The following is a 72,089-nucleotide window of genomic DNA, read 5'->3' on the forward strand; positions in this document are numbered from 1 at the left end:
AAATAAAAGTACAGGATACATTTAAGTGGTGGCCCTACCCATCAGCCAAAATAATTTTGTGCAACTACTGGTGTATGTCCCAGAAAACCAAAGATGTGTTTTCTTGGGGCAGGACAAATTAGACTTTGCTATTTTGCTATTCTACAGACTTAAGATACTTTCTAACTGGAGCTCATGACATCAAATCATCTGCAGTTCTTCAGTTTTAAAATAACACATAAAGCCCTGCTCATATTCCTTGTTCCAACAACAAATGTTGTTTGCATCTTGTATTTTAACAATTTAACTTACAAGGATGGGAATCATCTGATCAGATTTAAATACTTGTTATGTGTTCACAGTTACATCCACAGCAAAAACTGTTGTCCAGGTTATTTTTTATACTTAATGAAAAAATGGACATTGTAGGGCATGATTTCAAACATCTATGTCTCCGTTGTCTAAAAAAGTAAGTTACAGACTATGTACTCAGATAGAAGGATCTCAAATAACTGCTCTACAGTGTCTGCAGTTGCTTTCATCAGCTAATCAGCAATGGACATACACATATTTAATCTGAAGGCAACACCAGCTTCTGGGTTTATAACAGAAACAACAAAAGTAGGTTAATATATATTCTATGTTGAAACAGATGAACTAAATTCTTTGCAGTTTGAACCTGGTGCCTGGATGTTCTCACTAAGTCACCGTCCATGTTCATTTTCAATTACTTTGCATAAAGAATTGTTTGTATAGTTATAGCTAGCCAGAACTTCATAGCATGATGTGGACGACGTGTTCACTGGATGGTTATACCAGGTATCTAAGTAGAGCGCTCTCAGTGGAAAAGCAAATACTGCAATTCATTTAAGCCACAGAGCAAGTACTATTTCAAAAGCATATTTTTGGCCTATAGCAAGAGCTGCACATAAATAACTATGTATTTCAGGAGCATCATGAGAGCAGGTAGCTGCTGTACATGCAACTACAGTATTTCCCAGCCAATTCATACGTAAACTGAAACTATCCACTCATTACCATTTTTAAGTGGGCATAAAAGCAGTGAAGTCTATCCATACAAAGACCACAGTGACATCTGAAGAGAAATATTAAAACACTGGGCACTTGAGCAGAGTTGACTGTTAATTTGGTTTAATTTTGAAATCAGATTGCAGCCTGGAACTGACCAAGGAGGATTACAATAAAGTTTGCTCCCAGACAGGTTCTGCACAGGGGCACATCTGGGGAGAGGCTGCTGTGTGCAGTTTACTCAGAATAGCTCGGTTGCTTTCTGTGTTCTAGTGGGTTTCTCTGTTCCTTCTTTTGAATCATGCATTGGATTGTGTTGAAAGTTGAACACTTTCCTCACAGTCTGGGAGGGTTTTTGTTTGTTTGTTTCATTCCTTTCTTAAATAAACACCAAGTGACCCATTTTAAATTTTTAGGATCTGTATTAAAAGGATATTATATGAACAGACACCACAAATCTCATGTTAAAAGCTAATACAAAGAGAAAGAATGATCCTTCGCCTCCCCTTCCGTCTGTGTTTTGCATTCGCAGGAGCTGCAGCATTACATGTTCTTATATTCTGGTCCTTCCTACTTTCTAGGGAGCCGATACACTTGTCAGCATTCCCCTTTCCCTGCTCTTTCTCTCCCAAAGACCTATATTTCAAATCCAAAGAGTATATTCCCATGATGATTTCTCCACGTGTCCTCCGGCCCATAGCTTTTCCAATCCTAATTCTTCTTCTTTACTTTGCTATCACTAGGAAACACACATGTGGCAGTTCTTAGTAAAATGTTATTAAAATATATATATATGAATTGAAAAAAAACCCCAAAACATTCTGAAAAAGACCATAGTGTACAGCATGTCATTTAAAGAAGGGTAAAGGCTAACAAGTTGTCCTAATTAATTCCAAAAGTAAGGTCAGTACAGAAATGAAAAAGAACATTAAGTCAATGGGTCTATATACTTAAAATGTTATGTACCACCTTAACAGTCCCTCTTATGAGTCTCATATTTGTCCCCTAAATATGCCTTGGCCACAATAATTTACACAGATGATGGCTAGATACTATTTTTTTCCCTGAAATCATTGTTGTTCCTCTCTCAGTATCATAAAATTCCGATAAAGCCCACCTTGCCAAAACATGACCTAACCATAGGCACTGAGGTATCTGTTACCCTCTCCGTCAGCAGTGGGGAAAGGCACCTAGAATCTGAATTCCCCTCTGGAGGTGTCTTTCTATTGGTTGTGAGGCTCAAAGTTAATATAACTAAAGTTAAGTTAGGGTAATATTATCTCAGCTAAAGTTACTTCAAATGAGGGAGTTCATTTCCATTCCTACAGGGCGGTGGGATGCATCCAGGCCAGCATCTCACAGAACGCTTCGTTAGGGCATGACAGCCACAGCAATCTCTGATGTGTGGCACTCTCTTTCCTCTGCTGCCATTCTTTCCAAAGGCAATATTTATCCTGCCACTCAGAAATGAAAATGAAAGCTAGTGTGTGACAGAATGTACAGTATGATGCAAAGTACTTCATGTCATAGCAAAACCAGCTTACAGACAGCATGCCAGTGATGATATCATTCATAGACAACAGTTAATTTGGAAACTGGAAGGGAGAAGCCAATATCTCTAGTGCTATGTGATTTTGTACTGAAAGGCCCTCACATAAATGCACACATGCATAGGAATAGAATTAAAAATACTTAGTTTTGGGACTGAACACTAGAAAATGAGCAGTTGGGAACAACTTTACATTGGTCAGTAGATGACATAATTTGCTTTATTCTTTAACTTGTTGTTGAACATATATTAACATTTCCTCATTTTTACAGGCTTAAGAAGCAAGATGAATACTAACAGAGGGCTTTTTTCTCCCTGGATGTGCATCTTTTCTGAATCATTTATCATGGTTTGCACTGGTAAAAAAGAAAATCTTAAATTACTATTAAATACACCTTTGACTGAATCCAGGCTACAAAGCAATGAGCAACTATGTATTCTGGATGAACTCTAAAGAGTTTCTTATAGTCATATATTCATCCCTTCACCAAGACAATCCACTGGACTTCAGGGAGTACATATATATATATATATATTGCACTCTGTGTATATAGATGCTGTATATATTACTGCTTCCTTAAAATAACAAGCAGAGTCATGAAAAAAATATGAAGAATAAAGATGAAAGACATAACTGCTTAGTTTGGAAATTAAACATAAATTGAGGTGGAAGAAATTCTCATTATTTACTTAGGGCCTGATCCAAAGCTGTTTAAAGTCAGTGGAAAGAACATCAACTGTACAAGGATTTAAATTGTGACACTACAATTGGATGCTTTGGAAAATTGTCTGGGAAAGTAGCACAAAAAAGCTTCCTTAGACATGGGGAGGAAAGGGGCTTCCTGGATTATTTTACACCATTTTTACCTGTGGGACAGTCTTGATCTCAGCTTACAAGGACGTGCATTGCTTTACCACAGCTGTGCAAGAATGAAGCTTGCTAAATAATAAAGGACTAGAGCAGGAAATAAAAAAACTTGGGTAATATTTACACAAATGGTGTAACTAGGGGAGGACACCTGGAAACAGCTATGCCTGTGTCCTTTGCTGAGGGAGAAGCACCATCTCAGCCCATTCTGCAGCTCAGGCCAGTGAACCCTGTACTACGGGTTTGATAGCACTACTGGTACACCACGTGCTTCTCTGGGGCCACGCTGCTGAAACCCATGCAGAGCAAAGAAATTAGCAATCCAAAGAAAAAACACTTCTCAGGATTTCCAGCATTCTGTTCAGTGTAATCTAATATTTCCACTGAAAATAAACAGTGTATCCAAAGTATAGGATGAGACCTCTGAGACAGTAAGGCTTTTCTTCCCTGTACAATGAAGTCTGTTTTTCTTTCTGCTCTTATGTTTGTCCTTTGTGAGTTTTGAATTAAAAGATTCTCTCTACTAAGTACATCCATTAGTCTGACTAGATATTAAGTTACTAAATTTAGCACACCACAAGACTGAAGTCCAAATATTACTTCTTGAGCACAGACACTATGTGGCACCTACACAGAGCACTCATACAGATATTTTAATATATTGGAGGACATATAGATTTCCATTTCAGATTCAGGAGACACAAAATATGAGTTGAAAAGGTATAACACTTAAACCTAAGTCTCCGAGAATGCATAAAACAGTAGGACAGATACAGGTTTTCATATACGTTTTCCCATTCCATGTCTGTAACAGTGTGGAAGTCAGTACTGAATACTCCTAACAAAACATACCTCAAAGCTTTCTTCTCATTCATTATGATATTACTTGCTCCATGACTGTTGCAGGCCATAGTTATGCTGCCTGCAAACAAACAGCTTGCAGTTTATTGAGACTTTGGATAGTATGTAGCCTCAGTCCTATATTTCCATTGAAGAAAGTATGATAAAAATGGCAGTTGAGAGACCATTTATTAAAAAGTGTGGTTCTGTGTAATTGATGATTACAGAATTAAATAAATAATAAGATTTAATTTCTTGTCTAAAATTATGATACTGAAATTTTCCTGCCCTGTTTTCATTGTAAGTCATCTGAGGAAAGAGTAAAAGAAGGAATTTAGTGTTTGCTTGTAAAATCACTGAAAACAGAAACCTGAGCCAGCTGAAGATTTACAGTAAAAAAATTTCCTCACCACCACATCGCTACTGTTTAATTGTTTATTACTTTGAAAATATATTCCCAATAGTAATGTTAAAATCTGGTTCTAGGCCAACCAAGGCACACAAGGTAGAGCTGGAAAAGATCCAGTTAGTTTACAACATCACATTTTGCAGTGTCAAAGCAGCAAGAGTTTACTTTAGATAAAAAGACATCATAATATCTTGTTTAAATTAAATGCTGAAAATATAACAGACTGAGATAATTCTTTTTTTTTATGTTTAGACTCATCGTAGGGGAAACAGCTTGCAATACATGGATAAAACTAAACAGATGCAGTGATATTATTCTGGGAAATCTAACTCTTACCTTCAAGAGCCTGCATCCTCCCTGGCAAGCCAGTTGAGAAGTTCAGCTGCTTAAACTTCAGTGACCAATTTTAAAGAAAATCTTCCAAGAAAATAAGTTAGCAATGCAAAGCAGGTGCGGGGAAACTTCAGATTTCACATAAAGAGCAATTTTCACAGGAAATGTAGGATGTTTGACTGCCGACTCTATTTATGGCATCTTCAGGTTTCACCCCGCTCCATTTGTACTAGAAATACCTGGAGCAGTATTTGGATGCCCAAATAAACTCCATGCCTTTTTGGAATGTTGTGTCTCCTAGGAGACAGCTGTGACAATTCTCTCAGCTCTTGATCTCATAAATCTAGTTACAGAGATGATGTTCGCTGCTTCTGGTAACAATTTCTTCCCCAAAATGTTGATATTACCACCTCCACTTTTTTCACTACAGTGCATCAGAGCATGGTGGCTTGTGCTCTATGTGCAGAAACCAACCTATTCTTTGAACATCCATTTTGCTCCCAAGATGAACAATGTGTTAAGGAGTTCTTCACGTAACATCATGTTCTGCAATGTCTTTCAGTTAACATGTATTCTGGCACAGGTTCCTTGGTACTTTTCACTGAGCTTCAGTTATTCTCAAGGAGCTGCCCAATTCAGCTCCTCACTCTTCCCCTCCTCCCTAGAACAAATCCCAACACAATACCAAAATAAACTCACAGTCACTCCACAATGTTATTGCCCTTTTCCCTGAGCTGTTATCACACAGCTGAGACGTTGGCTGGTATCTTCCTGGGAGGGGGCAGTGTCGTTCCCAAAAGGCAACCATGAGTCTGCATGAAAAGTTGGGCCAGAGCAACTCACCTGAATCCCAAGAGCAATGCACACAAAGCATGACCAGGACTGCAAAAAGCCACTCTCTGCCCTGCAGCAGTGATCACCACCTGCATCTGACCCAATGCTGTGGAGCACTGTGGAAACAGAGTCTACTACATAGTCTCTGTGTCTCTAACAAGTTTTTACATAACCCTATCAAGAGCAGTGGGTTTATTAGTATTTCACGTCTTAAATTTACTAGTACCCCTTGTCTCTTCATTTTTAGCCTGTCTCCTAACTTGCAGGCTGTGAAGGGAAAGAGACTACATTCTTTTGTATGAAGGCTAGCACATTTTTATAATTACTAAATTATGACACAGTTACATGTATTTTTGGTCTAGATTGTATTTTATGAAAGAACTTCAATCTTTTCTTAATGGCATTACAGGAACATGGCAGTACATGAAATGGAATGTAAATACCTGCAATTTTTTTAACCATATTGTTTTTAACCATACCATTCTGAATGATCTCACACTGCCTTCCAAAGTGATGTTTGGATAACATGGCTTGGCTGCTAAAGTCACAGAAGAAACTGCTATACCACAAAATGGATTAGCACAGCTTTTTTTTCCTGGCAGAGTGTATTTGTTAAGAAATCTCCAATAAAATATTGTATTTATAATACAATATTTAAAGAACACATTAGCAAAGACTCAGTCTCTATCTTCCAGACAAAAAGCCCTCCAAGCCATTTAGAAGGGGTTATTGTATTTTTTCTTGTTACCTCAAATAGAATATTCAAAGTGAATATTATTCAGAAGATATCAAGTCTCTCTGTTCAAGTCCCAGAAGACTGTGATGGCATTAAGAGAAAGTCAGCCTTTTGAATTGCTCAGTCAAAATTAATTCCTATAAACATGTACTCAGCATTATAAGAAGTGGATATTTGAGACTGTATAAAGAAACCACTCAGAATAGAACACAGAAAGGAACTCACGGAAGGATTCTTCACAGCAACAGCTGGCTTTACAGAAGACCAAGTTTAAGATTCAGGAATGGAGAAAGAGGGCAACAGAATCACAGTGTATGGCTTGTCAAACATTGCAACATCTGCCAAGTACAGGACAGTATTGTCACTTTAAGCAAAAATCCTTTAATTTTTATTTGTCTTGATAGAGCAGCTACCTTTGCAGAGATGCAGTCTCATTTTATCTGTGCTTCAAACACACAGGCTAAAGATCGCAGTCAGTACTGTTACTGCACAGACTTTGGTAAAGCTGCCACAGAAGGTTGCCCAGACTGATTAATAAACAACTCCTATGGCTGCCTTTGGCTGTCCCAAATGTCTTCTGTCCTACTGCACATGAAGATGTTTAAATCTGTGCTACAGGGGGCCAAGGAGTCACACACTGCTGGTGCAGAGTCCTGACATTCTTGTTTTCTTTCCTACCTTGCATATGCATAGAGGTGGGAGGCAGATTTGGCCCGCAATTATAGGGTGTTATAACTTGCTTTCAGCACACCAGCAAGTAATTCAAAGTCAAAAACCCACACAATTTCAGCTTTTCTTATATAATAAGAAAATAATCTCATTTCCTAGTTGTGGTAGGTACTAGGAAAAAAAAATAAAATCAGACTTCATACTACTGCAGTGTCATGCAGAGTACACCATATCAGCATACAACCCTGTAAAAAGCAAAGACCAAAATTAACAACTTTCTTCATATTTAAAGTGGAAAGCCAACATACTTTATACACTCCCAGAAAGCAAAGCATTGAAACAGAGAGCTTACCTTCAAGAATGTAATGTTGCATGTGAGGTGACATGCTCAAAGATCAGCACATGCTCCTGAGCTTACCTAGGTCAAGCCTGTGAGTTTGGTATTTATACAGTAACAGCCACAAAAGACGCTTTGAAATTGTGATGTTTATTTTACTTGTTTATACGAAGTTCCCTGTGTTTTCCTGTTGTTCTTGTTTGGAAGATACACTGTGTTGCTTATCTGTGTGTAGCGTGAATCAAAGATGCTAAACAGAGGCCAAAATGACAGAACTGAGTACTGAGACATGAAAAATATGTTCTAATACTTAGTCCTGCAAGATTTTGTTTGGACCAGTTTGATCTACAAAGCAACCAATGTCATGAGTTTAGGAAGCCGCTGGTGTAATTCAAGTAACTGAAGTTATGCATGAGCTTCAGGGCAATTGTGGTCTAAGGGCAAATAGATTTTTCTGACACTGCATCTCTTGTATAGAAATACATTTGACATCCTCACTCCCTTTAGGATTCACTGTGTCTTTGGAAACAGAGGAAAGTACATTTATTGAAGTCACTGTAAATAACCTCGCCTATTTCCTTCACTGTTTTTTAATGTTGAATCATATTTTGATATTAAATTTAAGCATTCTCTGCAAGAGAAGAAGAGCAGAATACAGCAGAATCAGTAGAAAGTGCCAAGATGGAGGAAAAAAATTTGGAATTATCTTTCCAGCTTAACTCAGAAAATCAGAAACATAGCTCACGTCTGGATTTCCTTAACACTATTAAGCAAAGACAAAAAAATTCCAAACAAAACCATGTAATATTAGAGACAGACTTTCAAAGATGCTTCCAAAGATGCATTCGCTAAGCTTTTACACACACTTCTTGCCCAAAAGCTCTCATGTTCACACAGATCATGACAGTGCACACTACACATATAGCAGGAGCTAATTTTCTATTTTGATAAGCTAATGCACAAGCTAGAGCTTCAAAATGGCAAGTTGGCATCTTTTCTTTTTTGACAGTAGAACACACATCATTGAACTAAGAATAAGATATTGAATATTGTAATTCATGCTTTTTTGCTTCTAATTAATAAATTTAATAAATTTTATATATATACATTGTACCTTGTCTAGGTATGCCTCACAGAAGAAAAAAGACCAGAGGGAAATGCTGGCCAGGGAAGTCAATTAGACTTCTCCAGTCTTATTAAAACCAGGCACACTTCACTGATAGTCTTAATGCAGAAGTGGTGTTCTGGAATAAGTATGCAGCACAGGACAACAGAGAAACAGGATCTCAAGAAAGATAAAAAGAAATTAAATCCTGATTATGCTATTTTATAAAAGAACTCATCATGTTATAAGTTTTGTTCATAAATTCGGAATTTAATTTCAAAATTCACTATGTAAATTAGAATTACAGTTGAAGAGCTGTGAAGAAAGGAGTCACCTTGAAATTGCATGAGGGAACACACACAAGATTTGCTCCATTTACACTTGCTGGTATAGGATCTCAGTTATTTTTCAGTAAATACGTGGTTTGGCCAATTGACCAAGTAATTTTTTTTTTTTTTCTTGTAAATAGAAATTTATCCCCAGTTAAGGCATTTGCTCACCTTTTTTTGATCCTCCTTTTAAAACATTTTTAGTCCCCAAGATTAGGAACGGTTTTAGACCAACCTTGTGAAAATGCTTTCATGTTACGTATATTTATATGCAGTAATTAAACCCCAATTTTCTTAACACTTACTCGCTGATCCCTAAGAAGCATTAAGAGCAGCTTTTCCATGAGAGAGTCCAGTCAGCTGCACTTGCAGACCACTTTCTAGTGTTTTTTAATCTTATGTCATTTGGACTTCCCTCTCCAAACAGATACATTTCAGTAAGTGGCTCATTAGCATTACATAGGAGAAGAATCCTTATTTTTTTCCTTTTAAAACCACTGTATCCTTAGCTCTCTATCTCTGGTGTTTGTACTGATATTACAACCACTTCAGTAAATTGAAGCTCTTCCACAGATCTCTACTCCAAATCAGCGCCAGCCTCAATTCTTTGGCTAAGGCAAATGCCAGACGTTGTTTATACAGTGGTAATCAACATGGTAAATTTAGAATATACCAGAATAAATTATGATAAATTTGCTGCCTCAGGATAAAGATAACATACGGGTAGAGTCAGTGGTTATCTCTTTAAAAAAAGGGGGAAATTGATGAACAGACATTTTTTTCCTTCCAGGCTATCATAATAAATGTTTTTTTTCCCCTCTGGGATTTGTAGAAAAAGAAGATGGGACATGTGGATCTCATGAACTCTGATGCTAAATACAGCTACAACATTTGAAAGACTGTCATCCCTATATTTCAAGTTAAACTCCACATTCGTTCCTTAGCATTAAGAGTTGTTTTCTTTCTTCCCCCCCCCCCCCCCCCCCCCCCCCCCCCATCTCTCCAGAGGTCAGGAAACAAACTGTGAGCCATTGGAGAGCAAAGCAGTACAATACCCAAGGGGTCTGCTAACACTGGTGCCTCCCCCCACCTCCCCCCCCCCCCCCCCGCCCCACCTCAGCAGCATGACTCATTGTTCTCAGAGCTGGTTTCAGAATCATCAACTAGGGAAAAATAAGTGATGGTGTTGGTTTGGGGGGGCTTTGGTGCTTTTTAAAAATTTGTTTCTTCTTTTGGTTTGTGTTTTGTTTTTTAAACAAAGAATATTGATTTTTTAAAAAGTCTTTTCCTTGAGCCTGGAATTGCACTTGATTTTCCTTCTCAAACATATTACTTGAGAGCTTTTTTTGCAGAGAGTTAATTTACCTGGAGAATAAGTTTCCAGAAAACATCCATTCCAAATGCAGACTATCTTCAGAGTAACTGACGTTTATCTCTCTGTCAAATACTTGTGCTGGGCCCAAAATTTGTAGGCAGAAAAACACATACTTGTGCCCAGTATGCAATTCTTCCGGGGAATGAAGGCAATTAGCATCCAATTAAATCCTAATCTACCTGTAAAGCATAGCAATCCTCCATAATAGATGTTATCTGTCTGTATCGGGACATTTTTGTAAGTAAAATACTGCAGCCACAATCCACATAGAGTGCATGTGCAGTCAGCCCTTTGTTATACTAACAGGCAGAACTGCGTTTCTTCAATTTCATTTTCCATGTCTGCCTTTCAATTCCACCAAACTTTGAATATGTGTTTAGGTCCAACAGGCTTTAATAGGTTTTAAACACATACTGTGCCTCACCGAGGAGGAAAAGGATTACTCATCTGCCTACTCACTTAAATTATGTGTTTTGCTGAATGAAAGACTTTATATGCTCCTACATTAGTACTGAGAGATGTGAAGGTAGAAGCCTGAAGCCTGGGAATGCTTTTTGTCCTGTCTTTGGCTTACGGCAATGGTGATGAGCAGGCAAACATCTTCATCTTCCTCTTGATATACATTGTTAGAGCAGGGAATATCCCACGCAGAGCAGATGCATCCAAGGCCAGGGAGGTACCCATGTGCCTGGGCACTCACAAAAGTGCTAAACCTGAATGAACTGCAGGAAGACCGTGCTGCCCAGAGCTACATAGGAGATAAACTGCACACTGCCAGCTGGTAACACAGACATCTCAAAAGCTGATGTAGTATTGATCTTACACTTCAAGAATGATAGCGGACAAGTGAAATTCCAGCATCATGACTAGTGTGTTAAATAAAATCATCTTTCCTATTTTCCAAAATAACCTAAGCCATTAAGAAAAGCTTTGTGGCACCCAATATAGTACTGTTTACAGTACCAGAGGTTTCTGGTGAGGACCTAAACAGGACCCAGTCGTCTTGCTATGCAAATTCAACTCTTGAACTCACTTAAGTTCATCCCAGAGGGCTGCTGTGGTGGGCATCTGTATCCCTGACAACCCGGAGGCTCGGAAAAACCCATCATTAATCACTGAGCCCGTTGGAGAGCAACTAGAAGCACTTACTTCTCTGTACCTCGACTGTTTCAGTCTTTTCCCACACGCCTCATTCTCTTTTTTTGCTCACTCACTGCAGCCGTGCAAACGCCGTAACATTTCAGAAAGATATTTACAATTTCAGGCATCCAAGTGACCAGCATTTCCCTGTGACCTTCTCACCCTATCAATTAGCTGTCTAGGTTCTTTTATGTTATGTCCTTTCATAAATTTTTCTTAGGCTTTTGTAGCTTAAACATGGCCACTCCAACGCTCACACTGGGAAAGTTTACATTTGGCTGGAGTGCAGCTGCGCTGCAGGAGCTATATACCAGCTACCTGGCACAAGTGCCTAACCATGTAAACCACAGTTTAACCTGGCAGCACAGAGCACTCAGGAAGCTTAACATATTACTGAGCTGTAAAGATGGCTTCAGATTTACCATTAACTCCTGTCTTTAACCTGGCAAATCTTGCAGTTGGCAACTACCACTCCTAAAATTAAGGTGTACTTTTCATCATATTGAAAGAGAACAGATGAGTTTAAGCATAAACTGATAGGGTTTTTTCATTGTGTTATTTCAGAAAAAAGCCTTGCATTTGGAAGCTGGTTTTCCCCTTTAAAAAAAAAAAAAAAAAGCCCCCCGAGTTTAAATTCGCTCAGCAAAAACCCACAATATGCAATCTGGAATACGATATAAATAAACCACTTAAAGCGTCCTTCAAAAATGGTTATTACATTAGCATAGGCAGGGCCTTCAGCTGAAAAATGTCTCTAGAGAGAATTAAAGAATTAAAAAAAAATCTAATTTTAAATTTATTTTCTTACTAAAGCCTATAGGAATGGTGAATTTCAAAACACTTCAAGAAATAATGCAAGGGGACACTGAAAATTTATCTTGTAAACTGGGAATTCAGACAACTTTTTTCAGATTCAAATGTTTGTATTTATATACATATGCACACATACGCACTTATCTATGTTGATAGAGCAATTTCATTCAAGTAAGAAAACTGGAATTGTAAGCCACTTCTGGTTCTTGCTAGCTCTATTTTCCATCATGAATCGCTGGAGATACCGCTGTTCCCAGGGACACCAGCTTAGCTCCTCTCCTGTTGCTGTTGTCAAGCAAGCATGGTTGCAGGATTGGCAGATAGCCTTTATATACTCACCTTAGTGTAGTGTCTCTTCCATCAGCTGTGTTTGTTTTTCAGGGTGCACTCATTGTAATTGCTCGTTCTGCAATTAGAAGTTTCAGTGTGAATAAGCTCAGTTTGAAGAATGACCATTCACACTGGTTTCCTGTTTTATTTTACTGCTTGAAACGTGGCAGCAACTCAAAGTCTAAACCCAGTATGGGGCCTCCTCAACCTGACTGAGGTAGATCCTCTTGTGAAAAGGCAGGCTGAACCTCCAAGAACTTGCAGTCTTTTAGAGGGATTTGCAGAGACGAAAGTCAGGTAAGTGCTTTGCTCTTCCTAAATACTCTCCATAAATAAGCACAAGACAGGGAAAATAAGTGTTACTGTGGAGCATGTTATTTTATAGGTGGAAAAGTGAGGCAGAAGAGTATTTTAAAAGTACCTCTTAAAGTATTTTGATAACTTTGAAAATCTGAGCCTAAGTGAGCTGGCCAAGGTTACACAGGAAGGCTTTGACCGAATGCGAAAATTAATGCCTGTGTCCGAGTCTCATGTCAGGCTCATAGCAGTCCTCCTTTTCCCAGACAATTTGCGAACTAAAAACACTCAGAAAAGCCTCCTATTGCAGGAAGTCTAAGTTTCAGATGGGCAGTTCTTTTGACTCTGGAAAGACATGCCAAGTCTAGAGGAGCCATTCGCCGGGGAAGAGAGAGTTAACTCCATACATACACAGTAAAGATAGAATATATATCAAAGCTTTCACACTTTTTTCCATTCTGTAGTTCGCTCCATACTTTAAAAAATGTATTTAAACTGAGTGACCATGTATGCAAAGGAAAACTTTACAAGCAGATAAGTCTTCTAGAGCTGAATGTCTGCCAAGAAAAATCTGTGTGGTTTATTTTAAAAGGAGGAGTGGTTATCACTCAGAACACACCATTTCTGTTTAAGCAGCGGAGGCAAAATTAATGCTTACAATTTTTACTTGTCATTAAAACAGAACTTTAAGAAATAAAATCTGATTTTTTTTTTAGCTACCACAGGAACAAAATAGTGATAGCAATCTATATAGAAGAAAGTTTTTAATTCAAAAGGAAAGATATCGTGAAAACCCCTTTTGTGGAGAAATGGAAGTTCGATACAAGGAGCTCTTGCATGCAGGTGTTACGTATTATAATCTATATTACAATACTGCATTATCCACATGAGACCAGGTAGAAAGAAAACTTCTACACTTTGTTCAAGTTTGTGTTCTTGATTCTAATTTTATTTAAAGCAAGTCTTACTTCCACAGACATGGGTACCTCCACTGGCTTCAGTGAACCCTCAGACTTTATATTGGCATAAGTAAGAGGTATTGAGACTCTCATTCTTTCTGTTTTAACTCTTAGGTATAACTGTGCAAGGGCAAAAGCTCGGAAAACTGTTCTATATTTGCCATTATCAATAAAGAGTCACAAGAACTGAAGATCTCATATTTCGTATGATTTATCTCAACATACTTTATTAAGACCAACATGAACTTCTCACTCTTATAAAAAGAGTTGAAGAAGGTTTTGCTCCAGAGGTAAAAATGGATCAATTCAACAGAAATCAGAGAGAACTGCAGAAGATTAAAACTCAGGCAAGACAGAATCACGTCAAATCTATATAATCTGCTTCGAAGAACAAAAACAAAAGCACATTTATATATCTTCTCCTTTTCTAAGTAGTGGTGCAAACTCATTTGCCCCAGACAACTGAAAATCGAGAACTCAAGCTAGTGCTCAGGAGGGGGGTGGAGGGGGGGGTGGGTGGATGTAGCCACTAGGTGGCAATAGAAACCCCTCAAATAAACTACTAGTACACACACTAATTATGCTCTTTAATAGCTATCAATTTCAACTAAGAAAGTGGTGAATCACAAGGAAGCAAACAAAATTTCTTATTGGTCATTAAAACCCTTAAGTTTTCAGGACAATTTTCTGTAAGATTCATAGGAAACAGATGATTTAGCATTGTACTAATGTTTCTTGCTTATCTTCGTATTTCCTTCCAAAATCAATATTTAACATGCCATGCATTAGATAAATTATTTTCAATTATTATTTCAGCATTATTGAAAAGCATTGTGGTAATTTCTGCTGTGCATAATAAATTTAGTGCTCTGCCATCACTGCAGAAGTCAGACGGCTGAAATTACTCCTTTTTTTGAGTTTGGAAAACATTAACAGACTTAAACCAAACTACTACTGACTTAGCTTCTGATTGCATTATGCATTTTGTTCTCAAGTTCTAAAATCTCGGTGGCTCTTACAGAGGACTTAAGAAGAAAATTAGTCCTCAAATTAGATCTTAAGTTCCATGTCTAAAAATATCTTAAATTAAGAGATTGTTGTTTCAAATTTAGCACAAGTAATTCTACGCTGGAAAGATTCATGTCTGTATATGTGCAACTCACCACTGTGCTATAATTTTCACACTGCTCATTTTCACAGCTTGTGAGTTAGCAAAAGTAAAAATCACAACTTAACACACATACACATTATAACAGAGTTAAGATCATAGAGTTCGGATTGCATAAAGATATCCATAAATAAATTTGGTGTTTCAATTTTCAAACCCTAGATTTTTCAACTTCAACATCTCTTTAATGTTGGTCTTATATATAATGTCCAAGGTTTGTTTTTGTTTGGACACCAAAACCTTCTGCAGTTAACTCCTCCCTTGCCATTATCACTGTGGTTCAACTACTGAACATTGAGACTTTTACCCAAAGGTCAGGACTGCATGGGCAGAACAGAGTGCCGCTTGCAGTTCAGTAATGGCAACCGGTGCACCTGATCTAGCCTAATTTTTTTTTATCCCTGTTTCAAGAGGTGGAGAGATTTATGCATATGTAGTGCCACAAGATAGTCTGGGAGGACAAGAGATTCAGAGGAGGTTAGTCTGATTTCTTCCCCTCCACAACACCTTCTTCCCCAGCTCTCACTCTTTCCCTCTGCTCTGTCTCCAGAGCAATGTGATCTTAGGGTTACGTTACCATGTTAATTTCCATAGATGCCAGCTTTTCTCCAGGGGATTGTCAGACAGGGAGGGGAAAGAGCTAAGACTGACCTTGAATTAAATTCTAAAAGAAAAGAGCAGAGAAGTACCTGTTCTGGTATTCCACTGCTGTGGGGTTTCTTAAATAAGTCTTAACAGAGACAGCATATTATCACCAAAGTACAGTGGAAAAACTCACCCTGCCAGGACACACCCTCAAAATTTGTTAGACAACAAGTCCATCAGAATACAAATCCAAACATCCCAGTTTGGGAAAACGGTGTGACAAATTCAGACACCAGTTGTGTCAAAATTTCACACATTAATTTAGTTTCTAAAAGGGGGCAAAGGAGGATAGATTATCAACTTCTGAAAAAATCTAGTCCAATTGCTGATTTCAAAAGCTCAGGCTGTTTTCTGTTTACAATGTCACGTACTTGCCATAGAAATACATTTTTTCCATTAACATTTTTCCCTACAGCTTTGAAATACTGAGAAGCAATATTAAACTCTTAATAAAACAAAAATGTAAGCGCAGGTATGCACATGAACACTGACTGACATCTGCAGACTTTCCCTCAAAAATATGACTGAAAATACATTTGAAGAAAATCTGGTTTACAATTTGAATCTACTTCTTTTCCTGTCTGCAAACAGCAGACTTTTCAGACTTTACCGGAACAATTAATTCCAGTGAGGATCTGGAGGTGACATAATTGCATAAGTCAAAAATATATTTTACTTAAATAACAAAAAAATATAGAAGGACACAACAAACACAGGTATACCTTTTTAATCCCAAATATTTAAATAAAATCTGAAGTGTTCAGGGCATAACTTGTTTTCCTTGTATTTCTTTACAGTCAGCATTGATAAACAGACAGTGAGAAGATATTTCAGATATTCTTCCTGCCATTGCTCTTTTGTTTAGTCCCATTGGTTGGTCAGGCCTTGCGTCTATGGAAATATACGGCATCTACTACAGATGCTGGTACTAACCGAGACAAAAAATGATTCAGCAAGGTTAAGATACAAGGGGTGAATATAGTAAGAAATAAATCCAATTTAAGAAACGTTGCTTTACAGTTAGATTGTTGGGAAAAAAGAGTAGCAAAACCCCATAATATATAAAGATGCAGGTGAAACCAATGTTTTCTCAGATTTGCATCAATCAGTTCAAAAATACACATATGCAACAAGTAGACGACAAGCCACACAGGGAAATTTTATAGATAAGAGCTCAATTAAGTCTTCAAGCAGGCTTTTAAATGCACTTAAAATATCAAATATAAACAGGCTTAGTTTAGTCCATGCACTTCTCCTATGCCTGGGAGGACACAGTAACAGGATGTAACGAAAGAAAGCTTTTCATTGTTAAACTGAGGCAAGATAACGTTTTGCTAAAAATCTGTTACAGTTATGCCAGGTTCACACAACTCAGAGAACAAAAAGAGGAGCAAGATAACGCTGACCTTTTGTACTACCATCTCTTTTCAAAATGCTTCTTTGTGAAGCCTATTGTCCCATTTGCTTCATTCAGTTTGTTCTTTACCAGAGCTCTTGTAGTAAAGGGAAATAAATTCAAGTAGTTCTTCATGTCTCGTTTTTAACCACTGACCCAGGAGAATCTTGTTCTTCCTCAGACCTGGCAGCAAAAGGCAGTGACAGGAAACAGAGCAAGAAGTATAGAAGCAGAAGGAACAGCTGTTCTCCAGCTACCATGCAAAGATGCTCCACCTGTGTAGCAATTGGAGTGATCTAAAGTGGGGAACCACCTTTCCTCTGCAAGCAGGAGTAGTGACCAAGTACATACAGAGTCTCTGCTAAATGAAGAATTTCTGTCACAGGAAAAGTCTGAAGTGTTTGCAGATCCAGCACATCTTCAGCATCCGATGTTTTCAATTTTTAACCAGGTTATGACATCTGCTGCTAGCCCAAAGGGTGAGGAGCTTTACAATATGTGGGAGCCTCCTGTGTACATCTCCTCTCCAAAGCAGAAAAACTAACAAAACTTTTTGCTAAAGGAGACTAGTCCACTGTAGGTAGGGCAGAGAGGGATGCTGAAATCTGAGCTCTGGCCAGCTCAACACAGAATGAAAGACTCTGCTCTGTTGGAAGAGCAGAGCCCCAGTCTCTAGGTTTTGACTCCTCAAACTGGGGCGGCTTCAGAGGTGATCACCTCACCCACCCACACACCCACTTCTCTGCTTAGAAGCAAACCTTCCTCAGAACAGAGTCCACCTCCTCTGCTGCTGCAACTCACAACCCACCATGTTAATTAAAACTAAAATCAAGCTGATAACCAGCCCCAGTACACACCTCTGGAGCTTGGCTGGCACCACTTCGAATTTCACATGGCCCGTTAATGTGCATTTCTCTTCCTGATGGAAAAACTCAAATTCTGAGACCTCTCTGGCGTTAAGAGGGTTGTAAAGGTTTTGGTTTGTTTCCGGTAGAAACTGAAAGCTGTCACAAAGTGGAGTTATATTCTGGAAGAAGATGGGTACAGGTGGTTTGCACTCAACTCCCACAGAGCATTTTACCTATACCAAAGGATGTCTAGCTGTGGCCTTCTCACCATGCAGGCTTTTGCATCTGTTGGTTATTTTGGGAATAATATCCAGGCTGCTGTTGAAAGGATTTGTTATTCTCTTCTTTATGCTCAGTATAAACCAAAATACATTTAACATTTTATTCTGTTTATTTAACAGTTTATTAATGTATTAAATTAAAAGTGTTTTCTCATCCAGAAAACGTTTGAAGCATTTCTCCAGATATCTGTCCAATCTTTTATGCTGTTCCTCAAGGCTGTCCCAAACAAAGCATATGCTTTTTCTTCAATGAAATGAGCCTTGGTTCCCTCTCTTCTACTCAAATACATTTCTTTTCTGCTTTGACTTGAAAAGTAATGGAATGACAAATTCCAAAAAGATTATACAAAACTGGTTGTAAATAAAGACGATTTTCAGCTAAAGATCTTTAGTGCATTCCTTACATTAAGTCATTCCTAACTAATACAGTTCTTTAAATAGGTTAAATTAAAGGGCACAGTTGCAAGAGAGAAACAACTGAAGTGTGTTGGTGTTCTTCTGTTTATGTTGGAGGGAGCAGGACTCGGGGATTTATAAAAGTGCAGGTATGACAAAAAGCTTGTTTACATGTGGAGGAAAATAGACATTCAGAAATGGTTCATGATCAGTTTTAGGTAATTTCTTTAGCCATCTGTTGTGGGAGAGAAAAAACCCTACATATACAGCATTCTTATGATTTACTTTCTGTGACACATCCATTAAGAATGGTCCCACAAGATGGTAGGTTGTCTTTCCTAAAATGTATTTTTAGAGAAAATTTTGCAGGAGAGAAAACATTAAAACACAACCTCCTGTAATACAGGCGTTTCCCTTTGACCAGCTTTTCATAGTTCTGCTGACTGGCTTTGGTCTGATTTCCCTTCACACACCAGTTTTGCATTTTGCATCCTCACAGCCTTTGGTGCAGTCGCTCTTGATTTACACCACTTAAGACCAAAGTGGCTCCCTGGGTAAAATCCAGGTCACGTGGAAGCCCCTGGCAAAGCTCCCATTGACTCTGATGGTACTAAGATTTCATTCTTTCCTGTTTAAACAAAGGCTGTCCCCCGCACCAGCTACCTCTCATACTAGGAAGAAGCTCTAGTGCTGAATCAGCGATTTCACAACTGTTTCACAAGTTAACACAGGCTAAAATATTTAAAAAGTGTAGGGAAGGAAGATAAATTATTTAAAAATATATCAAGTAAGTATGGGCTGAACTTTAGAAAGGCAACATTTATAGGCTGGCTGTATGGAAAAGCATCCTGACTATACATTAATCAATCCTGAATAGGGATATTAAATAAGGCCAACATTTTCAGACTCAGATGCCTAAAGTTCAGATCTAAATCCAGGGTTAAGAATCCAGTTTTAAGACTACATGGCTTGAATAATGTTGTTCTAATCTGTGTCTGTTCATGTTTTCTTGTGGACTTGATGAACTAAGGAAAGCTACTGATCTGACTGAACACCTTATCTGGTTTCAAAATTAATGCTGCAGGAGAACACTTGTCATTTAACAACAGAAGTTTCTCAGACTATTGAACAGCCACAAGCAATTCTTTGAACGACACACATGCACCAGAGCTCAGGAACGTAGATGACTGCCAGTAAAACACTGCAGGGAAGATGGTATAAAGAAGAACTATATCCTCCTTAAAATTTTACTCTTAATCTTTGCTATATAAAGAAACATAGGACTGGAAAGCATTGTGGGGCTTCTCTAGAGTTATGTGTCCTCATTCTTGAGAATAAATACTATTTTAGATCTCCTTTTTAAAACATATATTAAACATATTGCCATACTATAGTATATTAAAGATATTTCCCATTTTAATAATAAAAATAACTCATATTAGTTTTAAAGTTGCAAGATGTTAACATCAGATGGGAAACAGTATAAAAGACAAGTGCTAAAAATAACCTTTAAAATATAGCATACATTGATGTTTCAAAGATGAGTGAAAGTTACACTTGGCAAGGGTGTTGGATCCTTTCATACACTGGATATGTTTAGCTTTGGTATTTTCTTAACAAATGGTTAGTATTGGGCCCTATGTCCCTGGAGGAAAGACATCATCCTGCAGTGACATGTTTCTATACAAACATACTCAAACCAAGGTCATCACTCACCTTCCTAAACCCTCATCAACACAGGCCAACAACTTAATTTACTGAGAGAAGTTGTATGAAGTGTGGGACTAGCGGATCCCAGGGTCCCGTCAAGGTCTGCCACTGAATTAAGAGAACAGATGGAGTGGCTCAAGCTAGAAGAGAATTTTTTTTCGTACTTTACCCATATATTTTCACATGCATCCCTAACACATGCTTAACCCTTTCTCATCTAAGGAGGCATGTAAACTGAAAGACATGGACATCGGCTCACTTTGCTGTACTACTTCTACACAAGACCTGATATTCCCTCTAAGCTAGTACCCAGATACACTAATGAATTCAAGCAACTCCACTAGGGTCCAACACTCTGATCTTCACATTATGATTTTCAGAATAGCTGCCTATGAACAAACCTGCAGGCTCAGATTCTCTTCATTAGATCTGTAAAGAAGCAACAAGATCCAAACTAGGTACAGTTTAGGCCTAATTTCGATTCCTGCATTTTCTTCTTTGTATCTGACAGGTATACATTTGAGTTCCCAAGCTTTGTGATACTGCACTTTGGCAGCCATTGGCCACTACTTGAAAGTGGAACTATCAATCTGAAATCTTTTAAGTTTACCAATTTTTCAAAATTAAGCTACTGACAAAGCAAGCCCTGAAATATATAAACTGTGAAAACCATATTTCTTATGTCCTACTATAACTATCACAAGTATCTCTTCCCACAAGAAAGAAATGACACCACTAAGTGATTAAAAATGCACACATTTTAAGTATTTTATTTTTCTTAAATTGAGTTTTACTTTTCCCTTTAAAATTAGATAAAGCTAAAAATCAAAGTTAAAATTTGTCAGTTCAGTAAGGGTCAGTTATCTGGCTAGGCTTGTGAGTTTTATATGCTGACACTAAAAGATGGCAGATACCCATCAATCTCAGAAGTTTTGTTAGATATAATGAGAATGAACTCAGATTTACACTTTGAGTTTTTTGCTTGATCCTGGCATCCAGCGTGCCATAGCTCCTCTGAAGAGGATAATATCCTTTGCTCAGTGAATATCAGTGATATATAAAACATCTTTTCATCTTCTGTCAAGAGAGTGCAATCTTTCACAGCATGAAACAGAATTCTGGAAAACAGAGAAATCTGTCAGTAAACAAGTAAAGGTATCAGCCAGTTGTTACCTTATTGTATATCTGACCCTCAGTAGGAATGTCTGGTGGTATAAACTTACAGTGTCTGATTGCATAGAAAAGGAGGGGTTATCATCTCTTTCTTATATTCCTGTAACATCTGCTACTGGCCACTGTTACAGACTGGGGCTTTGATCTAATCCAGTATGGCTATTCCTATGTCCTATAACCGCTTTCGTAAATTAAAGCTATAGCCTTTCTCCTTGCCATTACTGTTGGTCACACTGTTTAGCATTTTTATATAAGATAAGATACAGGTATCTTAGAAATACAATATGGTGGTGTACACAATTGGAAATTGATTTTTGAATCTTTAGTAAGCTTGATGTACTTCAAAAAGTGACAGTTCTTCAGGCATATCAAATTTCTAACTGTCTCATATTATTTTGTGGAATTACTTAGCAGTGAAAATTTTTGAGAAATCAGAACCAAGTCTATCCACGGCACATTATGGAAGATCAGTAATTTGCATTGGCAGTGGTCAGAGAACTCCATCTTAATTTTCTCAATACTGCGTATTAGTAAGGAGTTACTTACCTCTCAGGAACCGTACTTCTTCGAAATGTGTTATCCACATGTAGTCCATTCTTGGACCATACGTGCTCTCTGTGCCTGAAGCTAGCCATGAGCACGTGCACAATAAAAATGGTCTCCATGTGGACAATTACTCAATGAAGAGAAGAAAGTTATTTAGGTTGCAAAGTCAAGGAGCAAAAAATTAGGAAATGCCAAATTTACTGTTTGTGCAATGCTGACCTCAGTGGAGAAATGCATTATTTACTGTCACAGTGTAAGAAGTCTAATTCCCTTTCCCAAGTAAAAGAACAACCTCTCTCTTCTAAATGTCTTCTTGCCAAGTGCTGAAAATACATGCAGCTCAGGCAGTGCCAGAAGTAGCATTCTGAAATTACTATTGCAAAGTCAAAGGAAATAGTTTGTATCCTGTGGGGGGAGGGGGATAAATCCCCTGGAGTAACTTTCTCTCTCTCTCTCTTTAATTTATGTTGCCTTGATTTGCATTCTGTTGTTCTTCAAAAACATACAATTCATTTATATGCTTTTTTCTTCCTTGCGTCCTGCTTACTAGCTAGATCATCTGGTGCATTCTCATCCACTGAGAAACAGGTTCTCTGGGAGGACAAGGAACGGGCCTTCCTTTACTCAAAATAATACTCCCGCGCTGCTCTAGCAGTTTGTTAATTAAAATTTAATTTAGTCATCTTTTCTTATCCCTTTATTCCCATGCCTGGCTGTAGCCTCTTGGAAGTCTAATATTCATTATGATAGTACCTACATAAATAAGTTAAGCTGTGTTTCTCATTTACTCCCTATCCACCATGTGATAAACACAATATGAAAACTCAAGTCAGTGGTAGCATCTGCCTTGCTACGCTGAGTTCCACTTTTCTGGTAAGATGGCTCATGTTGTATTATCTTTATCAAAAAATATCACAGTCATGTATACATAACAGAGTTAAATATTAATCAGCTAGACTGCTTTTAGAGTAGAGTAGTCTGAATTTTGTCATAAAGGCATCAAGGACAGACATTCTTCATTTCGAAACGAATATTTAAAGAGCAATTAAGTGGTTAAGGCAAAACTGTGATTTATCGTAAAAGCATAAAAACCCCTGAATTTTCATTTTTAGTAATTTATTTTCTTGGATTTAGAAAAGGGTCCTAACAACAGTGGATATTTTTAGAAATCAATAATACCCTCTTAATGGGTAGGCATCACAGTCCTAATCCCTTGCATGTATACTCTTTGTGTAACTGGTGACATCCATAGGCATGCCAATACACATGTCCAGGTCTATGGTTCACGCTCACAGTTAAGGTAGCTGCATGAAAATGCTAGGCATGCAGTGGCACCTGTACTTGAACCAATGACGTGAGAGGAAATCTTGAGCTCAAGATGGGTTGTTAGATCACCCCACCTACTTATATCACTCTTATTTCGTTTCAGCTCTTTCTGAATTGAGTACAATTCAAATTAAAGCAGCTGGTGCTTGGTTAAGATACACACCCCGAGAGGTTGGCTGGTTTTGGCTTAAAGACAGCAAGAGAGGGAACAAGTGCAGAAGGAGCCAGTTCATTTGATAGAATTTTCTACTGGTCCCTCTTAGAAGCTGGACCTCATTTTTTATTTGAATTTGTCTCACTTCGGCTTCCACTCTTGAAAACTCACTTTGCATTTCTCTAATATGTAAATGATTACAAACATGGTTTTATCTCCATAAAGGAACTAGTGTCATATGATCATATTGCTTGTCAACTGTCTTATTTTTTTTTTAAAAAATAATACAGATTGAATATTCTAAGTTTCTAATTGTGAGAAATAATCTTTATAATATTTTTATATACCCATTTTAATTTTTCAATATCTTTTTAAAAAATTGACAACGGGACTCATTATGGTCTTCCATTATCAATATTCTCTCCACACATAAAAAACTTGGGTTGTTCATTTCACCACAAAGTTGTACTGGGAATGATGTTTGTTTGGGTACTCAGTTTGACTCCCAAATACTTTTCTGGAACCACTTCTTCCCAATGCATACTGTCCTGTTCTGGAAATACACCTTGTTTCTAGACTTTTCTTTTAAAATGTGTGCATATCAGTGCATTTGTGTTGTGTAAGAAAACCAGCTTGCAGAGAGATGCTTACCAACTATGTAAAAATATCTCCAGTATGGATCTAGAGGAGGGATTTTTTTTCTTCTGTAATCTAGGGCCTTTACTTAATTGTTTAACAACTATCTGACTATCAGCCTTCAACTGGGTAATAAAAGGCCTTTGTTGTTACCTTTCGAGACTGTCGGTGGATGAAATAGGGCAACTCTGAGGTTAAAAAAAAAAAAAGGAAGAAGAAAGCAGAAGATCTAGAAGATCTTATGCTACTTGCTATGACTATTGCTGTTCACAGACAACTCACCAGAATGCACAGCTAAGAATAACAGACACCTGATTTTTTAGCTGGTCATATTTCCTGAGTGCTCTTGGGGACCGCCAAACGGCTGAAGAAGGATCCAGTCCTGGGACAATGTGTGTTCTCAGCTAGTGTCAGGATCCAGCTAATGAAGGGAGCAATGTTTTTCCTAGTTATGTCTTTAAAGTACATTTATCGTGCAGCTTATACTCTGGCAGAAAAACCCTTCCTAATCTGTTTTAAAACAAATAGATTGTATACAGCTGTCCCTATATCCAAGGCAAAATGATGATTTAATGTTGATTAAGAGAGAAGGCCTTTGAAGTGAGCGAGGCAGGAGCCCATAGTATGTCTTTAGTGATCATTATCAGTCTTTCCCTGAAGGGTGACTTGGTGCCAAAAGCGCTTTCCCCAAACTGGCTGAGGTGGATTCAGGAGCAAATGCTTTGTAAATTTAAAAAGACCTTCTCATTTGCAGGCCTCTGATGTCTTATTGCTTTAGCTGTATTAATGTCTGAGAATAAGCAGATGCAGCCTTTTCCACTGGTTAACTACAAAAAGGGGCAAGGTCCACTGCTACACAGCACTGTGGGCATTGTTTATTCATCACAAGAAGAGCAGCTGAGCATGTATCCCGCAGTAAAATCGAAGTTCCTTGGTTTGTTTGTTTTGCTTTTTCACATGAACAACTGCTTTAGCAAAAGAAAAAGCATTTAGATTTGACTTTTTGTAACTAAACACTTTTGTGAATTATTATATGAAAGTATAGAAAAAGCAAGCAAGTTCTCTCTCTCCTTTGTCTCACCGTTACATGCCAAACACCAGTGACAATACATGTGTGTGTATGTGGACTTACACATAAACATTGTATACTATATACACATACGCACACATGCTTACATTGCCGTCTGAAATGAAATGAGCAGTAAGTCATTCGTATTTGCATCTGTCTATCCATCTGTCTATGATTTTGTTAAAAAAATTCACAGTACCCGTGACAGATAAGAGCAACCCTGTGTTGTTTCACACTAACAGTTGTAAAGAATGTAATTCTCATATAGCTGAAGGGTTGATGGCGACAGAAAGAATGCACTAGGGAAACTTGTTTGACGACTAGACTTTATATTCATTTAGGAAAATGCCAATTTTGCCTCATAAAAAAAAAAAAAGACAAACCAAAACCATTTTCCTGGCAAACGTCTTTTCATCTCAAGTCATGAGAGTCTGCAGTTTTACAAAACCAAAAACTCCATTGTCACCTGCTTATTTCTTAATGTTCTATAAATAGTCACCATATAGGCTTTCCCTGAACAGTGCTTAATATCAAAGACTTTATAACTACTGTTTATAGCATCCCCATTACTAACATACTTTCTCAAATACCATAGTATTAGGCAAAAGCACAAATATAATGATTTTAAGCATATAGTGCTCTTCTGTAAGCATAATCAAGACACTTTTGTTTCCACTGCTGAGAAAGGACACTTTGCTATTGACTTCAGGGGGAGGGTGGTGAAGGAAACTGATCCTTTGATGGAGAAGGGTTTTGTATAATTGTCTGTAATTTAAAAATTGTGTAAATGTTGTACTGTGAGAGCTGCCAGATTGACAATTCTGGGAATTTAAACAGAGAGCAATAGCATGGTTTTCTCAACATTGCTCCATTATTGTGTTGCAAATCATGCCAGGAGGGAGATATGTCTTAAATATACATAACCAAGTGCAGAAGAGCACTTCTAGACTCATATTGTAAAATTTTAATTCTTCCTCAACTTCCTTCCTCCCAAATAACCAAAACCAGACAAGTTTTTGGCTGAAAATGTTTTGTTTAGGGGCATTTTCATGAAAAGTTGAAATCATAAACCACTTTTCCATAGAGAAAGAATTTTTACATGAAATTTTCAGCTAGCCATATTAACTTCAAGAATTTTCTTCCTATAAACATAAAAAATAATCTTGCTCTATCTTTTTTTCTTTTTAATTTTGTTGATTTTCCTGCTTTAGTCCCTATTCTGCAACAAAAAAAAACCAGCAAAACACAGAAAAATTTGCATGTTAATATAATTTTCACATTGCTTTTCAAAACAGCTGTTTTGTTAAGGTCTGGCTACTTTACAGTTTGGTAAAGTGAGGCATGGATAGTACCACACAGCATCAAAACCTGCTTTGTGGCAACCTCCTGTGAAACCCACAATTGTGAATTCGACAGCTGAAGATTTCAGTGGGAGCAGAATTGCGATGAAAGTTCAAATCATTCTCCAAGCCTACTTAATCCTTGAACTTGCTAAAACTGATGAAGGTAGCAATTAATCCCAATTATAGAGTTTGGGTCTGTGCCATATACAATATAAAATTTGTTTAATGAAGTTTGTCTAATATATGATGCCTAGATTTAATTGCTGACTGATTACCCAGCATCTCTAGCAGTGTGTCATTATTAGATTTGGTAAAGGGAATTATCTGTTTTAAATATTTATCCTTCTGGTTATGGAATGACAGTCTGTAAACATGTCACTCAAAAGTGTATTTTGTCCTGAATCATTTCTCACCAAAATACCAGGACTTTTTTAACAGTTCAGTGAAAATGTTAGGTTTGACATTTTCCATCACTTGCATGTTTCTGTTTTGTTCCAGAGGGCAATAAAAATGAATGACCTGCAGGTTTGGGTTTTGTTTCTTTTTAAAAAAAATGTGACACTCTGCAAAACATCCACAATTTTGGGTAAATCATTTCAAAAGATGTGAGAACCCCAGAACAACTTAGTTTTCCACTTTATAGCATGACAGTAATTAAAGAAATTTTGAAAATTTACGAAGATACAGTTTCAGCATCAAGGATTGGAAAGTATCTTTTATAAGTCTAAGATGTAACTGGCAAAACTTAACAGAAAGACCTGAAACAAAAACGTTTCAAGACATAAAAATGGGAAATCTGCAAACCCTATGCAGTTCTGCCAAAAGACCTGATCCTGCAAAAGCTGCATTTGCTGTTTACTGCCTTGATCGGTTCTCTAGCAGTTGTGGGCCTACTTATCATAGCAGTATACAAAATCAGTAGATGTTTAGCAGATTGGATATTTAGTGTTCAGACATTTTTCTAATCCTGTGTTCAGACTCCCTGTGTAAGCTCATGTACAATTAATTGATTTTAGTCTATTATTTTGTCTTCATGTCTGTGGCTGACGAGCTTCTCATTCTCAAATTTCACATTTCTTGGCTTGCTCAAAAAAATCTTTTTGCTTAGTGCCACAATTGTTTAGTATTTCAATTCTCTAAGTAATTTTTGGGCTAAAAATTAGTCCCATATTAACTCTACATAGTATGTAAATGAAAAATATTTATTTACAGAGTAGTTCCTCACAACAGTAAGAATTGTATAATAACACACAGTCAAAACCTGTTCACCTTATTCAAATAGAGATGAAAGAAGAAAATTTGTTCATGCTTGAACTAAGAAAGAACTGTCAATTTTGGTCTCTAAGAAAAGTATCTGAACTGATCATTGTAAATGGCATGGACAGCATCTCTGCACTTTAAGCCTTCTGTCACCATACTGTTGACTCTGAATGTTAACCTGAGTTGATCCTAATTTTTGAAATCCAAAAAATATGCTAGTGTTTTTCTATCCATGACCAAAAAAAGATGCCTGTGTTTTGAGATAATGTTGTCTCAAGATCCCAAGAATAGCCAACATTTGAAGGAACAGTGCTGATTAGATCAATTTATGGAAAAAATGCATGATCCATTCTTTAATAAACCATCAGCCAATATGATAAGGCTGACAACAGGGTGTCTCATAACCAGAGAATTAACTAATTCTGAATTGATTAAGAATTAGCAGAGTGTGGAAAACTCTATGACTTTCACCAGAGACTTCAGTTTCTTCCAGAGAATGACACTGTTGATAATGGGCACAAATTTAAACAGCAAAAATAGACATTATTATGAAACCTAAATAATTAGAATGAGTGTGGGAGCACCATCAACAAAAAACCCAAGAGCTCACATGATGCTACTGTGCTTGCGGAACTATGTAGTGCAATCAAGAAGTAAATGCTAAAGCATTATGTGAGTCTCCTGAGGTGGAGCGTAGCATTTAATGAAAAATTGTCCTTCTTCTCCCTTTCTCTGTTTAAGTAATCTTTATCTCCATTTTGTCTTTTTTTTTCCTCATCTTTGCTATTTACAGCGTCCTGAGGATACACCTTGTTCACAGAATTTTAGTGGCGAATTTGCTGCTAAGTAGAAAACTGCCTAAAATATCTTGAGATACTATGCTATTAACATCTTTCACTGTATCTGTGATATTCAGAATAATAACAAATGTGGAAGCATAGGCTGAAGTATATTGGTTACGAATCAGTTAAAGAAAATGAGCCAAAAATAACATCTGCACCAGCAAATCTGCACTGCTTAGCATACGGTTTTAATTTAAAAATATTTACTCCTAAATTTTGAGAGCTGTGAGAGGTTTTAGATGTGTGCTTCTCATTAAAAAGATGCTGGCAGATAGTGTAGGCCAAATATTGACTCTGGAGAAAGAAAAGTTTAGAAAGGACCTAACATTAGGCCACATTGAGCCGCTGAGTTTTATAGGCAGAAATCTTCACTGAGTCCTAACCGAATTCACTTTAGCAATATTTCTGTTAATTTTCTGAAACTCTCACTTGACTTTTTGTCAGATAAATATTTAACTATGCCATCAGCTGGTGCCTGGACATCATATGCTAATTACAGAGAAATAGATAAGTTTAGTTCTTTTGATAATGTTTTAACAAAAATCAGTCGTTAAATCTTAAAAATGTGTCCTTTAAATATAGAATTAAGTGTTTGAGGTTTTAGTTACTAACACTGGTAAATAAGAACAACTTAATTTGCTTGACTGTTCCCCCTCTTTCTAGAAGGGGAGTTATTTCTAGAGGTCCCAAATGTTAGAAGGAACACAGTTCGCTCTAAAGTGAAGGGGAATGGAGCAGTAAGACTGTGTTGTCCACAGCAGAGGTATGGGAGGGACATCATGTGTGAATGTGCAACTGCACAGCTATTTGCATCTGTTAGTCCAAATCCACAAGCAGGAGTCTTTGTTGTAGGTTACATGAAACAGCTTTGAAAGTGTCGTGTGTGGTGTCGATGTTTCAACAAGAATCCATGTATGTATTATCTGTTGCATCTCTTTCTATAGCAAAGGATTTGGATCCTTAAAATTCATGTGTGTATTTTCACAGCAGCCTCAGTCACTTCATGGTGGTAATGAAAGTCACTCAGGAGGCTCTTTGGTCTTCCAGGAGACTCAGCTGAGAAGCTGAGCCCGAGATATCTCTTATTAGATTTTCCCTCAATTTAAGTGGCATTAAACATTAAAGCCATGTTTAATTTAAAGATTCCTTTGAAATACCTAACATTTGCACATCGAGTTGTAGCCTGCCTGAATCACTATCCTTTTACTTCAAAATGACTTTTTAATTAAAAAAGAAAACACAAGAGAAGTAAAAACAAATTGACAATGCTATAAAAAAATTTTAATGTGATTGTGTAAATTTAAATATTTCTGCAATTAAACTTTCCTAATATTTTGATGATTTTCTTTTTGTTGTATTTAATTTTTCTATGAACTGTTCGGACAAAAATTATTTTTAATTGTTCAGTGACAAAAGCTGTCCAGCGAAAGAAAAGTCCACATCTGCTTCAATGACAGATGTATAAAACCTGTGTGACAAACATAATCATTAAACAATCTGATTTTCTTGTTGGGAGGGTTTAATGCTGTTAGTGTGGTATTAAAATGTAGAGTTTGATAGTGTGTCTTAAAATTTTAATGATGTGTTCATGAATATAAAACATGCATCCACCAGTGACTTTATGACTTCTCCTCTGCATAATTAGTGGTATCTGTTTTATGAGCTTACTGTTGTTGCCTTGATCCCATGAAAATGTGAAACCACTGTAATAATTTACACCGTTCCAGAGCTTTAAAGATACAAGCTGGGATTTCTTCCCTTTTCCCCCTTTCATATTCTCTTGCTTTCAGTACCAAATTAATACCAAATTATACACCAAAACCAGAATTTTAAGTGGCCTTCATGAAAGCTGGGCAAGGGAAAAAATTCAAGGACAATATTTAATTTTAAACATTTGTCATAGCACTGTATTTGTTGCCTCAGCTTAAACCTGCCTTGTTAGCTTCTGTTAGAGGATGAAATAACCTTCCTACCACAAAGCTGGCAAATTTAAGTGAATTCATTGAGGAATGTGCAAAATAAAATGTGACTAACTTCCAGTGAGAAAAATAGTTGTCTGGATATTAATGATTCTATGATCACAATCATCTAACTTCTGAATTATCACTTATTGTACAGTCTCTCCCCATTCTTCCTTCTCCAGACTTCAGCAAACACTGGACCCACACAAATAGATGTTATTTGGTTCATGAGAGGGAACATGGTATTTTGCTTAGAAACCTAGACCAAATATGAGCCAAGTACAGCAGTACAGGTTTTGTAGTTTCTTTGGTTTCACACTTGTAAATCAAGGCTGGCACTGATTAAAACAATGGTGGGTTCTCGTAGCATTTGACAGGGATGACTAATTTTCCTCCACTTAGAGAAGATAGTAAGGGTGTGAGCAATATTTGCAGACACATATTCTGAATGAACACGCATGCTTCTATAGGTTACTCAAAAGCAGAAAAGATGTCATTGACTATGCTTTGTGCAAGGGCTATCTACAGCCTGATTCTGAGTTGTTTCCCTTTAGAATTTAAACAAAATAAAAAAGAAAAGAATTGACCACCATGGAGCAAAGACAAAGCATTTCAACTTTCAGCCCAAAAGGCAAAGTTTCTAGGAAATTATGTAAATGTCACTCACAAAAAATTAAAAGTTAATGCTGAAAATAGACAAAACCTCTAGTGATGATTTGGAAATGCTATTGACTAGAGCACTTGAAATGAGGTGAGTTTCTCACCAGTTGAACAGAATCATTTTGCTGTTCAGTTAGGGGGAAGACACATAGAATAAAAAATGTGCTCAGTGCAAATCACCCTTTCTGTGAAACTCATGTAAAGCATGAAAAAACCCCTATTTTTATTTTCTGTCAATTGGATTTCTTTCTAAAGAACACCGTTTTGGTTTCTTATATCAAGTGGAGGTTATCGTGTTTGTCTGAGGGTTATAAATGGAGACCCATCACTGTCATAGGTGCTGTCACAGGAGTAGGGCTTCCTGCAACACTTTATATTATTCTTTGCAGTCATTCCTATGATTGAGATGTAGTGCATCCGGTGCCTGAAAAGCAATGTCATCCACCCAGAAAACCTGTCCATAAAAAGAATTTGGCCGCAAGGGATCTGAGTTACCACGTTTGTGAGGCGATGCAGCATCATAAGCAAACACAGTCAAAACAATCCATCACTTCAAAATCACGTTCATTTGGAATTGTTCATTCCAAAAAGAAAAAAACCATGATGTTCCAAATTTCATTACGATTTGGAATGAAAATAAATATCAATGTATCAGAATACCTCAAGGGACCAAAGCTTCACTGCTCACTCAGTTCTAATGCAAACAAGAATTCAGGTCCTGCTTATCTCAGCTCCTCCCATTTGACAAACATCAAGCAGTCCGAGCTGAAAGATCCTTGATTCTCACTGCCTTTCAAAGTGTCTGCCACAAAAGGTCTTATCGCAACGTGCTTTTGCTCCCTGCAGCACGGTTAGGTAGGTGGAACTCTGATTTAAATCAGCCCCTTCGCTATGGGACTAACCAGTTAAAGAGTTAAATTAATCTTAGTATTTGGCTCTCAAAAACTGTTCCGGTTTTGCACTCCCTATTTGAATTTTATTGGGTTCTGAAGAATATTTCTTTGTTGCTTACTTCAGTGGGAGGTTATCTCTTTCCTTTGAAGGTTATATTGTGACTGGCAGAGGGTCAGGAAACTTCAGTCACATTGGTCTGTTACGGAAATACTTTGAAAAATAAATGTGAAAGACAAATGCTAAGTAAAGAGACTCCTTAATCAGCAACAGTTCCTTAAGACTTCAGACCCAGTGAGGTATTCGCAAAAGTTTTGTTTACACAGTTTATTAATATAGACATTTGGGAGCAATGGGAGATTTTCTGTTGACTTTGATAGTCAAGCTTAAGATGTATGTGAGGCTCACGCTCTGTTGGCATGATGTTCACAAAACAACAGTCTAAAGAACAAATAAGCTATACGGCCCCTGTCGAGATTGTATGTAGATTAGCAGACTTTTGTTATCAGACAGTCCTGTTGGATTCTCCTAAATTTTGTCTTGCATCCACTCAACTTGCCACGATAAGATTAACACAGGACTGTTTGAAATATATTCTCACAATACAGAAGGGCTCAAATGTCTAATATTCTAATACATTCTGAAATATTATAAATTCTAGTATTCTAATTTTACACTAATTTTTATCTAAATATACTGAAAAGAGGTCCAAGACAGAAACAAGGATGAATTCAGTATGCGTTATATATCATCCAAAGTATATATACTTCTATTTCAAAGTATTTGAGGAATGGGCCTTCCACTTCCTGATATATAGCTCCAAGTACACATATTAGAAGTGTTATGAATAATAACAAAGCTGGCTAGGAGCCTATTCTTTTTGAGGACATAATCCCTAAATATGGAGTCCCCGAAGTGATAGACTCGGATAGGGGAGCTCATTTTTCTGCAGCTATCTTATTACAAGTGTACAAATCTTTAGATGTAAAATCCCAGTTACATAACCCCTATCATCCAGAATCTTCAGGACAGGTTGAAAAGATAAATACAAGTATTAAAGAAAAGTTAGTGAAAGTTTGTAGACATATAGATCTGAAATGGCCAAATGCTACTAATTTAGCGTTATGGAACATTAGAAATACCCCGAGACAACCAGTAGCAGTGGCCCCTGCAGAAGTTCTATTTGGCAGAATTCTGGTACTACCAGCAACTTATGTTCCAGCTAAGACAGGATTACTGGATGGAGATGAACAGGTTACCCGATATTTATTGTATTTACAAGATTCTTTTACACAGTTAAGAAATCATGCTTATTGGTATCAAGGAGTGACTCCTGAAATCCAAGAAGATGATATACATCCTGGAGACAAGGTGTATATAAAAAATTTCAAGAGAAATAATAGATTTGAACCTAAGTGGGAGGGACCTTATACTGTATTAGTAACTTCTTTTATGATATCAAGGTTCAAGGTAAAGAGAACTGGATACATCATTTTCAAGTACAGAAAGATACTACAGCAGAGTGACACTCTTGGTAGTCTTAATAATTCTTCAATGCCTATTAACGGGTAACACCTTGTGGTCAAAATGTTTTCTGCAGTACTAAGATTCAACATCTAATCAAACTGTAATTAAATCAAGTAACCACACGTGCCACACAGTCTGTAATGACCTATTTGGAATGGAATGCTAACATAAATTTTGTAGACTTTTGTGTAACTGTTCGATTCCTTGATAATGATAATTGGAACGGCTAGGGTCCATCAAAATATGTGACATTTGTTTGTGTTTTGGTGTTGATCCAATGTTTCATTGCCAGTTGTTCCAGCTTAATGCATAAGATAGGAGAAAATACTTGGACTTATAATAAATATTGTTTGCAGGGCTGCAATGAAAACAAAAGGAGGGAATTGTAGCAAAATTTTACAGTTGAATAAAAAGCTCTAAAGGCCAAAAAAATATGTTCTTATCCTTTGTCCTTTGTATAGACCCTTCCAGGATTGGTTTAAAACCCAGTCATGCAGATCATGTAGGAAAAGAAAATAAAATAACAGTGATTAATTAGTAACAGGTGTGCTGAGCATAGCGAAATAAGATTAGAATTAGGATTGTTTGAATTTTACTTATTGCTTAAGTCTTAAATAACTTTGTGCCTTGTAAGTACTTGACGTAAAAAGTTCTCAGAATTGTAACTATATAGGACTAGTAGAAAAGATAATTTTGTAGATGATGACCCAGAGATGACCCGAAACTGAAACAAGAATTGGAACCAGAAAAGACGAACCCAGCTGAATACAAGGATTATGAGCTGACTTAATAAGTGATGAATATGAAGAACTGAAACATTGAGTGAAAATTTGCAAAGACTTTGGACTTTGTGTATTGATAAAGAAAAGGTATAAAACCTGCAAGGACTTGGAATTCAGTTGCCACACACTTGGGGTGTTGGCCCAACTCTGAGGTGTTAATAAAGCAAACCTAGAGATACCCACATCTGTGTCAAGTGATTTATCTCCTTGAACAATAAGTCCGTTTTGCTCTCACCAGTAGCAAGGGGAGCTGTGTGCAATCAGCAGAAGGACACATACCCCTTGAATTTAAAGCTTGAGGTGCCTTTGTTTCATTCAGTTGACCTTAATAGCCATGTTTGCAGGGAGTACAATTAGAAGCTGGTTGTAACATACCGTACCATATGTGCTGGATCTCTAAGGCACAAGTAAGAGCTTAAGGATGGAGTGTCAGGCTTAACTGTCATTTTTGTAAAAATTTTTTTCCTCTAGGCATTTTAAAAGAAAAATGGTAGCAAGCACATTAGAATAGTGCAGCCTTTATGGGAAATGGCAATTTAAGCAGTGGGCCAGGTATTTAACTTTCAGTAGGACAGAACACTATATATAGAGTACTTCATACATTTCAATATTCTGCACTGTATCCCCACTGTCTCCCGCTGCTATAGGCACAGTCAGTCTGACTGTCACTACCAGGAAATCTTCCTTTGTTTTGGCGTTTTGAGGTGTGCATAAATCTGGGACAGGAAGTTAAACCTCCATAAGGCACATGTTTGGTCTCAAATTATGATTAATTCAACAGTCAAATGAGAAAAAGACGTTCCTATTTTTTTCTGGTTTCATCTACTTACACTCTCAAGCCCAGCTCCAATTTATTGCCTGCTCAGCTGTGCCAGTGTGACTGTTTATATGGCTGTGCTCTATGTTAGAGCAATGCAGTGGTACAAATTGCTACAAAAGACCTCAAAAGAAAAAAAAAAAAGTGCAGTAGTTTTCCCTTTCACTGACTGTCACTTATTTCTTGTATTTGTTAACTGAACAATAGTTTTGGAAATGATTCCTTTTGGAATTATTTCCACTTCTTGTAGCTACATTTTCACTTCACACTTTTAGTTAGCGCTGTGACATTTTTCTCATTGCACTCCACACTTTCAAGATTATAATTAGAGGAATAATACACTGGGAAATGTCAGCACTATCCACATGCAAAGTCACCCAGGTTTGTTTGCTTTAGATGTATCTTTAAGCACAGAAAACTGAGGGAGGCGTCCTGACCTGCAGCTTCCATTGGGACAGCTGAGGTGTCTTCCCCCAGGCAGGTTAGAGATGGACATCGCTGCCATCAGTTGTCTACCCAGCTCCAGCCTGGCACCTCTAAGTGCTCAGCAGCAGGCTTAGGCTTAACCCTACATTTAATAGAGAAACATTCTATCCCACAGGGCAGACTTTCAACTGTTCCAGAATTTCTTTATGCCAACAAAGCTTTTATAGGTTGCAAAAAGGAAAGTTTAATACCAGATAGAGATAATGTATTTATGGTTGAAAACACTAATGTGCTAACTCTTACGCTGATCCCCTTACCCTTTTCTCCTACTGTATCAGCAGGTGATTAAGGTTCATAAATGCACAACATCTAGTGGCAGGGGATCACTGGAATGCATATAGCTCCGTGCCTGCACAGCTCTTAACTTAGGTGACATCTGCCCCGCACACCTGCATGCATTTCTGCAAGGGCAAGAAACGAAAATTCCCATCCAAAATCTACTAAATAGGTTATATCTGCAAAGAGTTACACTGGCAAACTGGTCTTTTCAACACATACTCAGGCCTTTCAGTAAGCAAGGAAATTGGGCACATAAATCAAAGACTGTGGCAGTGCATGGACCTTAATACGAAACAAAGCTGTGGCTCCCTACAGGAGTGATGGCACAGCCTTGGGGCCCAAAACCCAAAATGCAGCCCTTGAAAGCCTGAGTGGAGCCTGGTCTGCCAGCTGAAGGTTTGCCCTGTGTCTGAAGGCAAGAGACATGGGAAGAAGGCAAATAAATAAAACTTTCAGCAGAATATGTGATCAGTCACCTTAAAGAATGCAATTGTCTTCTTGAGAAACATTACTGGGCAAAAATTAACATAAATTAGAAATCTAGTCCCGTACAAAATTAAAGGAATGAAGAGAACATGTAACTCTGCCTTCCATAATTTCCTCCTGAGTGCTAGGTAGATTCTGGGTCATGTGCAGGACTCATGTAAAACAAATAAAGCAGAAGGATTTTGGTTGTAATGGAACTGTCTGCAAAAAAAATAGCGGACGTGTATGCTGCTCCTCTGTGTGATGCTTTACAAATAGATAGGGACAATGGGACCTTGACAGAGACTCCTAAAAACAGCATGGAGACTAGACTCACTGTAAATTTGTATCCCTTCCTATATTGCTTCTTTTATTGTCACTGCTAGGTCCCATGAATCAAGAAATATGTGGACTAATGATTGAAGATAATTTGGCTCAAGATTAACAAAAGATGCTTGGAGTAATTTATGACGTTATTGCACAAAGCATCTATATACACATAACCATATCCCTTTTAGCTTCTGTCTGTTAATAAGGGGTTTGAATAACACTAAGTCATTTGAACTCTGTGAAACTCGGACATAGAAAACTGCTGAGAACTGTACACAATGCAAAGAGAAACTGAGGCACAGCTCAAGACCCACTGACTTTACAATGCTTGTATTCCTGCTTTTTTAATAATTGCAAATAAAGAAGGCATTAATAGCAGCATTTACAGTACTCTTATCATCATCTGAGAGTCCTGAGTGGCTGTTTAAGTAAAGCAGACTGTATGTCTCTGCTTTATTCTGTTTTTTTCACACCATTGAAATAAGCAATTTAAATCGTTGTCACTAACATTTTAAAACAAAACTTTGTGAATACAATTAGGAGGAATGACTCCAGCACTTACTGATGAACATAAAACATTGAAGTCTTCTATATTTCACAATATGGTTAGAAAATATGTCAAGAAATTAATTCATCTGTTTCTCAGGTTTCTAAGTGACACTCAGAAGACAAATGGTAACAAGACTACATTTCATGTGTTCTTCACAAAATCTCTCTATTTTTTCATTCATATAACAAGGTTTAAGTGGACTAGCCTGTCTTGACTTGTACAGGAAGAAATAGTAAGCTGATTTAAAGAAACAACTGTACTTAACTCAGCCGTCTTAACATTATGGGACAAATTCTCCATCAGTTATACACATGCAACTTCTATCAGTTTCTGAGGAACATATGGCTCTAAGCACGGCTCTCATATTTTAATTGCTGCCTAATACACATGCATGCACACACACACACACATACACAGAGGCAGGTCCCTTCCCTTAGTTCAAAGCTAGGAATTAGATGGTTTTGAGATTTCAAACATTTTCCTGCTCTGACTGAGGGCAAAAAGTTGAAATCTCACAAATTTTCATCAATGTTCATTTCAAACAAAAGCTTAGCTTGAGTTAATTAAAATATTTTGGTAAGATCTTTATTCTTTTTAAATATTGCTATTTGTCCTAAAATGAAACAAATTAAAAAAACCCCACCAAACCCCGACATATTGTGTATTTTGATTTTTCTCCCACCTTTTATTTGTTTTAAAAGATATAAATTGAAGTTGATAATTTCTGTATTTTTTTATTTAGATGACAGCACTTCCTTCTAAAGAAGCTTCATAGAAAAGTCTCATCAGCTGTTACTCCTACATTGGATCAAACTTAAAAGTCAGGCTTGCCATTTTTTCACATGGCAAGGATTGAAGGCAGTTTCTCTGTCAGTGCTGGGAACAGAGAAATATTTAGAGAGCAGAGAGACGGTGTGATGCAGTGACTGGAGCAGGGGAAGGCTGTAGTCTGCATTCTCTTCCTTATTCTGCTGCCGACTGGATGCACAATCCTCAGCAGATCACATGGTTTTGATGCCTAAAGGTCAGATCTGGATGCGACAAGTGTTTTGCTGAAAAAAGGACTCCTATTGTACACATGATGTGTGCTGGAAAAACTATTCCTTTGCCAGTGTAATTTATTCCAGTCCTTCACAGTTCAAGAGTGGGGTTCCCAGGGACCATACCTCTTTCTGTCCTCTGAAAAAGATTACCCAGGCCAAAATTTGTACTGCACATATAATTGAAGTTTCCTCTTTTCAAGCATGGCAGGAATGAGAACTTGGAAAAGCATTCATGCATTATGTTGTCTGTGCTGCTGCATAATTATTATCATGTTTCTCAGCAGCACCAGAATACAAGTGGCTGATTTTCCAAAGTGACAACCATCGTGGCTTGCTGTTGGCTGTGATGTGAGGAGTGGCTGAGCAGTGCTTTAGGAAACCAGGCTGCTCAAACACGCTACTGTAAAAGACAGCAGTATATAGCAGCTTAGTTGCCTCTGGTTTGTGTGGACTTCTCTGATAAAATCCTGGCAGGCTGAGGATGGAGGCTGTGGGGATGGTTTTCCTGCTTTTTCATCATGTTAGTAAGTCCTTCAGATCGGTTACACTCCTTTTATATTGTTTTGCTGGTTCTTATTCTTTTGAGGAAATATAGGCTTCAGCAACAGAATCTGGACTCTTCCACACCTCTTAAAATATAGCATTTAGAAAAGTTTCCAGCAAAGGAATGAGTGTTGTCAACTAGTTAGCACAAGCCATTGGAAAAATCCCTGATCCCTGTACAGGCAGAATAATTACACACAAATGCATTCGGGAATCCTATGGAAAATGTAGCCCAGTGACCTGGCATGGTTACAGCACAATTTAGCAAGTATGTTAGGACAAATTACTCCTTTTAACCGTAAGCCATTCTGTTTCACGCTTTTAATGAAGGTCTGTGCCACACACTAGAATACTTCTCACCTCATTACTACTCATAAAAAGCAATGATCCATTCAAAGGCTCCTCATATCTCCCATATGAGATGTAAAAGAGCCCACTCTTTCTCAATCTGGCACAAAAGAGAAGAACGGCTTCTTTCTTCAGCCTTTGATGTTGATCATTAGGATGTTTACTAGATAAAAGAACCAAAAAATTTATCTGTGTAACTTCACTGCTGTCGTGTGTTAGCGTTCTGCCTCCTGGCCCCCAGCTCCCTATTTATAAATGTAAATCTCTTGTTGCTGTTTAGGGAAGGAAAAGGGTTTCAAGATTTCTCATGAGTGATTATTTTGCTGTCTCTCTGTGTATATATATAGACACACACATATATATATATAAAAAAGTGTATAAAAAAGGGAAAAAAAGGTGAAGAGAGTGAACTTGAAGAATTTAAGGCAGTAGAACAGAAACTATTGGCTGAATAAAAATTAAATGGGACATGCTGCCTGATAAGCAAGTTTAACAAAATAATCATGCCTGAATTTAAGCTAGTTATTACACACACACACATACCACACACGCACTGCATGTAGCTGTGTGCGTTTAAAAATACAAGGGCAAAACTGCAAACGGCATTTTCTCAAGGAGAAATGTTCTTATTTGTTAGTAGTAAGCCCATATATATTGCTTTATTTTTGATTTTGCTAGAAATATTCCAACGGAGCACCTTTTTATTCTGGTAGTAATTTTGCTATTTCAGTGCATCTTAGCAAACCACCTTCAAACAGATTCTGCATTGCCTACTCCAGCATCATGATGGCAAGTGACCAGCTCACAGGCAGTGACACAAGACAGCCTATGGTCTTCTCCACTAACCTCCTGGGGTTTAACCCATGCCCCAGAATGAGTGGGCAAGGGCTAGAGGACGGTTGGGTTGTACCAGTGGGATAAACAGGTGTGATGTCCTGCTTCTGTCAGTGGAGATGACCCAACCCCAAATCTGTCACCACAATTGTGCATTTAATTACTCTCTAGTTCAGTCAAAGGGACCTGGGTTGCTTTGAGAGTTTTTAATTAGTAAGGTTCTTATTTAATTATGTCCACTGAACTGAATCAGAACCATAAGCTTTAAAATTTCATATAACAAATGTGAAAAACTGAAACACCTGAGGGTTTGGCAAGCGGGACATGTCTTAGCCATACAGTGTAGCCACAGCCAGGTATGTTATGCATCTTACTAAGGCACATAGAAGAAAAAGTGTTCATCTCCACCAGCCAGGGAGGATCTAGAAACACAGAAGACTAAGACCTGCCGTTCTTATCGAGGCCAGCAGTTTGTTTAACCTAGTATCCTGTTCCAGCCAACAGTGCATGATGCTTCAAAGAAACATGCAAGCTACCCCATAACCACTGAAAGTAATACCCTGAGTAATAGCCTGCCTGTAGGAAAGGTTACCCTCCTAATCTCAAGCAGTTAGTTATGCCAGGAAGCTTGAGTATTTTAAATCCTCTGTATCTTATCCTAGGTAAGTATGGATGTTTTATTATCTGTATAAATGTCTAACCATTTTTAAGTTCTGGAAAGCCTATCTTCAAAGTGTCGCAGCAGCGCTAACTGATCATCCCTTAAAAGGGGAGGTGGGTAAGTATGCTGTTGCCATCTCTCCCTTTTCTTAAATATATAAAAAGTAAAACATGGAGTGCCTCATTCTGTGTCCAAAGCCAAACAATGACTGAATATAAAAGCTGGAGTTAAAATACTGGAGTTCATGATTCATAGCCCTCCATGCATGGAGGCTACAAAGTTCACATGCATATTGTTCACATTTGAGTAGGAAATGTGAGGGCAATGTTTTCTTGATTATTTTCTGCTTATCTAAAACTTTAAAGCCGTTTATTAAAAATATCATTTCGTAATGGCCAGACTATGGTCTCTTGATGTCTTTCTCTAGAGGTAGCCCAGACAGACTGCATTAAATCTGTGATGACTCTTCACAATTTTGGTGCAGGCAGAATTTAAAAAAAAAAAACCACAACAAAACAAACAACAAATTATTACAAGGTACATTGAGTAGGTAGTGACTTTTGTTGCGTTTCTGCCCAGTGACTGTCACAACATGGTTTCCATGAGCTCAGAAACTTTATAAACGACAGTAATACAAAAATAAGTATGGAAAAGTAAAAGAATCCACTTAAACTTTTTAACGGCTATGCTCAACCTTTCTTTCTTTAATGATCTTTCAGAAAACAGTATTCAGTCACCTATTGCAAAATCAGAGGTGATGATATCAAACACCAAGAAACACTTGAGCCATACTTCTTCTAAATTAAATTGGTATTCTCCAAGTACATATTCAGAAACATGAACCTGGCTTTAAATACTTTGAACACTGTTTAGTTGCATAAAAAAAGTGACAACACACTAGGAAGATCAGAAAAAAAAAGTACTTTTACAAGAGGGTGACCTCTGGAATAACAGCTGCAGCACACTGTTTTGTTTGGAAGCTTAAATCTTATACACATACCTGGTTAGAGACTTATATATCTTGAAAAATAGAATCCTACCCGTAAGCAGTAAAGGGGAAAAGGAAGACCGTATCAGCAGTAGACATGTTGACAGTGTTATTCAAACTTCTCAATATCCTCCCACATGCATAAATTTTCCTCTTGTTTATAAATACCATCCAGATATAATTCACAACTCCTATTAACCTGTTGATTGTAAAATCTGTATAAAAACATCAGAGAACAATTTAATCTGCCATAAATACTTCTTGATACCAAATACAGTCATGGCATTTACATCTGCATTTGAAAAATCTACATTTATTTCACAATCTTGTGGTAAGAATGACAAAGACACAAATAGCATAAGCTTGAACCATTTCCAATCACAAATGTCATTCACTGATAAAAGGAAAAAAAATCCCCAAAAGCCAGTACAGCTATTAGCCAACGGTTCTTTCTGCTTTTGCTATCTATCAGACTGCAATAAATTGTTAGATCAGGGTAGGCTGATGAAAAATGTTTAGGAAAAAAAACCATCAAAAATTCCTTTTGAACTTTATCATAGCTCTGTTATACAGGATCCTGAGAACAAGAACTTTTCATAATTGTTGTTTCAAAACCAGTACATTTAGGTCTCAGCCTATCTTTTTTACAGCTGACATGTGTATATTATTTTGTAACAAAGAAACCTGTCAGCTGTATTGGACTGTTTATTACTTTGACAAGTTGATTTTGACTTTTTCTGTGTGATTTGCCAAGATTAGCTTTTATTTACAGGGGTTTATGTTCTAAGATGAAGTGAAAGTAAGAACAGCAAATATATCTTTTTCCCTGACATCTCCAATAATTTTACCTGGTCAAATGTTTGGATACCTAGAGCTGCAGTAAAAATGCATGATTAGTACACTCCCCTGTGGATTACGAACAGAAAGCATGTGTTGGGTTTGCACACAGCCTGTGATTTACTCACAGTCACATATAAAGGTATTTGCTCTGTCTCTCCAGTGTCTTTATTGTCCTTTTCTCATTAAAGAAGACAGACACCAACAGATAACGAAACTAGTCTGTTTTGCAAAACACAGATCTGGCTTTTGAAACAAACTTACCAACCAAAGTACTAGAAGACAACTTTCAAAAATGTTCTTGCAAGAGGAAAACGTGCTGTTTATTTGTGGCCCTTGTTATACAGATGTCACAGTGACGGATTTTGTAGTATCAGATAAAAGTATCAGCAGAAATAGTTCTGGAATCTGTTTTCAGGATAATGGGTTTGAGGTTCCGTGCATGGTGTAAAATGATAATTCACTGCATAACTATCAGCATGAAGTGGATTTTAACAAAGGCTTAATAGAAACTCGAGACTCCATAAAAATACATGGAGTAAATTCAGGGTTAACAACTGAAACGGCTATGTGATAACGACTCAATTCATACCATGCTATAATGGTGTAAATGGTAGGGGTTTATAATTAATTTTGTTACTCTAAAGCGTGTGCGCCAAAATGACCTTTTGCATCAGATCCCTGTTCATCATAAAGCTGGTCACAGAATCACTGTTACTTAGCACACAGCAAGTGGAACAACAAAGAAATTTGAACAAATGCAGCACTTCCTGAAATGCTCCTTTTAATGAGTTTCATCAAGTTTGTGAATTTACTTTGGTCTTAGGAGCTTTCCAGTTTGGCACACAGCTGGGAGGTTTTCAAGCAAAGCCTGTGTGTTGCAGGATGGGATGCGAGTGCTTCAGTAGATGGCACCCTTCTCTCTGACTCAGAGGGGAGCCAGCACTCAGTCGTGCTGCTAGTGTTGCCCATTAGCTCCAGGCAAGAAAAAATAATCGGCAAACCACATAAGCAAGGCTATTGTGACTTTTCAGGAAAGGGGTTGTTCCTGTGGCTGGTTCTGAAGGCATGTCCTACAGGTGATGTGCGAGAGCTGTGAGAATCCCAACAAGGTGCACAGAGTCGATGGAGACCAGCGAGACTGGTGGTGGGAAGCTTATTACAAGGATAAACCCTTGCCAGAGGTCCCTTTGGGGCAGAATGTTATCTAATTATGACTATAAATCATGCCGCATGTAGCTTAGTACGACATATATGCTGCAACCAGGATTTAGGCCTTATTCAGTTATACTGCTCTAGTCTTTAAAGACTGCTCAGTAGTGCAGATTGAAGAACATGGTAATACATCAGTTTGTTTGCTGTCTCCGACTGAATTATTAAGACAGTTAGGATTTACTAATGATGGAAGGAAGCTTCTACTAATCACTGGATTACTGAAGATTTGAAATTAGAATCTCTTTAAGCAAAAGTATTTTTAGAAATAAAATAGACATGCAATTTGTTATCATTATTTTCTGCTGGTTTTATTGCGCCCTACATGTACCAGTTACAGTTTTTTTATCTGAGATACTATATAGCTAACACCTTCCTGACGATGGTATATGGAATAATCAATAGTTTGTGATCATCTGGTTTTAGTAATAAAAGCCATGACAGGTTATATGTAAGGTGAGCACATTTTCAAAATAAAAAAGGGGCACTTTTGTGGCAGTATTTTCTACAGTCATGAAATACTCGAGTGCTCTGTATTCTGGCTTCTTTCTTTGATCTGCTCTGCCTGGGTCAGAAAAGCTTCACCTGGAACAGATCAAAGAAAGCCTGAGCAATGCCTCTTACTCCTGAATCTCTCTTCTTCACTTCCCTCTGCTCTATGGTGCTGGAAATCACAAAAAGAAGGGAAATTAAGTGATCCCTCCCCCATAGGCCACATGTCCTCCAATATCAAGTGCAGAATTTTATGTCTTGATCAGACAGGATTGTCAGGCCACCACACTCACTCACATTGCAGGGCTTTCACTCAACAGGTTAAATTTGGCTTCAGACACTGAGTGCCAAGGAACACGCTCCTTGCACTCAGTTCTGCGTGGTTAGCAACACCGTGATGAACTTCAGCAAAGCAATTGAGTTAGGTGGGACTGCTCAAATGTATAAAATTAACCATATGAAGTGATTGGTGTGAAACAGGAATATAGCAAAAACGTAATGTCTGTGCAAAGATACAGCTGATAGAAACAGTGGGCAAAAACAAGGGGTGGAGACAATGGTTGCCATCATTTAAAAAAAATAACCCTCAAACAAAAAATAAATTAAGTGAATGAAAATGTGAAACTTGAAATTTTAAGCAATTTGAAAGAGCTCAAATATCAGAGTATCTTAAAAACCCAGCACTGTATCTAGAAAATAGACCATGGTGTTTGGTTATTTTAGGAAAAAGGAAAAAAAAAGAAAAAGGAAAAATGTCATGAATAAAATACTACTAATTTTTCCAAAGAAATAATGAAACAGCCTAAGTGACCATAAAGATTTTCTAGTAGAAACATTCTAGCAGAAATCAAATTAAATATATGTTGGAAAGGAGAGTGGAATACAAAAATCTTCAAGAAAAAGGAATTGTATTTAAAAATTATTACAAGTAAAATGGCTAGAAGACAATTGAATTGCTAAAAAATGTCCTTTCTGGAAGATATATTAAAAAATATGTTCAAATATGATAAAAACAACCATGGTGACATATTTGTATATTTGCTATTTTAGATGCCAAATAAAATAGAAGTTTATTCAAACACACACACAAAAATGCAATACTACCGGAGTGCTTCTAATCTGTGCAAGCCGTAGGAAATTTTGTAAAATTACTTTAAAATGGCTTTGCTCCAGTCAGTTATCTGACAGCTTAACTGCTGGTGATAGATACCAGGTATGTCTTGCTGACATTTCCCCAGCTTCAAGGGAACATCCATGTGATATGGCAACACGGGGCAGATGTGACTGCTGGGCCAGCAGTGAAGAAGTTAACCGCGAGAGAGAGGATTGTCTGCAGGAATGGGAACTGTCAAAAGGTTTGCCAAAACTTTAGAGAGGAGAATGTAAAGGAATGGACCTTGCTTTAGCTCAGCTAGTGATGAAGGCAGGATTTCTTTATATTGGCAATTGGTTACATTTCGGGACATCATTTGCAAAGCATCTTCCAATAGTAATGTACAAAGAATTTATAGGCAATGCTTTGTATGTATAAATCATGTAAAACACTGATTTAGAGTTACTTTTGTCTTTCTTGAATATTAAACTTCAAACTTCAGAATACATACATGTTTTGAGAATCATTCCAGTGTTATGCAACGAAAACTTTGCTCCTGTTTGTACTGGTGTAAATACTGGGAAGCTCCATCGTAGTCAAAACCACAATTTGGTACGTCCTACCTCAGAGGCCGTTTGGTCTAAATGGATATTGTGCCATTAAGCCTCATTAAGCTTGTAGCTTTTAAACGGCTGTCAGGAATACACAAATTGCAAGCATAGGAGTGAAACTGCATGCTCTGTAGTGATATAAAAGCCTTTCCCAGAGATTTCCTTTTTAAAAATAATGAGGACATCTCTGGCCTTGGAGGCTCGGACTTATTTAGAAGTCAGCAGACTGGGCAGCTGGTATTTGGGCTGCTATTGTTAATTTTTGCAAAGCTGATAGTTCAGCCTCCCCTTTTCCTGAACAGCTTTATTCTGGTTCCAGCGTCCATTTGTCTGCAAAGGATGAAGGAAGTAGAACTGTTTCCATGCCTGATCTGAAATAGGTTCAAAAGCAAACTCTGTACTGACGTCTACCTAAAAGATGAGCTAGGTAAAATACTTGAAAATACTGGGAACTGTATCTACATAAGGGAACTCAGGCTCACTTTTGCTGTAGAAATCCCTAGGACTTTCTAGTTCAATAGTAACTTCTTTCTCTAAGCCAAGAGTGGTTCTTTTTCTCTAAGAGTCATTTCAAAGGATATAAACTGAAATATTTCTTAGAATAAATTTGATAAACGATATTGTAACATCTATGGAAAATGTATCACTGACATGAAATTTTATTTCCATGCAAGAAATAATATTTATACCAAGATATGAATGGATTCTTTTGACTCTGAGCAAAAACCTTAAGACAGAGACAGAGGGAGAAAGGATATTCTCTATCGCTCAAAAACATTTCCACAGCAATAATTTTGTTACAAATCTCTTTTTCAGTTATTTCCTATCCTGAAATGCAAAGTTTACTGCTCCACTTGGTTCTTACAGTTAAAAAATTATTTCAGCTCTCCTAATGATAACATTTAAAGGCCCCGGGAAGATATGCATTACCACCAGTACTAATATCCTTCACCTAAGTATGATAGAGAGGTAGCAGATGTCTGAACACTCTTAAATTGAATATGCAAACCTAACAGGAGGGAATATTCCTTGCCTATATGTATTCAATTCAAATATATACACACACAACTGGAAATTGTGAGACAACTTGTGATTTTGTTATTACCTCAGGACTGTAAAACTCCACAAATTTCTGTTACAGGAATGCTGTGCTTATTGCACCAAGCAGCCAGCACATAAAATACTTGAGCATTACAGACAACAGGGATGCGATCCAGAGCACCTCCCTGCCAGGGAAGACTGTCTCATCCTGCTGCATAGTTATGCTCCTTCTTGCTCTGTTTGATTTCATCAGTTTTGCAATTCTAGGCCTCCGGTGGCCCAGGCTCGCCTGGAAAAGATCGGGCTGCTCTCCAGGCAAAAAAAAAGATGGGCGTTTGAACCTTCTCAGGCTTGGGATGGAAAGCAATCCAGCTGTGGCTCTTGGCAAGTGCTCTAACCCCTCAGCTGAAGCTAACAAAAGGATTTAGGCACCTTCTTTGACCCTCGCTTAAGGTGGTTCAATTTTCTAAACTTAAATGATTAGCAAGCAACATGAAAGAACTTCTTCCAGAAGCTGAAATGCAATCCACATCTTGGGCATTTCCCATTGTCTGACTCTGGCACTGGTTTAGCTGCACGTTCAAAGCAGTTATGGCCATATTAAAATCCTTTAATTAATTTGGAATAAGGAACCTGCTTCTTACACCTTTCGAGCAGCTCTCAAGTTTTGTATACAGCATAGTGATACTGCTCCCTCAGAAGTGTAATCATGAGCTCTTTGTTTGATATGTAATAGCTGAAGCTCCAGGAAATATTTGTGCTGCTTTGAGAACTCATGGGGACCTGAGAATTTGGCCATGAAGTCTGCATGTGTTTCCTGAGAAGAAAACCTCAACAATGATTTTTGCAGTTCCTCTTGGCTGGTGACTGGCTTGTCACCAGGTAATTAAGTCTTGCTGTGTTGTTTTCACATGTTAAAATAATTGGTATAGTTCAATGGCACCGCAAAAATTCAGACACTTAGATCCCAGTATTCAGAGTCTGAGAAGCCTTAGCTAGTACTGTTTCACTTTGGACTTCAGGTTTTGCCCACTGACTGATGGAAAGAGGCAAGCAGGGGCTTGCATCATTTCCAGCCTTAACTACTCATGAGCTCAGAGACTACCTTTGATTCCTGATGTGGGTCTACTGCTGCCATTGTGTATTATACAATAAACTGTTTACATAGCAGCCTTTTGTTACAGGTTTTAAATCTTCTCAGGCTGCCAGTGTGAGGTGGAAGCTGCCAGCTGGCAGACAGAGAGGTGCTTGTGCTCCAACTGTTGGAGGTAATTAACAGCCCGAACTGTCAGAAGGTGACAGCCGGCAGAAAGTTCCTGCCCTGGGGTCACAGCTGGGTTCCGGCAACTTGCTCCTTGTTTTACCAGTAAAACTAATAACATAAGTAATATTGGTATTAAATTATCAAACAAGGGGGACTGAACCCAAATTATATTTTCTACCCCCAAATTAACTGGCAAAGAATATTAGTATTAATATTTTGAGGCAAATAAGTAAGATTAACTCACTTTTGGGGGAAAAAAAATCCCCCAAAACTAGTCCATTAAAAATTTGGTGGAATTAAATGTTAGGACGGTTGCAGACCATAACACTGTTGAGGTGACACTTTCCTGAAATTGTAGAAAATTAAACTAATATCTAGCATTAGTAATCTGGGTAATGATTATCAGCAACAAAGGTGTAAGTGCTATACTCAAAATGTCACATTAGATTTATATTTGCTGCAAATAACTGGCTATGAATGGAAATGCAGAAATTGTTCATTTTGCTGAAATAATTACTTATTTCTTTTTCAAAAATGTTACTAATTCATCAGAGCATTGAAGCACATCCTTAGCTTCGACTTTAACTAAGAGCATAAGTACAATGGAGTCGGCAGGTCATAAGTGCTCCTTTTTTTAACCTGAAGCCAAAATATTAGCTCTGGCACTTTTAGTCCATGGCAGTAAAAGCACTACATATTTTGTCAGTTGAATGTTAGGACACAATTGACATTAGTATTTGTGGATCTTTGTCCTTTGAAATTATAGTATCTGATGACAATGACACTCCCAATGCAGTTAATACTGCATACAATTTGAAATATTCTTCCACTGGAATTTCATTTCACTATGTTAAATACATGCTTTTCTAACTTTGAGGTTCTTCAGGATGAACTCATATTTGGGCTAGATGCAGAAAGCGACAGATGTCCTGTTCACCCAGAGCTCCTCCTTTTCTGTTCCCCAGTGCTCTTCTCTACTCATCTCTGTACAAGAAATCCTGACTTTATCAGACTGACAGGAGTCTCAAGCAGAAGCAATTAGAGAGGTTTACAGTTTTTGCTCTACATAAACTCTGACACCTTTTTAAAAGTGAGAAATCTCACAGGAATGTCTCACAGAAGTTATAATTTTATAATATGCATCCTTAAATTTCTCTGTTTAATGACCTTTTACTCAATGTGCCAGAGTTTTCAGTTTTGGAGAGCACAGACAGTACAGCACAAGAACCCCAATGCCACAGATCATTGCATTATGAAGAAATCAAAACGCATTTGTTAAAAAATACTATAAAACTAAATTAAATTCAGAGAGAGGAGGTTGACAATGATTTTCCTGACAACAATATTTATTGGCCAAGAAGCTATTCCTTTTGTAGAAAACAATTACTTACATTTTGATCACTCTGACATGGTGAAAGGATTTCTTAAATCAGTGTGTCTTTTGTCTTTATGATCTTCCACAGCTGTCTTCATCTACTGTAAGGTGGTGTAAACTGGCTTCTGGGAAGGTATAATGATTGATGTTAGCTGAACATTTGGCTAAGATGTTAATTTGTAAAGAACTGTGAGTCACAGGAAATAAAAATTCTTCAGCTGTATATTGGTTCTTACAGTGGTTTATTCTGTGATCCCAGGAAGCTTTAAGATATTTTCCTATATCCTTGAATCATAAACAGCAATGCAGCACAGTGATGTACAGTACCTTCACATGCACATGTTCTTGTTTTGCTGTCCCTTTTTAGCCAAAAAGGGCTGATGTGTAAATGATGATGAATTAGGGTTTACCTGTTTATGAAGTACTTTGACATGCAAGAGAAATAAGTAATAATAATAAGTAAAGTTTCCAAAATCATAAGCATTCTAAGCAGTAATGATAAATGAGAAACAAGTAGACATTTCAGAAGTGACCAGAAATGCTAGCAGACAGAGTGCATTAGAATAGACTGAAAGAGAAGCTAAAGCACTGCTTTAGTTTGCTGTTATACGTCTATCTCTAAACTGTGACTCTTGTGCTCTGGAGTCCTGCCTCTTTCACTGTACTTCACAGACTGGAAGGCATGACAGGTCCATTTTTGCTGGTGTGGGTTTCCTGGTGCACGCTCAGGTTGTGTTCCAGTCTGAGGTCAGGCCATTGACAACGCTCGCATCTCAGCCCTGGGATGGGCATGGGCACCCAGACCCCAGCATTCAAACATCTATAGAAATCTCCTGAACGTGTGCTGGAATCTTACCAAACATACGCTGCATGGATGGTTATCCATCCTGAATGCGCTCCACATTCTCTTAACTTTAAGGAGGATGGGGAACGGGGAAGGAAGTTGTGATATTTCAGTGCACTGCCCTTTTTCAGAAAGCACATGTTGGTGTGAATCATCCCTGAATTCCTAGGGCCGTTGACAGATCATTCTTGGAAGTTTTACTAACATTTATAACCATGTCATGTTTCAATACAATTTTTTAAAGACTTGATTCCACACCCTTTTATCTTAATGGGAGATTTCTCATTGTTATTAAGACCAAACCCTAAGGGAATATTAACCATCCAAAAGAAAAATTCAGTCTGGGTAATGATAGCTTATAAATAAGTTTATAAATTAGTTCTCAGCCCGTGTGTTCATCCATTTTAAAAAACTTTGAGAATAACTGTTGGGCAACTTTCATTTCCAACTTTGTAACCCAGCCTGTGCTGTATACTTCAAGAAGAATAATTATGAAAATAATAGAAGAAAAGTAAAAGTAAGAAAAACTACAGAGAAAAATACTTAGAAAGTCTGAATTAACAGTAAATTCCCTTCAGCTGGAGAAAGAAACTTCACCATACAAGAGCAGACTTCAGTCCACACAGGAGCCTTTACAGACATACACAAAATAAGACACCAACAGTAATAGGAGCAATGCTTACGGTTCAAGAAGCCAACAAAAAATATAAGAGACACTTTTTAGTTCGTTTAAACTAAAAAGCTGAAAACAGAAAATAGTTAAAATTTGGTTATAAAAACTACTTAAAATAGATCAGTAATATTTGAAATTTTCCACCGTCTTCCATCCATCCATAGATTACCCTTATTTAAGTTCAAACTTTACTTTCTAAGTTGTCCTAATCTTTTTTTCCAAAATAATTCTTAAACACAACAGTGCTGTTAGCAGTGCTAGATAATGCCAAGATGAGTAAAATGTTTAATACTCTTTTGATTCATGGTTCATGAAAATTTGTTATCTGAGATTACGTGAGTTCTGTGATTAGCATTGACAATAATAGGGTAAAACCTCAGCCTGCAGTGAGTTATATAGAACTTCACATAGATATGAAGTTCTATATGGTGAAGTAATTCTAGAGTCACCAGAAATTACAGAATCTGCAGAGGTCAAGATTCCGGAGCACCAGATAAAGACAAATGGTGCTTAATTGTCGAATGTGGGGATAGGGAGAGCCAAGGAACCATGGAAGAGCTAGCCTTACTCCAGACCTGGAAAAATAAACAAGGCATCTATTTCTAAGCACTTAAAAGACTAACCAGTCATAAGTAACAGCCAGAAATGATGCACTGTATCTTCACTTCATTAAAACAGTCAATTCTGTTTTGCATACATATTAACTTCATTGAAAACAAACAAATAAACAAAAAGCAAACAAGGAAATTCACTTTTCTACCTGACACTACTGTAATGAGGGTGCAGAAGAGACTGGAAAACAGTATGTTGAAAGCCTGTATCAACTAGGGTTCTGCTGAACTGTACTCTGCAGTCATTTCATTAATGCCTTGGGTGGTACAACAGGCAGTAAGTTTATCAAATTCTTATATGGTACCAAGCTGGGAGGAGTGCAAGCATTATGGAGGACAAGGTTAGAATTCCAAATAAGGAAGACAAATGGGAGAAAGAGGCTATAACAAATAGAAAGCAATTCAATCAAGACAAATAAAACCTTTAAGTAGGAACAAATACTGTATGAGAAATGACTTGCATAGATAGCAGTCCAACAGAAAAGGATCTGGATGTTATAACGTAGCATATGAGTCAAAAGCGTCATAATGTTGCAATAAAGCAAATATCACAACAGGAAGTACAAATACAAGAGCTGTATGTACAGCATCCAGTTTCACAATTGCTCTATCAAGATCGGACAAGGTTCATCATAGAACAACAAAAAAAAAAAGATCAGAGGTCAAGAAAATTAATTTCAAAGAATAACAGCTACAATTGATTGGTTTAGAGAAGAAGGGACTAAGAAGATACGTGTCATAGCTATGTAAAACTTTACTGCAAAGAAAAAATACATTAAATTCCTTTCCAAGGAGCATAAGTAATGGAATTAATGTGCAACAAGGGTATTTAGGTTGGAATTTTCCCCCTATTATCTCTCCGTAAGGGAACTGGAGTAGACAGTGGAATAGATTACATGGTGAGGTTGTGGGATCTCCATTTCTGGAGTTTTAAAAGAATAGGCTGGGCCAGCTTCTGTCAGGAATGCTTTAGCTCTAGTAAATGTTTAGGAACAGTTTGGAGGCCAGATTAGATGACCTTTGAGAGTCCCTCCTAGCTTCACTCGTTAGGAAAGTGTGTCTGTTACCTGAAGAATTGAATACATATAGTAAATATATTTCTTGTGAGATGCAGAATGTACAGTGCGGATTTCAAATCAAAACAAGCAGTCATGTGGATTCCTACTGGAATTGCAAGAACTGTGTAAGAGTAAATTATGCACAGCCCTGGATTACTAAAAGGGACTGCTCATCCAAAGACCTTGAACTCTGTACAATGTGAAAAAGGCAGCCAGAACAAATTTATAGGGCCAAGTTGTAATCCCATCACAGTCAGGAGCAAAACACCCATTGATTTCAGAGGGACCAAGACTTGGATAGTCTTTTTTTTTTTAATATCTAGCATTACATAATGCAAAATATGCCACATGTCCATTGTTGTTGAACTGGTATATGTAAATATAAACATTTCACATTAGTATCTTCTCAGATTGTTATTTGGTGGAATTCAATGTGGTCAGTTTAACAAAATGAAACGCTACTAGTCAAGTAAATCCATCTGCAAGAGATATTTATGAAGAAGTCTGAAATCTGAATTCCCTATTGCCTTTATTTCTTTACAAAGTTGTATAAATGAGGAAATAGCACCAAAGACTTATTAGTAATAGTTATTTCCTAATTGCAGTGGGAAGCATCCTGCATGTTTAAATAAATATTGTTAACTCTGACCTCTTGGTTTGCCAGGACTGATAAGGCAATTGTTTGACCTATATGAAGCACATACAGTATGCATGGATTGAAAGCAGCAGGAAAGCAGGAAACAATAAATCAGAAATTAGAGCACTGATTGTTGTAGCTAATTACATCAGACTTCTGCTTAATTTCTCACTCTGTCATTCTAACCTGATTTTCTTGCCAACAGACTTTGCAAATTGCTGGTGTCACGTACATACAGCAAATAATAATCTTTAGTTACTATGATTGACAAATGAATGAGAAGGAGAACATAGTTTATTATGGAAGAATGAACTGTGACACACACCAGATACCTGCTCAGATGCTTTTTTAATTCACTTACCTAGATATGCTGCATGATACATTTTGCCAGGACCACAGGTTTTGGCATCACAACAGCATAATTGAATTTGTGGCATGGTTTGATAATGCTGGACAAAGAAGGAAAAATGAGGCTATAAAATGAAAAAAATAGCATAGATTGGTTTCCACAGCAAGAGAGATAAAGTGGTAACTAGAAAATTTAAATCAATTCTGAAAATAATATGTTTAGAATTAGGCATATTAATCAGCCTGTTGTTTAATCTTGATGTTATTGTCCTCATACCGCACATCAGATAACTTAATGTCCTTATTATTGCCTCTTTTTACGTTACTCCACTTTCAAACTATACTATCATTCTTTGTCCTGTTTCATCACTGCCGTCAGCTTCTTCAGCTGGCATAAATTAATATAGCTTCTTTGAAGTCAGTGGAGCTGTATCAGACATTTTACTGTAGCTGGGAATATTTAGTAGAACATAAACAACAAATTTTTAAGTGTCTAAATGATAATTTGGCCCTTCTGATCTAAGTAAAAAGTCATTAGCACTCTACTAATTGTCTTTCTGTAAGGTGGATGCTTTTCTTTAGACCAGCAGGCTGCTGACATAATTTTGAGAGGTCAGGCCACACGGTGACACTTACTATGTTTTCGATGATTGGGAGAGATGGAGTTTTCACTTTCCTCAATATCTGTTAGACTCCCATTAGCACGAAGTCAAGGCTAGTAGAGTCAAACAGACACGCTGAAGTACCAGAAGGATTAATATTATATCATCATTGCCTTTAACAGGCTGTGCCTTGTGTATTATATATTCTGAAACTGCTCATATGATTTAGCAAAGCAGCATCTGGGGAAAAAAAAAAATACTCCAGCACAATGTGATGTTTTATTCATGTGGTATATCCATAGATCACATCCCTCCAATGTTATTTTGAGTATCAGAAATTATTTTCTCCACAACTGCTGTCATGTCTGCTTCAGTCTTTCCTTTGGGATTTTTATTTGTAACTTTGCAAGGGCCAAGCCCTAGAAGTCAACCGAAAGACCAACATACTGATGTTTTTAGCTATGCATTTCCAGAGATTTTCCATTCTCTTCCCAGGGGGCCGCCACATCACCCCAGCTGACTGCCATGGTGCAAGTAGTTCCTATTGGTCTGCAGTGCTTGTCAGGTTGTAGGACTTTCTGAGTGTTCTCTTCTTCCCTGCCTCAGAGCCATATAATTCTCCTTCCTCACAAATTTCCTATACTACAGCAATGGTGGCAGGGTCCTGTAGTGCTCTCTTTAGGAGTCAGTTTCTGGACAATTATATATTCATTAATCGTTATGTACCACATTATGTGTTTCTATATGTAGTTACATATTCAAATGTTCAATGTCTGGGTTTTGAGTTATATTAAATCGTAATAATTTACAGCCCTTAAATCTTTATTCTTCCAAAGCATAACAAGTTTTTTTAGCTTTTTCTGCCTACCCTCCAACTTACCAGTTTATTCAGGTTGCTGTTTTGTTGGAACTGCTTGATTTTCTCTGTCCCTCTGCCTCGATTCTACTTTTTGTATTGGTAGGTTGATAATCAGCCATTTAAACTAGAAACGAAAAATAAATCTTGTGTCTGATATACTGACAGATATATGTATGCAAATGTCACATTAAAGATAATATTTAATAGGCATTAAAACTTATTTTTTCTTTGCCTGTAATGATAAGGCAGCAATCCTCCTACAGCAACAAAGCTGTTGCCTTGTCACTACAGATAAAGCAGTAACACTACACCACAGCACAGCTTGCTGTTGGCTGTGGTGGGCCCTGTTTAAAAACTTTATGTTGTTGGGGAGCCAGCTGAGAATACTGAGGTACCCCCTGTTTTTTCAGCAATGTAAGTATCAAGCCAAGGAGCTACTCCAGCTAGCAGTCCAATAACCTTAGGAGATACTAACAGTGTATAAGAAGCCCTGTAAAAATTCCGATTACTTTCTCATTTCCCTCATGTTATCTTGTCGAATTCCTGCTCTTGTTTTGAAGGCAGCCAGTTCATCCATCTCCATAAGGAAGACAAGCGCAGTCTTGTTTGTAGCATTGTTGTCAAAGACTAATGCATGGGTAAAGCAAACAAACAAACCCTAATCCAAAGCTATTTTAACAGCAGCATTAGATCTACGAAACCTGATGATTACCTCTCTTCATGCATGATAGCTAATGGGTCTATTGATGATTTGGAGCATATTCTTAAAACTGCGTGATACAGACAAGATTTTCTTTTGTAAATGGGTGGGTCCATGTCACCTCTTTATTGGTTCCACTGTGTCATAGTCAAAGAAGCTTTAAGTACAGCACAGACCTGTGCAATATATTAACATCAAAGGAAGACAGAGAGTGACCGAACTTTGAGAAAACAGAGAACCTTCTTATGATGAAGTGTCTTTGCATTGGATAGTCTAAGATATGAGTAGGGGAAAAGCTTTTAAACTGACTACACAGAAGTACAGACATCACACATGTATCATTATCTTTCTCTAGAATAAAATAATCCTGGAGAATACAGCAGAAATCCACTTTATTATTTTTCCTCATAGTCATAAGAATAGTTTTCTTTTGAAAACTGATTCAGTAGTGAGTTGCTTTTTCAAACTCAATAATGAATGAAAACTGAGGAATTCATCTTTGCTGTATTTTTCTGTTTGCTGTATGTTAACTCCCACCTGTTTGCCTCTTACTATAGATTTTGACCTTTAACATTAACACACAAAAAACCTAAAATCTGCCCCTCTGCAGCAGACTCTGTACAGAAGTCCTATAACTAGACCACCCCTTCACAGGTAAGAAAAGCCATTAAACCCTGTGAATTTTCACAGTGGATAAACCTAGATTAATTTGACCCAGGTGTTTGTCTAATACTGTGCATGGGAACATTCACAGTGTCCCCTAGCTGTTTCTCCTGCGGTGGTCCAGCCTTAGTACTCTCTGGACTCTAATCTAAAACATGTAAAAGTACCAGCTGGTGCAGGGCTTTGTAGACAGATTTTTGTTATGTTGTTTGTGTCGCTTTGATGTATTCTTTTGCTTTGCATATGAATACATGTAGAAGTAGGAGGAAAACATGAAGAGCCAAGTGCTGGAATTAGGTTACAAATGTCAGTCTCTTATGCAATTTTACAAAAACAAGTCTTTGATTTTATACTACATGGGCAAAAGAAAGTATTATTATGAACAGGGCAAAAACTGAGAGGCAAATCCACCTTCATTTGAGCAGATGTAAGAAAGGTTTGAATCTGTCCTGTTAGTCTTTATTTACATGTTACATATTTAGGTTAATTTATATTTTGTTTTAAAGACAAACAAGTAGATGAGCATTAACGGCTAAGTAATTGGATGTTAAGTCAGTGCATGTATGGATGTGAGAAACCTGAATTCTTCTATCAAATCTTCCTTTAATATAAGATATTTTATTTTAAAAATCTGTTATTTCAGCGCCTTTTGCTAGACTGAAATACGGAAAAGAGAAGCCTTAGCAGTTAATTAATGGGTCAAAATGTGAGTTGCCTCACATACCCCAAATCTGTGCAACAAGAACATTTCTAAAATTAATCATGACTAAAATATAGTACATGACTAAAAGGTGTTCTTACATGCCTAGCCCATTGGAGACAATAATATACTGGCAAGATCAAGAGATGTAACAGTGTGGGTATCAAAAATTTTCAAAAGGGCAAGATAAAACTTCAAGGTCTGAAGCACTCTCACAGCACTACAGATTGGCAGCTAATAGAATTAGGCTGGTGTTTAACATGCATAACTGAATTGCGCCTCATATAATCAGAAAGTTGGCATATCACAACCAATTTTGTTCATATGCACAAAGCAGCGAAAATCCAGGGATACATCTGGAAACTCATGTTGTAAGTGAGATGAGAATCAGACCATGCCTGAAAATTGTAATTAGATGTAAACTGAAAAAAAAAACAATATTTTGAAGTATATAAGACTGAGCTTACTACATCTGTCGGATACATAGCTAAAAGACTGCTCATATCCATTGTCAAAGTAATGAATAATTCTGTAATCTTACTTGTCTTAGGACTATTTGTGAAGATATAATACATACCATCAAGTGTCACATTTTGAGCTAATTTTGACCTAGCTCCATACTAACATGAATATAAATGGTACAGATGAGAATTATTCCAAACCATGAACAGAACAGTGTCAGTTATCACAAACTCAGGCTGAGGCTCTCAGAGTGGTAAAACTTTACTAATTTTAAACACAAAACTAGCAGTCAAGCAGTGGGTTAATATTTCGCTTAGACCAACTAATGATGAAAGCTCCAATTGCCTCTGGACTACTACATCTTTATTCATCAAATTCAAATGTATAAAACTGTTTACAAAAAATGGACAGAGCCAGGCAGTCCAAATGGATTTCAGGTACTTCACAAATCAGCCTCTGACTTCACAGATTTGTTTAGTCCTATCTTTAAGTGGTTCTGAGGAGCAATTTGTTCATGAAGTATTTCAGAAAATTAATGAGTTTATTTACATATTCTTGAGTTTCTTATAATTCAACCTATTGCAAAGGAAAAAACAATCTTTTCTACCTGGCCTGAGATGCTAGTTCCTGGAAAGATTTGGATTCCAAATTTATACAATCCTTTAAGTGAGATGCCTCATCCTGCCTTCAAGATAAGATTCCAGGCATTGCTCAGATACTTGGGTATAATTTATTGTAGCCACACAAAAGTCAGATCTAAATCCTTTTGGACCATGATACCACAAACCAATAGTTCAAAGTTCAAAGAGGGAGGCCGACAGATGCAATTAAGTTATCACTGTTGGGATAACTGTAACCCTTGCTGTGCTTTTAATGCTTCTGGGATCCTGAAACCTGTGAATTTTTTTTTTTTAAAAAATAAGCATTCTCCTCAACACTACCTATATTTTCATTGCATAAATCATAGCAGTTGGAGTAAAATATGTCCAGTGAATGATTTCCTGCCACTGAGGAAAAAAATCCAAAATCTTGTTTCCTGATGACTACAAACTTCTCTTGACAAACCTCCAGTGCCAAATGTGGTTTCCATTTACTGTTTTGGGATTTATTTGTCTATGCCAAAGTTCAGGTGTGCCAGCTCTTTGTAATAAGCCATTTGGATGAAAGCTTGGCTAGCTCAAAGAATTCTGATGTATTTTATTGCTGCCTTTTAAGATTATTGTTCAGAAATACCAACTCTAATTTTGAAATCAATTAGCCATGCAGTCTGATGAGGTGTTGGCCCAGCTCAGGTTCACACCCGCTGTCCACAGATTATTGTTAAGTTGAGTCAGGTCCTTAGTGCTGCTCTGCATTGCAGGCATCTGGTGTACACATGTTTGATGTCCTCACAAAATGACGCTGATGGCTTAAATGGCAAGGCTCTAATGAAGAAAGCCTAGCAAGTTTGCTGCTGTTTGCCAGCAAAACATGACTTTTACAGGGCTGTGTAAAAGTCTTTTTTCCCCTCGTTTAACTCTTCCATGTCAAGAGAATATAAATCTTCCCTGGAGAGTGGAGATTCAGCAAAGGTGATGAGAACAGGACCTGAGGGTCTGCTATCAGCACACAGAAGGAAAATCCCTCTGGGCCTCTGCACCTTCCCAGCACCTGCATGGCCCCTATGGCTGAGTGCTCAAAAGCGCTGCCTCCAGAGGGAAGGGCATCTACCTGAACTGGCCAATGAGCTCTGCAGAGGGCAACAATATGGCAGAAGCAAAGAGAGAGGCACCCAAGCTTCTCCAGGGAGAGGGAAGTGAATGAAATCATCCAAAATGGTTTACTTCGGTTTTGCCACTACAAAATGTCACATTGTAATCCAAACAAAGAATGAGTGTATGAAGTTATTTTCCATTACACCTTTGCAGCCTAGCAATTTTTTCTGCAGTTTTTCCAGGTTTGTGCACAGGATCTAAGAATACAACCTCAGAGGCATAAATACAAACTGAAAAAAAAAAAAAAGTAACACCCCCCCCCCCCCCCCCCCCGATAGGGTTCTTTAACGTGTACGAGGGAATGAAATGCTTATTCACTTAGATTAAGATTCATTTGAAAATAATTTTTTCATTATTTTAACCAAAAAACATTCCATAAAATTCACTAGGATAAGCAATTGAATATTGGCAGTATCAGCCATACCAGAAGAAGAGTAATAGCAGGGACGTGTGATGAGTTATTTGTATCTATTATCATGCTAGTCTATCTCAAGTGATAGATGTTAAACTACTGGTCTAATAATCTCAAAGGAATTTACAAGTATTGCATTGTGGCTTCAGAGGCTGAACCATTTATCAAAATCAACATTTTGGAGAATGTTAAGTACACGCAGCCTGAATTTTGTGCAACTTTATTCTTTTTAAAAACCAAAAGCATTTTGGGCTTTGCTTACATCGACTATCATGGTTATGTGGTCATTTAGAACCATTGCTCTCTACGCTAAATAGAACAAAAGAGGTAAACACAAACTATTAATCTAACTCAGAACAATGAGGTATGAAAATATAGTTCTCATCTAGTCAAGTAGATGAACACAGCAGCTGAATTCTGTCTATATAAAATATATATTTATATATAACAAGAAGCATCTGAGGCCTCTGATTGTTTTTTTGACCTGGAGATCTGAATCAACTCTGCCTTTACATTAGAAATCAGGATCATAATTATAAAGCAGGTGAATTTTTCCTCTTCTGATGCTTTTTGCCTGTTTAGACATACCACAAGGGTCACACAGTTTTGTATTGATGTAGATTGTATTCAGGATCAATTCTGAGCAATACCAATTTACATTTCCGAAAAACAACCACCTTTTCAGTATCCTCACAAGTGGTATTTTCATCCATTGTATTGTAATTGTATAAATACTACACTCCTAGCATGGAAGGAAACACTATGTGAGGCTATGCCTTTTTAAATGCATTCTCTATTAGTACTTCTTTTACTTACATAAATGTGTGAAATATTATGCTGGCAGCTTCAGATAATATATCAGTAAATGATTAAACAGAGCATTATATGTATTTCCTTCATTTACTGGATTTTAATTTGGTAGGATACTCCATTCTTGTAAAAAGAGAGCTCAGATTGTGTTCAGACAAACGTTTCAGGGTTTGAAGAGAGTAAGACTCAGTCATCTAGTTCGAGCTCAACAGTCATACTGAAGGAAAAATTACTGTCTGTAGACCATAGACATGGCCATACAGAATATCAATATTCAACACACAGGAATTAGGTTCTTTCCTTCTACAATTTCCTCCTAATAAGAATGCTAATAAGGATGTATGTGACAAGAAGGAAATGGGGAAAAGGAAACAAGCCCAGCAGAGTAAGAGGGAGAAGTAGTCTGGAGGGCAGTTTAGGGAGATGGGGTAAAAGTCAGTCATAACAGATGAGAAGGGTTGTTCCTTTCCTTAAGCCCTTGACAATTAAGCATGTCAAAAGAGTCATGGACTCTGACAGTATAACAGCCATTCAAAGTCAGCACAAAGGTCTGTAAAGCCCAGTATCCCACCCCAACAGTAGTCATGCAGGGATATAAAAAACAAGTACAGAACAATCTGATGCAATCTCTCAACTTTTAGCAATCACTGACCAGTTTCCCACATGTTTAAAAGTCACCGATGGATCTATCTTCCAAGAACTGGTTTAGTACTCTGAATCCAAATACTTTTTTGCCTTCTATACCATTCTGTGGCTAACAACTCAGTACCACAGTACTCTGTGACCACCACTTAATTGTGTGGGGAGAGAAAAAAGGCCTTCTGTTGTCACTGTTTTCATGTTGAGTTCTTGTGTGCAGAAAAAGTAAATAAACATCTTATATTCACCTCTTCTGCATACTTCTTGATTTTGTAATACCACTTATATACAGTCCTTTTGGTCACTATTCCTACAGTAGTTATTTCATAGCTTTAATTATCCCTTATCAGCTGTTATTCTTTTTCTGGTTCTGTTTTATAATTATGGTGATGGAATGAACAGACTGTGTACACCAGAATCCTTTTTTAACATGGACCTTGACATTCTGGAAACCAGAGCCTGCAGTTCAAAACTTTGGGAAAACTTGCCTCCAGACCAGCCAGATCTGGCATCACTCTGTATACTGTAAACAAATAACTTTTATTTATCATCCTGGAAGCTGTATTAAGGGAAGTTATATTATCTAAAATGACATAAAATTATAGGTGACTGAAGGGAAAAATAAAGTTCTGCCAAAATTCTATTTCTTTTAAATTATTAATAAATTTAATTTTCATTAGGGCCAAAAAGAAAAGTATGTAAATGGAAGCAGTTTGGCTGCTCCTGTGTCAACACTGGACTAGTTTAGTCAGCTTAACCAGTTTCCGTTAGATCTATCAAAAACTGGCCTTTTTACTTAGGTTTGTTAAGAAGCTTTAATATTTTGTTAGAAATATATTCTTTTCAATAGTCTTTGGTTAGTTTATGTTTCACTTAAATCCATTTACTTTTCTGTTAGCCACGCATGTGGTTCAGATGATATGAAACACCAACATAACTGGCAGACTTATTGATTGTCTTGTGACAATATTAATGTCAGCAGTGCTGGCCAAATTGCTCTGATTGACATTGTTTGACATAACAGATATTATCCAATTACTTAAGATGTGAGGGTAAACTTTGGTAAAATTACCAAAAACCAATTATGATATTTCTTTAGGAGCATTTTTATACAATTTGACATCTGAAAACCATACTTGGTCTCAAACACATACCAGGGAGATCACCACCTGACTACCTCTGTCATGAGTTATTTTTTCACTCATCAATATTTGAAGCTTGGACTCTGTGAGCTTTAAAATATATAATGCACTGTGCATATACTGGTGTATAATAATTTTAGGGTAAGTATTTCAGAGTATTTTAGTGCATTTCAGTGGGAAAAAAATTCTTGTCATAAGAAAGCTCATTTTATTAATATGAAAATTATTTTTTTATAATGAGTGGCTAAGTTCACTGGCTCCACATTTCACAACAGAATTGGTCATGTAGTTAGGAAAGACAGATTCTAGGAACCTTGACTATCTATTAGCTGTTGATATTTGAATGGACATACGTTGGGGAGATGGAAGCCCATCTCTCAAATGGTTCATCCCATGCTTAGTGCTAAACCCAGTCTCAGGATTGCCTGCAAGGTAAACATAACAAAGCAAATAAGGAGTCCAATGTTACTCTTTCGCCAGACCCCTGTCAGTTCTGCTAGTCTGTAAAATGGAGTCTGACATTTGGGCCAGATCTCAGGGTGATCCTACTCTTCACCACATAAATCTTGTTGTCTTTTTTTTCCCCCTGAGAATTCTGCTTCAATGGGCCGTTGGTTCCCTTATTTCTGCCTTTGTCTACATTCTTATTCATTCCTTACTTTCATCTGGAATACCTCAGACACTATGTGGCCAGGTTTGATTTCTCAGCTTGCTGCTTGTGGCTTCCCAACCAAATATGTTTTTCACAAGAAATGTGACGTTTTCAATTAGAATATTATTTTATTAATTGGGGGGTGTATTTTTGATTTTTGAAACATCGAATAAATGGAACTACACAGACACCATCAATACGCATTATGAAGTCTTCCTGAAATGTTCTTATTATTGTTGTTCATAATGGTGATTACCATTGACATTACTGTGCTCTTAACCAGTAACACAGTAGAGGATAGTAAAATGTTTAATCTGCAAACCACTGCCTCTTTATTGAATTTCAGAACTGCTTTGTAAATAACTAATTGGGCTTTAGTAAAATTCCACCTGACTTCAGCTAGTTTGTGCAGCTCTTCAAGACTTGTGTGGCCCAAGAAAGATTATTTCTGTCTAAGTAGAATAGTAAGATAAATACCAGGTGATAAGCATTAAAAGGAGAAAAGCGTGTGAAAAATTAAAATGAAAATTTATTTACGGCACACCCTATATAAGTTTGACCTTGCTCACATTGTAATCATTTCCAAGCCTTCAATGACGTCAACCTATACAAAGTTGAGCCTCATAAAAATAGAAAATGTGAAGGTTATGTGGCAATACACTGACAAGTTTTAATACCACCTCTTTCATAGCAAATGGTCAGCATAGGTGCAGAACTGCCTGCTACTGGTGTATGCTTACAAAAATGAGAGGAAAAAAAGGCAAAACTCTACAGGTATAGAACATAGGTCACGACACACACATTGAAAAGTCATGACCTTCAATATTAAGGCAACAATTCTGTCCTTAACTCTCTGTATGTTATGAACAACAGCACCTAGAGTAAGGAACACTGTGTCACCATAAATTGAGAAGTCAAAGAGTTTTGTTGCTTTGCCCCAACCTTAATGTTACGCAAATGCTGTTTTGTTGTGCCTTTAATACAATAAAGGACTAATTCCTCAGAAATCAAGGATATAAGTCATGTAAATGAAAACTTGTAAATTATGTCAGTAATCCATAACTCATACAACTGATTTGGAAACCAGAGCCTTACGGTTCAGAAAGAAGTAATTGCTTTATTAACTCCCATTTATCTGTATAAAACTGGCTAATTTAACTGACTGACTGATTTATGTATCGATACTTTAAATTTAGCTCAACATCCTAATTTAATAACGGGATCACATATGGATGTTTAAAAATATATTACTTTCTAGCTGGTTGATACTCTAAGCATGCCCTTATTAAGACAGATTATCTCCTTTCTCTTGTTCTTTTAAGAGAAGGACAAAACAAATTATATATCTCATTCATTCTACCTGACAGAAAGGCCATGTTTCCATATAACCCCCTCTCTAGTAATATATTGAATGCATGGCTAACCACATCATTCATTCTCTTTTTAACATCCATGATGTCATAATCTTTTGCAGCAGTAAGAGTATATTCCTGCCTGCAGACTTTTGGAAACCACCACAGGGAGTCAAACTACTGAAGCACAGTCAAGCAATAAATCTACCAGGTATACTTGAAACAAAAGTTGGAAAGAAAAACTATTATGGATTTATACACCTCTTACTTGGATTCTCCAATAAGTAAGGTCTTGTGTATGTTTAGCTGTTCCTAAATTATATCTTAAGAACAGGAGGGTTCTCAGTAGCTTCCTTTAAATCTAAAATCAGGGCTAGGTTGTGTTGCTTACTTCAATTGAAAATATTGATATTGCCAACCATGATAATATACTCCTCAAAGCAGAGACACAAGTTAGGATCCTAACGAGCACAGTTTTTAGATATTGGTATTAAATAAACTGTAACTTTAACAATCAGAAGTTATAATCTATGTAAGCAAGGTTATAGAGAGTATAAGATGTACAACCATGACTGTGTAATACACACCCTAAAGGTAAAAGTGTGAGCATTTAGTTTCTTTAACTTTCAAAATTAGCACTTCTGTGAAATATGTCATTATTAGGATGAAGCTGTGTGTGGATTAAAGTAGATAGCTCTACGCCAGTTTACATTCTGATAGTTTCTTTAGATTTGTATTCATAACAATTCAGACAATTGCTCAGCCAAATGTAGATTTCACTATTAATACCAAGGCTGAAAACTTCAGTACTATGTGGGATTTTGACCATAGACTCAGCCAAACTCCAAAGAATAGCAAGGTAGGTCTAATATCAGGTAAAAATTTGTGCTAAATTTATGGTTCAAAATGGACCATCTATATTTCATGCTGCATTCCAACAAGCATTTTTTTTTCCTGGAACATCTCTTAAAAATTTTGATTCTTGGTTAGGAAATGAAAACGTTTTTATTTCAGCCCCTCATTCTAATGATTTGAGCTCAGGATGCTTTCTGCCTTCAAACCTTAATAGCAGATGATCAGAGTAATGGGGAAATTCACTTTCTGAAGTCCAGCCAAGTTCTAAAAGAAATCTTTAAATTGATTTTGGAGCCTACATTTTTTAATGTAAGCCAGAGTATGTGGTTTTGGTACTTAGAAACTATGGGAGTGCTGTTTTGCAATACAGAAAGCCTGCTCCAATGCCAGCACACTGTAGGCCTGTCTCAGTGGTGATTCCAGTTTCATGTATCTGGGCTTAATGTGCTTTACCTCTGCTGAAGCTGGAGTGAGACACTACAACTGTATACAAGAATTAAGCCTTCTGTCTTCGTTGTTTCATGACCACAGAGTCATCTAATCAGGAAGAGGGAAAAGAAAGTGCAGCTTAGAATACTAAAAGTAAAACTCAGTCAGTGGAGTTTAAAACCCATGTGCACTCCATTGTATTCCTTTGTCTTTGCAGCCCCATAATGATAAAATTATATAATGTGGCTGAATTCATTATCTATTATATTACCTTACTCTTCCTCTTTCACTCTCTCCATTTTATACAGCATTTCTTCTTCTTAGCCATATGGTACACACACATTTCCCTTAACATATGCTGTACATCCTTGTTCGGTGCACGTGAAAAATAAATGTCTGATTAGAACCAGAAAGCCACTAATGAAACAAAACGGTCATTATTTCTTATAAAATAATCACTGAAATGGACTCCTAATACTTTTCTTGAAGGGTATTTCCTCAGTAACAAGAAGCTGATTGCTGAGATGAATGGGTAATTGAGAAAGCTGAAAGATGTTCAAAAAGCCTTAATGGACAAGAAAGATGCTGAAGTTCGGACGTTTGTTCTGAAGACAGCACAAAGTGTTTGAGAAGTCTATATTTTACCATTTTCTTTCTCTTTGTAACAATTTCTGTTATCTTCATACACAAATTTACAGTGAAAGTAAGTTTCAACCTGAGGTAAATCTGCAACAACAGCCCTGATTTCAGGTGGTACTGAAGATTTGCAAGAAAAATAATAATTCTGTCTGGTCACATCTCGTCAGCAAACATCTCACTCGCATTCAAGTTCAAAGCCAGTTCTGCAGTCTCACAGCACTATTGCACTCACAGTGCTATGGAGTCATCTTATATTTATCAGGAGTGAACTACTGCCAGCAGCTGAAATGTTTGTGGTTTTAGTGAGCATACTTCAGCGTTGCCCATCATGTATTCACTCTCCAGAGTGGTGCACATTTTTCTTCCTTCTCTAGAAAAATTGTTTAAGGTCAAATCAAACCAGTTTGTGTCAAAGTTGATTTCTTGTATTATAATTTGCACTAAATTAGATTTTGAAAAAAAGATATTTTGAAAATAAAATCCCCACAAAATTGTGATAAAGTTGAAATGGGGACTATCACACTTTTCTTTTCATGTAATGATTTTTTGTCAGAAACAATATATTTTCCCAGATTAAAAAAAAAAAAAAAGTAATTTAAGAAAATAACCATTAAGTTTTTTTTAGAAAATAATAAGCTCTGTTAACAATAACACATTGGCAAATTGTGGTTTTTTCATGCTAATATTGCTTTAAAGCACAGGGTTTTTTTTCCATTTCTGTTCCAAAAACAGTCCAAAAATTGACCCATGAAGACTTTGCAATTGTTCAATCATTCCGTTTAGTTAACAGGACACAGCTGCTAAATTTAGTGGCAAATCTGTCCAGGGGACTTCCAAACACTTTTGACTGTATGGGCTCAACAGAATTTTCAGTTTGCTGTAGCTTTGTTAAATTTGAAAACGATCTTTTAAAATTAACAGGTTGACATCCAGAGGGACCTGGACAAGCTGGAGAGGTGGGCCCGTGTGAACCTCATGAGGTTCAACAAGGCCACGTGCAAGGTCCTGCACCTGGATTGGGGCAACCCCCAGTATCTATACAGGTTGGGGGACAAAGATATCTAAAGCAGCCCTGTGGAGAAGGACTTAGGTGTGTTGGTGGATGAAAAACTGAATATGAGCCAGCAACGTGCATTCACAGCCCAGAAAGCCAACCGCATCCAGGGCTGCATCAAAAGAAGTGTGACCAGCAGGTTGAGGGAGGTGATTCTGCCCCTCTACTCTGCTCTGGTGAGACCCCACCTGGAGTACTGCATCTGACTCTGGAGTCCTCAGCACAAGAAAGACATGGACCTGCTCAAGCAAGTCCATTGGAGGGTCATGAACATAACCAGAGGGCTAGAGCACCTGCCCTGTGAGGACAGGCTGAGAGAGTTGGACTTGTTCAGCCTGGAGAAGAGAAGGCTCCAAGGAGACCTTATAGCAGCCTCTCAGTAATTAAAGGGGGCCTATAAGAAAGACAAGTGCAGTCATTTTAGCAGGGCCTGTTGTGATAGGACAAGGAGTAACTGCTTTAAACTAAAAAAGGGTAGATTTAGGCTAGATATAAGGGAGAAATGTTTTACAATGAGGCTGCTGAGACACTGGAACAGGTTGCCCAGAGAGGTAATAGAAGCCCCATCCCTGGAAACACTCAAGGTCAGGTTGGACAGCTCTGAGCAACCTGATATAGTTGAAGACATGTCTGCTCACTGCAAGGGGGTTGGACTAGATGACATTTAAAGGTCCCTTCCAACCCAAACCATTCTATAATTCTATGAATAACAGCTATTGACCCAATGAAAACATTGGTCTGTAAAACAAAATGCAGGCAGTTATTTTCACTTGCTTTACAATGTTCTTCTAAATCTGTCTTAAATGGTGAGATACATTTTCTCTCCAGTCTTGTTGAATTCAAAACAGAAGGAAATTTGTTGAAAAAAATCTCCTCAGAGAAGATGTATAACTAACATGTTACAACCTAGACAAGTGGTCTGTGCAGTTGGTGGGGAACTGGCTGACAAGCCGTACCCAGAGGGTGGTAGTAAATAGCTCATTCTCAAACTGACAACCAGTCACAAGTGGAGTCCCCCAGGGACCAGTATTGGACCAGTGCTGTTTAATATCTTTATAAGTGATTTGGATGTTGTGATCAAGAGCACTCTGATGAAGTTTGCAGATGACACCAAAATGAGCGGGGTAGTTGACACTACAGAAGGGAGAGCCACCCTCCAAGAAGACTTGGACAGGATGGAGGAATGGGCTAGCAGGAACCTCATGAAGTTCAATGTGGACAAGTGTAAGGTCTTGCACCTGGGAATACATAACCCAGGAATGCAGCTCAGACTGGGAACCACCTGGCTGGAGAGCAGCCCTGTGGAAAGGGACCTGGGGGTCTTGGTGGACAACAAGTTCAACATGAGTGAACAGTGTGCTGCAGCAGCAAAGAAAGCCAACAGGATGCTGGGTTGCATTAACAAGGGCATCACCAGCAGAGATAAAGAAGTCATTATCCTGCTCTACTCAGCGCTGGTCAGACCACACCTTGAGTACTGACTTCAGTTTTGGTCCCTGCTGTGCAAAAATGTTGTGAACAAGCTGGAAAGGGTCCAGAAAAGGGCCACGAATATGATCAGAGGACAGGAAGACCTGCCATATGGGGAAAGGCTGAGAAAACTGGGTTTGTTCACCTTGAGAAATCTTAGGGGAGACCTTATTGCCATGTTCCAGTCCATAAGGGGTGGCTGCCAAGAAGATGGAGACTCCCTTTTTACAAGGAGTCACATGGAAAAGACAAGGGATAATGGATACTTACTCCTGGGGAAATTCCAATTGTACTCCAGAAGAAACTTTTTCACCATGAGGACAATTAGACTTTGGAATAATCTCCCAAGGGAAGTGTTGAATTCCCCTATATTGGACAGTTTTAAGACTCAGCTTGGCAGAGTGCTGGACCATATTATTTAAACTATATTTTTACCTTGAAAAGTTGGACTAGATGATCCTTAAGGTCCCTTCCGACCTAGTATTCTATGATTCTATGATATCTGTATGTTAGTTTTGTTCAGATGGGTACTTCTTCAGACAGTAGCACTCACTTCAGGAAGTGTGAAACAGACATTTTGTGAATTTTTCATGATCCCAGATGCTTTCATTACTTCTACAAGCAAATTATGTCCTACACCTTCAAGGATGCTTGCTTTAATTTTCAATGCAGAAGTAGGATCGTAGTTTCTCTTTTCATCCACATCTTGATATATATTCTATTGAAATTAAACAAAGATGTCCTTGGCTTCAGTGAGCTTTGGATGAGTCTTCAAAGGCATTTTTAAACATGGGAATACTATATATATTAATCAGCTTCCCGGTTTAAAAAATGTACCTACTCAACTTACAGAACCAAAGTCATACATATATTTTAGAAGAATAGCTCAGGACAAAAACGAAATCACAACTTTAAAATATTTGCTAGCAAAACAACAAGGACATGCAGAGAAGAAAGAGGATCATGTTGCTAAGGGTCTGTTTTAGGATTTAGAAGAGAAAAATTCAAAGCCTTGCTTTATCAGAGTCTTTCTATGCTATCTTATACCACTCTATTCTTCTGTACTTCTGATCTTCTGTAGAAAAGAAGTATAATTCTGTATTTATAAAATGAAATTTATTTAAAAAATTTTGGCATGTTCTGATGTTTGCTACAAGAAGCACTTAGTGTGGTACGTAAACATAGGCAAAGAAGACATCTACCTACAACAGCCAACGGCTTCTGGTACCGAAACAATCACAGTCCCACAACCTGCTTTTCTGATGCCAAAGCTTTGGAAGCCTTGTCTGATTCTAGCTGCATGGGACCAGAAACAATTGTGGGGAGGAAGGAGGGACCTTTCCATCTCTTGCAGAGAAGCAGCGAGGCTGGCACAAGCTCTAAGCCCTAATGCCTCTTCTGATCTGTCCCTGGTCTTGGTCCTGAACATTCACTGCTGGTTTGACAAGAGCGGACCACTGTATTTCCTTAGCTGAAAAAGGCCCTCTTCTGGGGACAGCAAACTGAAAGTTCCATAAGCTTAAGGAGAAATTAAACGTAGAGAAGTACTCTAACCACTAGGCAATAATAAAAATGTGCACCATATCATCACCATTTATTCTAGCACCATATTTTCATCTGAAAAATATTTACTGTGGCTGAATGCTGTATAACCGGTGTGAGTCAAACGCATTCAGAAGAAGCCTACTTCATCAGGTTCTCCAGAGAATTCAGTCACAGGGATGTTTTATCTGTGCCTCTATTAAATAGCTATGGCCATGAAGCGAATGACAAATTGCTCCTTTCAGCCGACAAAGGGGCAAGTCCTAGCACAAGCTTGTGCATCCAAGTAGCATCACTTCAGAAAACCTGTGGTTCCTATACTCCACTGTGGCTGGAGATTCTTAGAAGGTTATTTGTGTCTAATGTTTAGTTCTTCTCTTGAATACTCAGAGTTAATTTAGTCTTTAACTTATATTTTTGTCCTAGACTCAGTGTGTACAAGTAGTTCAAACATACATCTTCTTGTAACAACCTTACAGTGAATTTTACTTGGTTTTTTTTTGCGTATGTATCTAAGTTGCTAACATCCCTCATTTTGTATGTTAAAATATTTTATGATAATTTTATAGAAGTATTTATACGTTGTGTAATATATTATAATGCTGGATTCTTGAGATGGAATCCAGGGTGCACTTTTTTCATTTAGGGATATGTTGATAATATATTGATGTTTGCACTAATTACAACAGCCTAACTTAGATGAAATTTTTACAAATGTACATGGAGGAGTAATCAACGTTTGCCAGAAAACAATGACTCACTAAAGGAAAGAATCAGCCAGGGATACAATATGTCCAGGCAGTGCAGATTACCCAAGTTATTTTCTTTCAATGTCAGCATATTCAAAATTGGGTTTTATTTTTTAATTTGGTAATATCAACATAATTTATTAGCCTTGAAATTCACCAGCAAAGAACTGACTCCCTCTCTAGAGAGTAGCTGAACAAGGAATGCAACAAAAAGTTAATATTTAGAATAAATAACTAAAAAATAAATTCGAGAAAGACCTCAAGCACAATCCTACATTTCCTGTGTTGCCTTTTTTTTTTTTTTTTTTTTTTTTTTAATGACAACTCTAAAAAGTGTGTAGATTGGCATCTTTTCCTTTCCATTTAAATATAAAGAGCTCTCTATCTTTTACATATGAGTCAACACTTTCCAGCATGGAACTGTCTTTGATATACATAATGGCCTAATTTCTGTCTTTCAGATTCAGCAAGTCTGTCCTTGTTCCTACCGTGAAGACCCGATAGCCCTTGTGGGGTAGTCTTCTGTGCTGTTGATGCTCCCCCTGCTGACAGCGTTCAATCAGGAAAATGCATTGCAAGGGCTTGATGGAACAGTGGAAAGAACACTTGGAGGGATTTA

The sequence above is a fragment of the Leptosomus discolor genome, chromosome 4 (assembly GCF_034619465.1).
Source record: "Leptosomus discolor isolate bLepDis1 chromosome 4, bLepDis1.hap2, whole genome shotgun sequence".
Taxonomy (NCBI): Eukaryota; Metazoa; Chordata; class Aves; order Leptosomiformes; family Leptosomidae; genus Leptosomus; species Leptosomus discolor.